The sequence below is a fragment of the Protomyctophum bolini genome, assembly GCF_963924005.1.
Source record: "Protomyctophum bolini genome assembly, chromosome: 1".
Lineage (NCBI taxonomy): Eukaryota > Metazoa > Chordata > Actinopteri > Myctophiformes > Myctophidae > Protomyctophum > Protomyctophum bolini.
This window is the reverse complement of record NC_137862.1, coordinates 52,732,885-52,804,973: the sequence shown is the minus strand read 5'-3', so window position 1 is coordinate 52,804,973 and position 72,089 is coordinate 52,732,885. Positions and strand designations below refer to the sequence as shown.

Below are 72,089 nucleotides of genomic sequence, written 5' to 3'. Positions count from 1 at the left end.
GGCAAGTGAGACTTACCAGAGTCGAGAGTACTTATCTGCTGCAGCCCTCTGCAGTGTTACGTTGGTTGTCTATAGGAATCAGTCACTGGTAGTCATGGCAACGTTGTCACTGCAGCTGACATCATCACAGAGCGACAGTGTTTACAGCAGCAGGGCCGAGCATGCTGCAAACACGCTCGTGACGTCGCGATCAACAGACATGTGTTTACAGTGGCTGGGGGGAGCACGCTGGCTCGGTATAGCTCCTCTTGAGCATCGTGGGAGATAATTTCATCGCCGCCACCACCACTCAGCCAATACGTGATGCGAGGATTCCGGTAGAGATTTCCATAGCTTGTCGATGACGAGGCGAGTTTTCATTATTCCTTTTCCTTGCATCCGCCATGATCGGATAGAGCGGCCTCCGCCAGACCCATGATCTTTCCGCTGAAAATTGGTCGCTGATGGAGTAGCCGGTATCCTTCAATTCTTTGCCCATGGACATGACGGAGGTTTTCATTTTCGAATCGGTGACGGCCGGGGCCTTTCCTGATCAGCTCTGGCTTTACCCATGGGCGATGAAATGATAAATAAGTAAAAAGATCTACAGTGCTCCATAAAAAATAAGGACCAGTTCCACCCAGCACACCATCTCTTCCAACGTCTGCCCTCTGGTAGAAGATACCGATCCATCCGGTCCAGAACCAACAGACTGTCCAACAGCCTTTACCCACAGGCTGTCAGGCTGCTGAATGAACAACCTGCCCCCCAGCCCCCCCATCGCCGAGCCCCCCCCTCTGTAGTATTAAAAGGGTACTGAAAATGGACTTGGACTTGCGCTGAACTTTGCACTATTACATTGCACCAGCACTATTGCACTTGAGTTACTGTACAGTATATGGATATTTATTTGATGCCAGTGGTGAAGGTGAAGCTCTAAACTGAATTTCGTTGTTTCATGCAAGCAATGACAAATAAACATGTATCTATCTATCTATCTATCACACACACACACACACACACACACACACACACACACACACACACACACACACACACGCACCAGAATTAATGAGCTTGAATGAGATTATTCTGTGCTTCAGAAGGTACATTTGGCTGATTGTCAATTCATCTTGCATCTCCTCTCACCTCTAAAGAAGAGTCTCTGTGAGGATTGATGAGTAGCAATGAAATGACAGCTGTCATAAAAAGTGACATATGGTGGCCCCCAGAACATCCCCAGGGTGACGATGATATCCACTAGAGAGCTCATATTTCACACTACATTATCATCACTGTCAGCAGGCACAAACCATGTATCTCCATCAGGAATTAATGGCCTAGCTACTTCGTTGTAAAAGCCTGGCAACATTTGTGAAAATATAGTGATCCATAAGCTTACATCATTTGGAGCTTGGCGATCAGACATTGGCCCAGCAAATAATTACCCAGCAAGGTTCTTGGCCAGTGACCACCAGGGGGAAGGGCCGCTCATGCCCGGCCGACCTGACTGGTCAAGGTGCCGGTGATCCTACCGCTGAGCAGCACGCAAGATCGCCTTGTGTCCTATTCTCTACCATTGAACGATTTTCGCCGCACAGAAACAGCACTTGTAAAAGTAATTAATGATCTTAGGGTGTCTGCTGACAAGAAAAGAATATCTGTTCTCTTACTTCCTGATCTAACTGCTGCATTTGACACGATTGATCATTCAATTTTAATACAACGTCTGGAGCACTGGATAGGTTTGTCTGGTACGGCGCTGTCCTGGTTTTCCTCCTTCCTAACAAACAGAAGTTATTTTGATGATACCCAACTACATCTTTCTGTAGCACCTGACTGTAGAAAGTAACAGTACAGTAAAGAACTTGGGGGTCATTATTGATTCTGAATTGAATTTTAATTCACACATTAATCATGTTACCAAGATTGAATTTTTTTCACCTTAGAAATATTGCACGAATCAAAGCCTATTTGTCATTGGACGATGCAAAAATGCTAATCCACGCCTTTGTTTTTTCTCGGCTTGATTGCACTTTTTTATGGACTGCCTAAGAAAATGACAGATTACAACTTGTCCAAAATGCGGCAGCCAGAGTTTTAACTAAAACTAAGATGAGAGAACATATTACTCAAGTTTTAGCTTCACTGCACGGGCTTCCGGTTGTTTTTAGGATTGATTTTAAAATGATTTGACTTGTTTATAAAGCTCTCAATGGTCTTGCACCTTCCTACCTACATGGCTGCCTGCCTAAATAATGTCCCTAACGGCCCCCCTAAGGTCTTCCACGGCTGGCCTGCTCGCTTTGCCTAAAAAAATGGCAACAAAAAAATACGGTGAAGCAGCGTTTTGCTTCGACAGGCCGACGGCGTGGAACAAACTCCCACTACCTTCGACAGGCAGCCTCTGTAGACATTTTTAAATCACAGCTCAAGACCCACTTCTACACTCATGTCAGGCCCGGCGCCACGGGGGTGCCAGAGGGTGCCCAGCACCCTCCGTTCCAAATTCTGCACCTTCACTTTTATGTACATACAGCATAGTGTGGTGTCTCGCTGAGGGACCGCGTGCCACCTGAGCACCTCCCTGGAGAGAGAGAGAGCAGGGGAGGCGGAGTGAAGCACAACAGGCTGGGCTGCATCATAGGGGGCAGGTACTACCACCATTACCTGCTGGAGGGCTTTAGATGAGCCACACCTGTGCTCCCAGCCAAACATTATAAGAAGCCTTCATCTCTCCCCCACTCGCTCTTGACTCTCTCCGGGGCAGGATGGCACGCGGTCTGACGGTAAGCGAGCACCCACTCCCTCACGAATATTGTACAGTACAAATATGTCAGACTGACTATATATTTCTCACCTCCTAGGACCATTATTGAGAGCCGGATCACCGTTGGGCTCGGGTGGAAGGAGGCTGGCAACTATATTGGCTTGGAGGATATAGAGGAAAAAGGAAGGAAACCTAGGACTGTGATACAAAGCCCAGAGCGGCTGTCCTAGGCTCACACGCACCAGAAGTGCTACCGTTAGCGAATGCTGAACTTTTGAGTTGAACCTAAGTTATTATTATTATTTTCCCTGTGAATATCATTTGGTTTTCAATAAACGAGTGCCACACTCTGGGCTCAAACCGGTTCCCTGCCTGGCGTTCTCTTGATGTTGGTTGCAATCCTCACATATGGTGGAGAATGTGGGTACAGTGATTGATCCAACACCAAGAAACAAGCCTCGGTACCAATATGGAGCATGCACACGCTTTAAGTGTCCTACTCAAAAGCCAGGCAGATCTACAAAACAGTCAAGCAGACTTACAACGGGCCGTGCTTGAACTGGTGAGGAAGATTAACCTAGATGCAGACGAAGGCAGCGCCCCAGCCAAAGTATTGACCAAATTAACACGGGAAGATGATGGCCCACGCAGACGCGCTATCCCGGATGTACGAGGCCGAGGTGTCTGATGTCTCCGGGACCGCCGGAAGACATAGGGGGGCGATATGTGGTGTCTCGCTGAGGGACCGCGTGCCACCTGAGCACCTCCCTGGAGAGAGAGAGAGCAGGGGAGGCGGAGTGAAGCACAACAGGCTGGGCTGCATCATAGGGGGCAGGTACTACCACCATTACCTGCTGGAGGGCTTTAGATGAGCCACACCTGTGCTCCCAGCCAAACATTATAAGAAGCCTTCATCTCTCCCCCACTCGCTCTTGACTCTCTCCGGGGCAGGATGGCACGCGGTCTGACGATAAGCGAGCACCCACTCCCTCACGAATATTGTACAGTACAAATATGTCAGACTGACTATATATTTCTCACCTCCTAGGACCATTATTGAGAGCCGGATCACCGTTGGGCTCGGGTGGAAGGAGGCTGGCAACTATATTGGCTTGGAGGATATAGAGGAAAAAGGAAGGAAACCTAGGACTGTGATACAAAGCCCAGAGCGGCTGTCCTAGGCTCACACGCACCAGAAGTGCTACCGTTAGCGAATGCTGAACTTTTGAGTTGAACCTAAGTTATTATTATTACTTTCCCTGTGAATATCATTTGGTTTTCAATAAACGAGTGCCACACTCTGGGCTCAAACCGGTTCCCTGCCTGGCGTTCTCTTGATGTTGGTTGCAATCCTCACAATAGTTTTACTATATAAAAATCGCCACTTTCAAATACCCCCTCAGTCATTTCATCCTGGAGCCGAGCCTGACTCATGTCCTCACTGTATTGCATTACTGCTATTATCTTTTAACGTTTTATGCCTTGCTTTTCTTTTCTTTCTTTCTCCATTGCTCTGTAAAGCACTTTGAGCTGCATTTCATGTCATGAAAGGTGCTATACAAATAAAGTTCTATTTATTATTATTTAATTTAGCCTAAGCTTACCCTTGATATAGCTGATACTAACACCAATCACTGACTACATATAATTGGTCATTATAGAGACTTCATTGTCTGTAATAGCACAATCTTCTGCCTTGTGTATACGTGAAAACCCACAAAATACTAAAAAGATGTACAACCGTCATCGTGGTCGATGCCAAACTTTGCACACACAATCCCTGGATGCCAACGATGATCCCCTGCCCAAATGTTTCCAGAACAGCCTGTTATATGGCCATGTCACATCACATCATGCAGAATGAGTTACAGTGAGCCACACATGTCACATCATGTAGAATGAGTTACACTGAGACAGACATGTCACAAAGTGTTATTCGCAAAGCATACTGAGCATACAAAGCATACTGAGGGAGCCTGAAATAAACAACAGCACTTTGTACGGCTTTCATATTTTCATTACGCTTCTGTTGCAGATAAAATGTGTTCCTCCAGTGTCCTTCATGACTGACTGCTTCAAGAACAGCACCATTATGACTATGTGCACGCATGCACGCACGCACGCACACATGCACGCACACACGCATGCACACAGACACGCGCACACACACACACACACACACACACACACACACACACACACACACACACACACACAGCTTTCATTTAGTATAGTTGCCTCATGCATTATGATTTCACGCCCCAAAATAGTCATAAGATAATTATGGCTATTGATTGCACGGTTGACAAGTTTTCGATAATACAGTAGGCTATTAACAATAAAAGACAGACCGACTGACTGACCTGATTCCTCTAATGTCCCATAGTCTTAAACTTCTGTCATTATTATGGTATTCATTTTTAAGTCATTATAAAGCCTGATGCATTGTCCCGGACAAAGCCTAATGTACTATACAATGATGTCGTACACTCATAGAGCTTGTAGATCAGCTATTTCCAGTGAGCAACACAGTAAAGCATAATTGTCACACACATTGTCTACTAACAAGATAATATCTTGAGTCCGGACAAGATAACATATTGTACAAGATATTACTGTATGTCGTTCGGACAAGATAATATCTCGTCCGGACCAGATTTTTCTTACCATGGCCACTCAGGGGCTCTGTACTACAGTGACTCCGGGTGCAGTATCATCATTTGCAGTGTAAGCATTGTAGCTTCCATTTGTGTTACAATTCAAACACGTCACGTACTATGAGCTATATAATAAGCTATATTATAGCTTAATGTTAATGCCACTACATGACGAACTAGTAGTTGTAGTTGAGCTATAATAATCCTTCAGTGCAAAACCCCCATACTGCGTGGAAAGAGCTTAAATAGTGTTTGAACTCTGAGGAAGGAATGAAATCCCTCAGAGTTTGTAAAGACACTGGATCTCATTATGGCATGATGTTTGGGTGCACGTCGTTCATCCCTGATTACGGTTCCTGATCCTGAAGCTCCATCTTTAGAAAATAGAAAAAACAACAACAACTGGATTTCCCCTGATGAACACGCCTCGCCAGTCCTTGTTTTAGATGCAACATCACCGTTTAGGTGTGTTCCTTTCTTAGTATCTTGAATCACTTCACTTTGGTTGGCGTTGGTAAACATTAGACAAAATGTCGCCTCACTTTACTTAGGGCTCTTTAGAGGTAATGGTCCACAGAGGTATTAACCCATTTTGCACGGGAACCCATTTTGGTGTTAGCATCATGTCGCGCTTTAGCAATTGAAACATCGAAGAGCGACTGACATAGAAGACATTTTTTTAGAACCTGATCTCAGGTCAGAATGAAAACTGTAAAGGATGTAGAAGACTTTTTTTTTAAATCTGATCTCAGGTCAGAAGTTCTGCTGCCAGTGGGCACAATAAATCTGGTGCCGTTTGCAAGGTTATAGCACTGGACACGCTCAGCACACAGACCGACCCTGCAGACAGTCGCTGTCTCCTGCAGAGAGGCACACCGTAAAAAAAAAAAAAACTCTAAGAATTATGCAAATGTTATTCTACTTCTGGGACTGGAAGTAAGAGTAAAATGTATTCGCAAATCATGCCTTTGGCAGATTCTGCTCCCTCTCAACTACTAAATTATTTAAGAGAGCGCAAGAGTTGTTCCGAGTCACTCGGCTGAGAGATCACAGCAGGTGTTTGTTATACACAGTTAGTTACACACACACACACACACACACACACACACACACACACACACACACACACACACACACACACACACACACACACACGCAACAAGATGCACTTCCTAAGATAAACTAAACCTTAACCATTTTAAACCTTTTCAGACATTTTACAGACATTTTTAATTAAATTTAGAAATGGTAAAAGAAAGGGAAAAGGAAAAATAAAAAGCTCACAAACTGTCTCAATGTGAGGTATTGGGAGCTTGAAGATCAGCTATTTCTGAACATTTTTGATTGGCTTGAGTGGTTAACCACGTGACCTCTAGTCCTATATGACCATGTACAGTATATGGTTAATGCAAAGACACACAGTTATATATTGAAACTTCAATTTAAATACAAATGCTAGTCTAGCATCATGCTTGCTATTTTGGTCTTACTTTACAATCAAGGCACACATAGATCCTTAATTGACAACATAATACTGTAGCTGCTGGTGAGAACATTCTGGGACATGTTCCAATATGATGCCTATACTTCCATGGACATTTCAAGACACTTTTTTTTACCCATGTCATATAAAATCAGGGAATTATAGCTTAAATTGACATATTGGTTGTTCAGTTTGACCCAGCGGTTTTGGAGATATGGCTTATAGAGTAATGTCTCGCAGAAAACAGCGAGTTGAGACTTCTGACATTACACCTACTGTAGGTGCATGTTTAAGCATTCATTTCATATACTGTACATGGCGATTTCAGCTCTGACACTTATTTCAGACATGCTCACATAGTATGTGAAGAGTCTGCCTGTGCTATTAACTCATTTTGGATATTTAAAAAGAAAAAGAAAAAAAAGATTTTCTCCTCTGGTGAAAAGCTGGAGGCTTTGGCTGGAGGCTTTTTGCCTGATCGATGCCTAGAATAGCCAGTTGTCCGTACAGTATACTGACTGTATAAATCTGTAGAACACTTTGCGATGAACCACGCAAGGTTGCTCTGTTTGCTGGCTGTACCAAAGAAATAAAAGTGCCTGAAGGATGTTTTTGGGGATGGAGTGCTGGTAAGCCCTCTTGACAGTAAAATAACTAGACTGTGCAACCGGTAAGAAACTATTAAAATAAAAACTCTCAAACTTTCTGCACCCAAGGCATGAATATGCAAGTCGTCTGTCTGTCTGTCTGTCTGTCTGTCTGTCTGTCTGTCTGTCTGAATGAAGCATAAAATCCCTCAAATAAATCTTTAAAAAATCACACCCGTGTGAAGTGAGGGGTGCTCTTATCATCGTACGTCATCCAATAAAATAATAATAATAATAATATAGATCTGAACAAATTTGTGTCAACCCAAAAACAACGTGTTCAAAAAGCCGACTTGCCTCGGACACATTATGACGTATAAATCCTCCTGTCATTGCCAATGGCAAATGTGACAGGTGTTGTGACGAAAGGCTGTATTATTAGGAGGGCCATAAACCTATATAGCCGTTCAATGACAGGACACAGAGGAGGACATGAGTCAGGACAAATGTGGGTCAGAACAAAGTGTATGTATAACACATTAAGGCAATGAGGTTCGGAATACCGTATGGACAAAATAGAAACAATGACATACAGTTACTACAACCAAAATGCTGCATGCTTGTTTGTTTGTTTGTTTGTTTGGGTGCGTGCGTGCGTGCATGTGCATGTGCGTCCATTTGCATGCGTGTGTGTGAAGGACGAGTTTGTAATTCAGAAGCCACACAGCCTCGGGGGAACCAGCCACCTGACAGTCTGGATGTTGACGTCACAGATGTCCTGACGTCGGGGCAACAGTCTGAAGGTCAGGTGGAGGTCATGGGATGGTATACACTGGTGGTTAAATGTTTAGTTTGATTATTATTATTATTATTATTATTATTATTATTAGAGAGAGGCCTGTTGTTTTAAAACCTGATTTGGACTGAGGTCGATGAAAACAAAAAGGCTTCTAAACATTTTTCTGAAAAACCCATGTTTCTACGTCAGCGGTGCTCAACCTTTTTCATGTCAAGGACCCCCAGAATTATCTCTTTCGGGCCACGGACCCCCATCTCAAAATATGTAGTTCCAGGGACCGCCCCCCATGAAGCCAATATTTTTGTTAAAAATGTTCACTCTGAAATATACTGTATATTCAAACATTCACATTTTCACGACTTTTCAAACATAGCAGACCTACGAGCTTGTAGCGCGCCACTATGAGCTTGTTGATCTGCTATTTTTCAATAGGTAAAGTAGAACAGAAGTAGAACACCAAAAGGGGTTCCCGCCCAAAATGGGTTAAACCTGATTTATATGATGCTTTGATTTGATTTGATTGTTTTGTTCTTAGGTCTGAGAGACTCTGCCATAGAGGGCAGGAAAATGAGACGTCAATGATGGAGAAGAAATGGATTAATGGGTTGTCTCTCTCTAGGTCGACCTCCTAACGTTTATTATATTTTTTCTTCTTCTTTAGAAATATTTCATTTCACAATGTTAAACTCAGCAATAACCTTACCTCCCAGATTCCCTCCAGTTACAGTTATCAGTTTAAACCATGCAAGGCACCAACCCGCACAGCAGGAGCAATTAGGGGTTCTGTGCCTTGCTCAAGGACACTTCGACACTAACTCTGGGGGAGCCCGAGTTCGAACTGGCAACCTTGCGGTTACCCCAGTTACCATCCTGCTGTTGCAACCTCGTGAACCTTGCCTGCGTGTTGAGCTCCCACAGCACAAGTTGGCTGGCTGAGCTCCTGGTTTCCATGGCAGTGACAATACAGGCATTGAGTCAGGCCCGGCCCTTCCTACTTCCTACTTCCTACTGGCTCCCGGTCGCTGCCCGCACAGAATACAAAACTCTGATGCTGGCATTCAAAGCAACCAAAGGTATGGCTCCCCCATATCTTGCAAGTATGATCGAACCCTACAAACCCTCCCGCTCACTCAGATCAGCCAACGCAGGGAAGCTGGAAGTACCCTCACTAAAAACGCCGGAACAACACTCCACACGTCCCAAACTCTTCTCCCTTCTGGCTCCAAAACTGTGGAATGCACTTCCCATTGCAGTCAGAACTGCAGCATCACTCCCAATCTTCCGCCGTAGTCTGAAAACCCACCTTTTCAGACTCCATCATGGCCCATAGCACTTACCCCACCCCCTTAGATAGCAATTATGTAGACTTAGATAGCATTTGATACAGACTTATAGCATGTTATGTAGACAGCATAAGTGCATTGTATGTGCTATTGTCATAGCACGTCATAGTACATATGTATAGCATAGTAGTATAGATGTATAGCTTATATGTATAGTTTCATTATAGATATTCCACTGTTACTTTCTTAGCTTACGCATGTTTCATGATAAATGTTTTTATGTGATGTATTCCCATGCTTTTTTGTTCTTGCTTAATGTAAATCGCTCTGGATTAAGAGCGTCTGCTAAATGCCTAAATTGTAAATTGTACAGGCCGACGCTCTTCCTCTGTCCCAACTCTGTTTTCCTAGTGACTCCCCAGTGTCCCCACAGTGCCTCCCCAGTGTCCCCCCAGTGCCTCCCCAGTGTCTCCCCAGTGTCCCCCCAGAGCCTCCACAGTGCTTCCCCAGTGTCTCCTTAGTGTCCCCCCAGTGCCTCCCCAGTGTCCCCAAAGTCTGCCCAGGGCCATAGTGACTCCCCAGTGTCCCCCCAGTGCCTCCACAGTGCCTCCCCAGTGTCCCCCCAGTGCCTCCCCAGTGTCCCCACAGTGCCTACCCAGTGTCTCCCCAGTGCCTCCACAGTGCCTTCCCAGTGCCTCCCCAGTGTCTCCCCAGTGTCCCCCCAGTGCCTCCCCAGTGTCCCCCCACAGTGCCTCCACAGTCAACAGTGCCTCCCCAGTGTCCCCCCAGTGCCTACACAGTACCTCCCCAGTGTTTTTTTTCTGCATTGCATTGAGTGAATGCATCGAACAAGTCCTCGACTGGATGTGCCAGAACCTTCTTCCATTAAACAAAGACAGAACTGAAGTAACTGTTTTTGATGCCAAGGAAGAATGATTACAAGTCAGTGCTCAGCTTCAATCGGTAATGTTAAAAACCTCAAGCCAAGCAGGAAACCTTGGTGTAGGCATGGAGTCAGACCTGGATTACAACAGCCACATTAAGACAATTGCAAAGCCAGCCTAGTATAAAAACTATATCAAGGATTATAAAGGTTAATGCATGATTTAGGGGGAAAAAAAGACTAATGGTGTTGTTACAAGGCTCCCTGAAAACGATCACATTGCAGTCCATTCAGAATGCTGCTGCTCTAGTCCTTACTAAAACCAAGGAAGTGGAAGATATAGGCCAATATTTTGGCCTACATTATCACAGTATGTAAATATGTTACTGTCTGTCTGTCTGTCTGTCTGTCTGACTGACTGACTGACTGCAACCGACTCCAAAAAGAGCCATGGCTATCCGTCCAAAATTGGCCACAACTTAGTTCACACGTTACCCACACAAGCTCCAGCCATACTGAGTGTTGAGCCAGTCTTATTGAAATGCAGATGAGACATCCAACAAACAGAATTCTGGCCAAGTTTGGTGTCATGTCATCCCCTCCCAGGACCTCATGTGGACTGAAACGCAGACCAAATGATCTGATGTGACGTTGATGAATGTGAAATTAAATTATCCTCTCAATGGATTCATTACCAGCACTGCAAGGCCAATGGGGTGGAAGTGGACCAGTGCTTTTTTTGTCTGGCTTTGCTGGGGGACATGATGCAATGAATGATGCAATGTTTCATGCACAGGGGAAATAATCCACTGTCCGGTGAATTTTGGAACAAAACCCTTGAGCAGAGGTGAAAAGTAATACTTTTACTGTAGGAGCAGCTTTATAACTCTATGGGAGCAGCCTTATAACTCTATGGGAGCAGCCTTATAACTCTATGGGAGCAGCCTTATAACTCTATGGGAGCAGCGGCGATAGTGCGGACGGAATCGCAGAAATGACCAATAAAAAAGGAATTGGAATAAAACGCGGAATATTGCGGAATTGGCCCTAATCTGGGCTGAAGTTCCGTTTTCGGGAGAAAATGGAACATTCGGTGGTCAGGTTTGTTCAGAAATCAAGTGAAGACGGAGGAGCGAGCTTTTTAGCCACACGCGCGAACGTGCACATACGCAGTAAGCATGTCGTTGTTGTTTCGATGTTGCGTAAGAGTGAGACGTCATCGAAAAACTCCCTTCCCTGTTTAGCCGACGACAACGAAAATATTAAAACATTGATAACTAACGCGATCTAAATCATCCCATCTAATTATGAAAAAACGTCCTGTGTTAGACGGCCCTCTGCTCTCCAGTCGCTAGTGGCGATATATTTATTCTTACCTCCCTTTGTTGTCGAATCGCCTTTAAAGTGGCGTGGCTATTGTTAGCTTCTACACACACACACATTCACAACAACATCCGGTCCGTCGGTAAAAGTGGTCAGTGTTTATAAATCGAATGGGTGCTATAATGTAATGGATTAAATAACCCCGGCCCCCTAGGACCACTACCAGTTGACCTGTAGTAAGTCTCATGGTCGGGGGGGTAGGACCAAGTCTCATGGGATTTGGGATTTGTTTATAAACATTTTGGTATTTGTTTATAAACATCTGTGATTTGTTTATAAACATTTGTGATTTGTTTATAAACATTTGTGATTTGTTTATAAACATTTTGGGATTTGTTTATAAACATTTGGGATTTGTTTACAAACATTTGGGATTTGTTTATAAACATTTGGGATTTGTAAGTCTCATGGGGGGGTAGGACCACTACCAGTTGACCTGTAGTAAGTCTCATGGGGGGGGTAGGACCACTACCAGTTGACCTGTAGTAAGTCTCATGGTCGGGGGGGTAGGACCAAGTCTCATGGGATTTGGGATTTGTTTATAAACATTTTGGTATTTGTTTATAAACATTTGGGATTTGTTTATAAACATTTGTGATTTGTTTATAAACATTTGTGATTTGTTTATAAACATTTGTGATTTGTTTACAAACATTTGGGATTTGTTTATAAACATTTGGGATTTGTAAGTCTCATGGGGGGGGGGGTAGGACCACTACCAGTTGACCTGTAGTAAGTCTCATGGTCGGGGGGGTAGGACCAAGTCTCATGGGATTTGTGATTTGTTTATAAACATTTTGGTATTTGTTTATAAACATTTGTGATTTGTTTATAAACATTTGTGATTTGTTTATAAACATTTTAGGATTTGTTTATAAACATTTGGGATTTGTTTACAAACATTTGGGATTTGTTTATAAACATTTGGGATTTGTAAGTCTCATGGGGGGGGGGTAGGACCACTACCAGCAGGGCCGGTTCTAGGCATAGGCGAACTAGGCGGTCGCCTAGGGCCTCAACCACTGAGGGGGCCTCGTCACAGGGAGAAGATTTTTTTTTTCATGTATCCCTTACATGGGCTACTGGCCACATGTGGCCCCCACCTATCATGGTTAAAATGGAGTTTGAAGTTACAATGGGTTTGTATAGAAAGGGACAGCTAAAAATAATAATAAAATATCTAAATATTGAATCGAGCAACTTAAATCCTGTCTGGGGTGCTCACATAAGCCTGAAATTACCAAAACATTAGCATAAAAATCAAAATACAGAATTCAGAAATATTAAAATGGAAAAAACTGAATTTGGAAAAAAAAAAAAACGGAATTGGGAAAAACATAAAACGGATTTCATATGGCTCTACGCCAGGGCCCTCGGAGGGGTTGATTCGGCACTGGACCGGCCAAGTATAGATAGGCCACTGAGGGACCTCGGTTAATGAAGTCAATGATGCATTTTCACAGTCGTTGGTGTCAAACGGGTGGGACAGATTTGACAATGCGGCACCCATTTGACGATTTGAACGCAACTCGAATGGCGCTGAATGGTCTGAAGAGGATTTCACACCGCTTGGCACAGCCACTCACTCGCATATTTAGCAGCTTGCTCTAGGTTGCATTACGGGGCTGACGTCTGCTTCTGACTGCGTGCCAGCCTTTTTTTTTTTAAGTTTAAAGGACGAGCCGAACTATCGCGAGTTTGGAGTGAGAACTGCACAACTTCCCCATTCAAATGTGGGTGGGACTAGTACTGGACGGCTTCCTGGGCAGAATTTCCTCTTTTGTCAACAAAAGTGCTCTCCAGACTCTTGCGGGTGCTCTAATTCAGCCCTCCTTTGACCTCTTGGTTCTCCAGCATCCCAATGGCACTCAAGACTAAGCTCCCGACGGACCGGCCGGCCTACCGACGGACTGGCAGGCCTCCCGACCGGCCGGCTGGCCTGCCGGCACGATTGGATTCTGCCCTCCCTCTACATCCCTGTACTGTACATGTAATGCCTGAAAATATATATTTGTCAGACAAAGCACCTACTGTAGCAAAGTACTGAAAACCACTTCTGTGGTACACAGTAGTTTATGCTATTGTGATACTCTCACAAAGTGTGAAATAGCTTTTATTTCCATTGGTTCTTTGGTCTTTCTTTATTTTCATTTTGGTTAAAAGTATGGTCTAGTACGGTTATTATTTTTATTTATTCAAATGGTCACAAGCCAAAAGATATCAGTGCTACTGTATATCACTAGTTCACTAGAATGAGGAACGCGGAACCTTTCTGTCATGGTAGATGTTTCCTGACGCTTCTTCTTAAGGAGAAGGTACGCCCCCTTTCCCCTCAGAGGAAAACTAGGAACGAAAGAGAAAAGTTCTGTGTCTTCATTTCGGTGACCATTTGTTCTGTTTTTCAGGTTAGTACAACGTGAAAACAATATTAACTTATCCCTTGAGGATCGAGTGCTTATGTGGAGATACTGTGAGACGTTTGAGGAAAAATGAGTGCTTTAGAGTGTGTTTAAATACGGTGAAAATGCCGCGGTTTTTCAGAGTTGTTGTAGCATGCTGTTGCGTAGTGGCGTCGCCCGGTTACATAACCACTGTTGCATAATGGCGTCCGCCTCACGTACTGAACATGGAACGAAGTTTGATATTTACCCCTGACATTATTAATGCTCATTGCTGGTTACCTGATTACTTGACAGATATATTATTGTGTGAAAGGATTTATGAACAGCTACATTTCGGTTTTACATTAAAGTGCAGAGAAGCTATTTACATTTATACTACTTTTATATTTCTACTTTATCTACATTTTCGGAGTATTTGGATGCTAAGAGGGTTTATTATTGATTACTGGTTTATTGCAAAAGTGCATTTATAGAGGTGTTTTGAGTGTATTTAATATGCTCATCTTTCTTATTCATTCCCCTATGTGATGATGTCGGTATGTCTTGAAGAGACAACAGTTTATTACTAAGAGTATAGCTGAAAGCTAAAGTAACTGAATGTATGTGTATAGTCATACTGCACTATGGTTGTGTTTTGTAGCAGCATTATGGCACAACTATGGAACTATTTGCACTGTAATTGACAGTATTATTGCACTAAAGAATGGTAGCTAAATCAAACCAGTATCAGTACTGAAGGAATGCACTTGGATGTATTTATGTGACAATTTTGAGGTTCATTGAGAATGATGAAGCCAAAGAATTATTTTGAATGTGAAGAGTTTTATTGTAAATGCTGAAATGGAAATATACTATGTACTTTTATGGGACAACACAAATACATTACATACTCACCTGTTTAACACATTTAATGGACATTATACATTCATTCACCTACACATAGACATACCATACCTACCTCTCTCTCACACACACACCCACACACACACACACACACACACACACACACGCACTGTTGCCTGGAACACACGCACACAACCTGAAAAGAACATATTTCTATACTCACCTTGGACCTGACAGAGGACTTTGACAAACAGACATTATTGCAGTATTGGGAAATGATTGATTTATTGTTTTGTATTGTGAATTATATTTGATTCATTGATTAGTGAATAAATGTGAGAGGAAAACTAGGAACGAAAGAGAAAAGTTCTGTGTCTTCATTTCGGTGACCATTTGTTCTGTTTTTCAGACTATTTTCCACTCAACCAATATTGTGGAATGTGGTACCCAACCAGCTTGGGACCCGTTACACTATATTATCATTATTATTGTCTCCAGGACCACACTTTTCCATGATAACACGCACGCATGGATGCGCACGCACGGACGGACACTCACAAAGTGAATGTTGTCACGGCTGGTAACAGCAAACCAATTCCCGCACCGAAGACCTGAGCAGAGAGAGAGTTGAGCTCATGGCAGAGCTGAGCTGTCTATTTCAATGCACTGCGAGAAGCTGATGACTCCCAGCAGGGTATAGTAGTCTATGTGTAAATCATTCCGACTCAAATATACACATAATAAGCCAATCATTGATAATGACTTTACTGTGGTTATAAAAATGTCCCCTCACCGACACCAATGCACAACCTCAGGTGCAACATGAAAACAGATTGTAAAAGAACGACGGTGAGAGACTGCAGGGTGTAAACAAAGAGTACAAATGACTTCTGAAATATTGCACGGTTGTCATCACTGTATACGTTCATCGTTTTACAGTTGAAACGATTTTGTTTCACAGTGGAAATATTTACATGACCAAACCGATACTCTTCCAAGACACCGGTATGTCACATTCATACATAAATGAACTGCACACAGTTAAAATATGGATAATAATTTAATAACATTTGTTGTCATTCGACAATAAGTACAGTATAAGGTCTAATGGTTAAAGGACAACTTTAGTTTTTTTCAACGAAGGTTCATGTTTTAGGTTGTTATTAGAGAAACTAAAAGGTGAGTGTTCATTTTCTTTCATTTGCTGCTTTCTTTTGTTTTTGGGATTTTAGCAGTTTTTGACAGGGGGGCGGGGGCATTCGGGCATGGGGCTAATTATGTATTTTTTTTTACAATTTTTTTACATATTGTATATACATACAGTATAAGCCTTCCCCAAGTAGGCTACTGTACCTTCACATTCAGTAGATCCTGTGATCTTCTGTGGCCAGATGTAATTTCCTGGGGTTTATTAGGACTATAGTACATAATAGAAAAATAAATCACCATAACATTTTGTAAAAAAAATACATATTTAGCCCCCCTGAGTAGTCTAATAGGATGGTCGTTTGATACCTTTTTTGGCCACTGGTGGCGCTAGTGAGCAATTTAATGCATAATTTGCATAATTAATTATGCAAATTAGTAATTAAACATTCCAGGAATTCCATAGATATAATTAGCATAATCATAAATCATAAATATCCATAAATATAAATATCCATAAATATAATTAGCATATAATAGTTTATAATTAAATAATAATAAAAACTAATGATAGTTATTTATAAAATGCATGATGTGTGTGTGATTAGCTGATCTCATCTCTCTCTCTCCCTGCTTCTCCTTGTGACATGCCTCCCCAAAAGCCAGCAGAGATGCTGACTCGAAGGTGTGAAAAACAAACAAATGTAAATTTGTTTGTTTGTCACTGGGGCTGAGGTGGGGGGATGGGCTCCCACTCTTTGTGGATTGCCATGGGCCAGACATGCAAATTAAATGAAGCGCGGGGGTGGGGTGGGGGGGATGGGCTCCCAGTCTTTGTGGAATGCCCTGGGCCAGACATGCAAATTAAATGAAGCGCGGGGGTGGGGTGGGGGGATGGGTTCTAACCAGGTGCCAGACATGCAAATTAGATAAACAAGGGGGGGGATGGGTTCTAACCAGGTGCCAGGTGCGACATGCAAATTAAATGAAGAGCGGGGGTGGGTTGGGGGGATGGGCTCCCCCCTTTGGGGAATGCCAGGTGCCAGACATGCAAATTAGATAAACACAGAGGTGGGGGCTCCACTCTTTGAAGTGAATTGTATGCATAAATTAATCAAGTTAGTATTTAAATTCCTTACATACATTGACAGGGGGTGTGTGATTCCACCTAGTGGTCAATCTCTATATATATATAATTACACTGCAATACCTACTATGGCCTGCTGTGATCTCAGTCATCTAGGGCAATGTTTTTCAATCAATGGTGTGGGGACCACCAATGGTCCTTGAATGTAATTCTTGTGAAAAATCAATGATACCCCCCTAGTGTTCAAGCTCTATATAAATATTTACACTGCAATACCATTTATGCACTGATGTGATCTCAGTCATCTAGGGAAATGTTTTTCAATCATTGGTCTGGGGACCACCAGTGGTCCTTGAATGTAATTCTTGTGTAAGTCAAGGATATCCCCCTAGTGGTCAATTTCTATATATATATTTACAACTGCAATACCATTTATGCCATGAGGTGATTTCAGTCACATAGTGCAAATGTTTTCAAGCAATGGTCCGGGGGACTACCGATGGTCTTTGAGAGGGTTCAGGGGACCCTCCCCAGCTAAATCATGGAGAGTTGGTAACCAAATAGTCTCCTTATAGATCTTTAACTCTATACTTTTCAATATTTTGTATGTTTCATGGTGTCCTAATGGGGTTGGGTATTGTATATCTTGTATTATTTTTGGTGTTTTGTGTTGTGTCTTTGAATTTTGCATGCTTCATGTGGTACTAGGTGTTTGGGTTATTGTCTGTCTTGTATTATTTTTGGTGTTTTGTGTTGGGATCTTTGAATTTTTTATGTTTCATGTTGTCCAAATGGGGTTGGGTATTGTATATATTGTATTATTTTTTGTGTTTTGTGTTGTGTCTCTGAATTTTGCATGCTTCATGTGGTACTAGGTGTTTGGGTTATTGTCTGTCTTGTATTATTTTTGGTGTTTTGTGTTGGGATCTTTGAATTTTTTATGTTTCATGTTGTCCAAATGGGGTTGGGTATTGTATATCTTGTATTATTTTTTGTGTTTTGTGTTGTGTCTTTGAATTTTGCATGCTTCATGTGGTACTAGGTGTTTGGGTTATTGTCTGTCTTGTATTATTTTTGGTGTTTTGTGTTGGGGTCTTTGAATTTTTTATGTTTCATGTTGTCCAAATGGGGTTGGGGTATTGTATATCTTGTATTATTTTTTGTGTTTTGTGTTGTGTCTTTGAATTTTGCATGCTTCATGTGGTACTAGGTGTTTGGGTTATTGTCTGTCTTGTATTATTTTTGGTGTTTTGTGTTGGGATCTTTGAATTTTTTATGTTTCATGTTGTCCAAATGGGGTTGGGTATTGTATATCTTGTATTATTTTTTGTGTTTTGTGTTGTGTCTTTGAATTTTGCATGCTTCATGTGGTACTAGGTGTTTGGGTTATTGTCTGTCTTGTATTATTTTTGGTGTTTTGTGTTGGGATCTTTGAATTTTTTATGTTTCATGTTGTCCAAATGGGGTTAGATATTGTATATCTTGTATCATTTTTGTGTTTTGTGTTGTCTTTGAATTTTGCATGCTTCATGTGGTACTAGGTGTTTGGGTTATTGTCTGTCTTGTATTATTTTTGGTGTTTTGTGTTGGGATCTTTGAATTTTTTATGTTTCATGTTGTCCAAATGGGGTTGGGTATTGGATATCTTGTATTATTTTTTGTGTTTTGTGTTGTGTCTTTGAATTTTGCATGCTTCATGTGGTACTAGGTGTTTGGGTTATTGTCTGTCTTGTATTATTTTTGGTGTTTTGTGTTGGGATCTTTGAATTTTTTATGTTTCATGTTGTCCAAATGGGGTTGGGTATTGTATATCTTGTATTATTTTTTGGTGTTTTGTGTTGTGTCTTTGAATTTTGCATGCTTCATGTGGTACTAGGTGTTTGGGTTATTGTCTGTCTTGTATTATTTTTGGTGTTTTGTGTTGGGGTCTTTGAATTTTTTATGTTTCATGTTGTCCAAATGGGGTTGGGTATTGTATATCTTGTATTATTTTTGGTGTTTTGTGTTGTGTCTTTGAATTTTGTATGCTTCATGTGGTACTAGGTGTTTGGGTTATTGTCTGTCTTGTATTATTTTTGGTGTTTTGTGTTGTGTCTTTGAATTTTGTATGCTTCATGTGGTACTAGGTGTTTGGGTTATTGTCTGTCTTGTATTATTTTTGGTGTTTTGTGTTGGGATCTTTGAATTTTTTATGTTTCATGTTGTCCAAATGGGGTTGGGTATTGTATATCTTGTATTATTTTTTGTGTTTTGTGTTGTGTCTTTGAATTTTGCATGCTTCATGTGGTACTAGGTGTTTGGGTTATTGTCTGTCTTGTATTATTATTGGTGTTTTGTGTTGGGATCTTTGAATTTTTTATGTTTCATGTTGTCCAAATGGGGTTGGGTATTGTATATATTGTATTATTTTTGGTGTTTTGTGTTGGGATCTTTGAATTTTGCATGCTTCATGTGGTACTAGGTGTTTGGGTTATTGTCTGTCTTGTATTATTTTTGGTGTTTTGTGTTGGGATCTTTGAATTTTTTATGTTTCATGTTGTCCAAATGGGGTTGGGTATTGTATATCTTGTATTATTTTTTGTGTTTTGTGTTGTGTCTTTGAATTTTGCATGCTTCATGTGGTACTAGGTGTTTGGGTTATTGTCTGTCTTGTATTATTTTTGGTGTTTTGTGTTGGGATCTTTGAATTTTTTATGTTTCATGTTGTCCAAATGGGGTTGGGTATTGTATATCTTGTATTATTTTTTGTGTTTTGTGTTGTGTCTTTGAATTTTGCATGCTTCATGTGGTACTAGGTGTTTGGGTTATTGTCTGTCTTGTATTATTTTTGGTGTTTTGTGTTGGGATCTTTGAATTTTTTATGTTTCATGTTGTCCAAATGGGGTTGGGTATTGTATATCTTGTATTATTTTTTGTGTTTTGTGTTGTGTCTTTGAATTTTGCATGCTTCATGTGGTACTAGGTGTTTGGGTTATTGTCTGGCTTGTATTATTTTTGGTGTTTTGTGTTGGGATCTTTGAATTTTTTATGTTTCATGTTGTCCAAATGGGGTTGGGTATTGTATATCTTGTATTATTTTTTGTGTTTTGTGTTGTGTCTTTGAATTTTGCATGCTTCATGTGGTACTAGGTGTTTGGGTTATTGTCTGGCTTGTATTATTTTTGGTGTTTTGGGTTGGGATCTTTGAATTTTTTATGTTTCATGTTGTCCAAATGGGGTTGGGTATTGTATATCTTGTATTATTTTTTGTGTTTTGTGTTGTGTCTTTGAATTTTGCATGCTTCATGTGGTACTAGGTGTTTGGGTTATTGTCTGTCTTGTATTATTTTTGGTGTTTTGTGTTGTGGTCTTTGAATTTTTTATGTTTCATGTTGTCCAAATGGGGTGGGGTATTGTATATCTTGTATTATTTTTTGTGTTTTGTGTTGTGTCTTTGAATTTTGCATGCTTCATGTGGTACTAGGTGTTTGGGTTATTGTCTGTCTTGTATTATTTTTGGTGTTTTGTGCTGGGATCTTTTAATTTTTTATGTTTCATGTTGTCCAAATGGGGTGGGGTATTGTATATCTTGTATTATTTTTTGTGTTTTGTGTTGTGTCTTTGAATTTTGCATGCTTCATGTGGTACTATGTGTTTGGGTTATTGTCTGTCTTGTATTATTTTTGGTGTTTTGTGTTGGGATCTTTGAATTTTTTATGTTTCATGTTGTCCAAATGGGGTTGGGGTATTGTATATCTTGTATTATTTTTTGTGTTTTGTGTTGTGTCTTTGAATTTTGCATGCTTCATGTGGTACTAGGTGTTTGGGTTATTGTCTGTCTTGTATTATTTTTGGTGTTTTGTGTCGGGATCTTTGAATTTTTTATGTTTCATGTTGTCCAAATGGGGTTGGGTATTGTATATCTTGTATTATTTTTGGTGTTTTGTGTTGTGTCTTTGAATTTTGTATGCTTCATGTGGTACTATGTGTTTGGGTTATTGTCGGTCTTGTATTATTTTTGGTGTTTTGTGTTGGGATCTTTGAATTTTTTATGTTTCATGTTGTCCAAATGGGGTTGGGTATTGTATATCTTGTATTATTTTTTGTGTTTTGTGTTGTGTCTTTGAATTTTGCATGCTTCATGTGGTACTAATGTGTTTGGGTTATTGTCTGTCTTGTATTATTTTTGGTGTTTTGTGTTGGGATCTTTGAATTTTTTATGTTTCATGTTGTCCAAATGGGGTTGGATATTGTATATCTTGTATTATCTTTTGTGTTTTGTGTTGTGTCTTTGAATTTTGCATGCTTCATGTGGTACTAGGTGTTTGGGTTATTGTCTGTCTTGTATTATTTTTGGTGTTTTGTGTTGGGATCTTTGAATTTTTTATGTTTCATGTTGTCAAAATGGGGTTGGGTATTGTATATCTTGTATTATTTTTGGTGTTTTGTGCTGTGTCTTTGAATTTTGTATGTTTCATGTGGTACTTCAAAATATTATTAAATACAAACAGGCGGCCTGTTGTATTAATATAATATTTTGAAGTACCACATGAAACATACAAAATTCAAAGACACAGCACAAAACACCATAAATAATACAAGACATACAATAATCCAAACACATTAATACCACATGAAGCATACAAAATTCAAAGACACAACACAAAACACCATAAATAATACAAGACACACAATAATCCGAACACATTAGTACCCCATGAACCATACCCAATTCAAAGACCCAGCACAAAACACCAAAAATAATACAAGATATACAATAACCCATACCCATTAGGACAACATGAAACATACAAAATTCAAAGACACAACACAAAACACCAAAAATAATACAAGACGGCCAATAACCCAAACACATTAGTACCACATGAAACATAAAAATTCAAAGATACAGCACAAACCCCAAAAATAATACAAGACAGACAATAACCCAAACACATTAGTACCACATGAAGCATACAAAATTCAAAGACACAACACAAAACACCAAAAATAATACAAGATATACAATACCCAACCCCATTTTGACAACATGAAACATAAAAAATTCAAAGATCCCAACACAAAACACCAAAAATAATACAAGACAGACAATAACCCAAACACCTAGTACCACATGAAGCATGCAAAATTCAAAGACACAACACAAAACACAAAAAATAATACAAGATATACAATATCCAACCCCATTTGGACAACATGAAACATAAAAAATTCAAAGATCCCAACACAAAACACCAAAAATAATACAAGACAGACAATAACCCAAACACATTAGTACCACATGAAGCATGCAAAATTCAAAGACACAACACAAAACACAAAACATAATACAAGATATACAATACCCAACCCCATTTGGACAACATGAAACATAAAAAATTCAAAGATCCCAACACAAAACACCAAAAATAATACAAGACAGACAATAACCCAAACACCTAGTACCACATGAAGCATGCAAAATTCAAAGACACAACACAAAACACCAAAAATAATGCAAGATATACAATACCCAACCCATTTGGACAACATGAAACATAAAAAATTCAAAGATCCCAACACAAAACACTAAAGATAATACAAGACAGACAATAACCCAAACACCTAGTACCACATGAAGCATGCAAAATTCAAAGACACAACACAAAACACAAAAAATAATACAAGATATACAATACCCAACCCCATTTGGACAACATGAAACATAAAAAATTCAAAGATCCCAACACAAAACACCAAAAATAATACAAGACCGACAATAACCCAAACACATAGTACCACATGAAGCATACAAAATTCAAAGACACAACACAAAACACCAAAAATAATACAAGATATACAATACCCAACCCCATTTGGACAACATGAAACATAAAAAATTCAAAGATCCCGACACAAAACACCAAAAATAATACAAGACAGACAATAACCCAAACACCTAGTACCACATGAAGCATGCAAAATTCAAAGACACAACACAAAACACAAAAAATAATACAAGATATACAATACCCCAACCCCATTTGGACAACATGAAACATAAAAAATTCAAAGATCCCAACACAAAACACCAAAAATAATACAAGACAGACAATAACCCAAACACATAGTACCACATGAAGCATGCAAAATTCAAAGACACAACACAAAACACAAAAAATAATACAAGATATACAATACCCCACCCCATTTGGACAACATGAAACATAAAAAATTAAAAGATCCCAACACAAAACACCAAAAATAATACAAGACAGACAATAACCCAAACACCTAGTACCACATGAAGCATGCAAAATTCAAAGACACAACACAAAACACAAAAAATAATACAAGATATACAATACCCCACCCCATTTGGACAACATGAAACATAAAAAATTCAAAGACCACAACACAAAACACCAAAAATAATACAAGACAGACAATAACCCAAACACCTAGTACCACATGAAGCATGCAAAATTCAAAGACACAACACAAAACACAAAAAATAATACAAGATATACAATACCCAACCCCATTTGGACAACATGAAACATAAAAAATTCAAAGATCCCAACCCAAAACACCAAAAATAATACAAGCCAGACAATAACCCAAACACCTAGTACCACATGAAGCATGCAAAATTCAAAGACACAACACAAAACACAAAAAATAATACAAGATATACAATACCCAACCCCATTTGGACAACATGAAACATAAAAAATTCAAAGATCCCAACACAAAACACCAAAAATAATACAAGACAGACAATAACCCAAACACCTAGTACCACATGAAGCATGCAAAATTCAAAGACACAACACAAAACACAAAAAATAATACAAGATATACAATACCCAACCCCATTTGGACAACATGAAACATAAAAAATTCAAAGATCCCAACACAAAACACCAAAAATAATACAAGACAGACAATAACCCAAACACCTAGTACCACATGAAGCATGCAAAATTCAAAGATCCCAACACAAAACACCAAAAATAATACAATATATACAATACCCAACCCCATTTGGACAACATGAAACATAAAAAATTCAAAGATCCCAACACAAAACACCAATAATAATACAAGACAGACAATAACCCAAACACCTAGTACCACATGAAGCATGCAAAATTCAAAGACACAACACAAAACACAAAAAATAATACAAGATATACAATACCCAACCCCATTTGGACAACATGAAACATAAAAAATTCAAAGATCCCAACACAAAACACCAAAAATAATACAAGACAGACAATAACCCAAACACCTAGTACCACATGAAGCATACAAAATTCAAAGACACAACACAAAACACCAAAAATAATACAAGATATACAATACCCAACCCCATTTGGACAACATGAAACATAAAAAATTCAAAGACCCCAACACAAAACACCAAAAATAATACAAGACAGACAATAACCCAAACACCTAGTACCACATGAAGCATGCAAAATTCAAAGACACAACACAAAACACCAAAAAATAATACAAGATATACAATACCCAACCCCATTTGGACAACATGAAACATAAAAAATTCAAAGATCCCAACACAAAACACCAAAAATAATACAAGACAGACAATAACCCAAACACCTAGTACCACATGAAGCATGCAAAATTCAAAGACACAACACAAAACACAAAAAATAATACAAGATATCCAATACCCAACCCCATTTGGACAACATGAAACATAAAAAATTCAAAGATCCCAACACAAAACACCAAAAATAATACAAGACAGACAATAACCCAAACACCTAGTACCACATGAAGCATGCAAAATTCAAAGACACAACACAAAACACAAAAAATAATACAAGATATACAATACCCAACCCCATTTGGACAACATGAAACATAAAAAATTCAAAGATCCCAACACAAAACACCAAAAATAATACAAGACAGACAATAACCCAAACACCTAGTACCACATGAAGCATGCAAAATTCAAAGATCCCAACACAAAACACCAAAAATAATACAATATATACAATACCCCAACCCCATTTGGACAACATGAAACATAAAAAATTCAAAGACCCCAACACAAAACACCAAAAATAATACAAGACAGACAATAACCCAAACACCTAGTACCACATGAAGCATGCAAAATTCAAAGACACAACACAAAACACAAAAAATAATACAAGATATACAATACCCAACCCCATTTGGACAACATGAAACATAAAAAATTCAAAGATCCCAACACAAAACACCAAAAATAATACAAGACAGACAATAACCCAAACACCTAGTACCACATGAAGCATGCAAAATTCAGAGACACAACACAAAACACAAAAAATAATACAATATATACAATACCCAACCCCATTTGGACAACATGAAACATAAAAAATTCAAAGATCCCAACACAAAACACCAAAAATAATACAAGACAGACAATAACCCAAACACCTAGTACCACATGAAGCATGCAAAATTCAAAGACACAACACAAAACACCAAAAATAATACAAGATATACAATACCCAACCCCATTAGGACACCATGAAACATACAAAATATTGAAAAGTATAGAGTTAAAGATCTATAAGGAGACTATTTGGTTACCAACTCTCCATGATTTAGCTGGGGAGGGTCCCCTGAACCCTCTCAAAGACCATCGGTAGTCCCCCGGACCATTGCTTGAAAACATTTGCACTATGTGACTGAAATCACCTCATGGCATAAATGGTATTGCAGTTGTAAATATATATATAGAAATTGACCACTAGGGGGATATCCTTGACTTACACAAGAATTACATTCAAGGACCACTGGTGGTCCCCAGACCAATGATTGAAAAACATTTCCCTAGATGACTGAGATCACATCAGTGCATAAATGGTATTGCAGTGTAAATATTTATATAGAGCTTGAACACTAGGGGGGTATCATTGATTTTTCACAAGAATTACATTCAAGGACCATTGGTGGTCCCCACACCATTGATTGAAAAACATTGCCCTAGATGACTGAGATCACAGCAGGCCATAGTAGGTATTGCAGTGTAATTATATATATATAGAGATTGACCACTAGGTGGAATCACACACCCCCTGTCAATGTATGTAAGGAATTTAAATACTAACTTGATTAATTTATGCATACAATTCACTTCAAAGAGTGGAGCCCCCACCTCTGTGTTTATCTAATTTGCATGTCTGGCACCTGGCATTCCCCAAAGGGGGGAGCCCATCCCCCCAACCCACCCCCGCTCTTCATTTAATTTGCATGTCGCACCTGGCACCTGGTTAGAACCCATCCCCCCCCTTGTTTATCTAATTTGCATGTCTGGCACCTGGTTAGAACCCATCCCCCCACCCCACCCCCGCGCTTCATTTAATTTGCATGTCTGGCCCAGGGCATTCCACAAAGACTGGGAGCCCATCCCCCCCACCCCACCCCCGCGCTTCATTTAATTTGCATGTCTGGCCCATGGCAATCCACAAAGAGTGGGAGCCCATCCCCCCACCTCAGCCCCAGTGACAAACAAACAAATTTACATTTGTTTGTTTTTCACACCTTCGAGTCAGCATCTCTGCTGGCTTTTGGGGAGGCATGTCACAAGGAGAAGCAGGGAGAGAGAGAGATGAGATCAGCTAATCACACACACATCATGCATTTTATAAATAACTATCATTAGTTTTTATTATTATTTAATTATAAACTATTATATGCTAATTATATTTATGGATATTTATATTTATGGATATTTATGATTTATGATTATGCTAATTATATCTATGGAATTCCTGGAATGTTTAATTACTAATTTGCATAATTAATTATGCAAATTATGCATTAAATTGCTCACTAGCGCCACCAGTGGCCAAAAAAGGTATCAAACGACCATCCTATTAGACTACTCCCCTGTCAAAAAGAGCAAAAATCCCTAAAACGAAAGAAAGCAGGAAATGAAAAAGAAATTACACTCATCTTCTACTTTCTCTAATAACAACCTAAAACATGAACCTTGGTTGAAAAAAACTAAAGTTGTCCTTTAAAGTGTGTGTCCGTGTTAATCTCCAGATTATATTGTCAGAACAGCCTAACCTCGGGTGTTTCCGAGAATGCAGTGAAACTACTACAGCATTAATACCAAAAACACGCTTGACCTTTTGCTTTTGTTGCAACAGTGAGTCTCCTCTGACATGTTACATTCATTGTAGATGCAGAGGAATGTTTCCCATGATTCCCTGGATGCGGAGCCGCCACTTAAATGTCAGCATGGTTGCAACAGATGTCACGGAAGATATCCCAGACCACCCCTTGTGTGCTGTATGTCACTACAAAAGACCCTCGAATCTGAAAAGACTGATTGGAGCCAAGACTCAAAAATGTCAATGCTATACAGTATGGCAGTCACATATGTGACACGATAGGGGAGAAATGCACCTATAACACTAACCCTGACAGCAGAGAAACAGGACTCAAAAATGTCAATGCTATGGCTGTGGTTCTCACTCAAACATGTCCATGTCAAGGACCCCAAATTGATATGACCGTGGACCTCCATAACAGTGGATTTGTGACGTTAAATAGCGGAAATATAATGTGGTTAAACGGATGTGTGTGTGTGTGTGTGTGTGTGTGTGTGTGTGTGTGTGTGTGTGTGTGTGTGTGTGCGTGCGCGCGCGTGCGCGTGCATGCATGAGCACATAATTTCTATTTTTTAAGATGAATTAAACACCTTGTAATGTATAAGTTATGCTCAATATGAATTGAGCTAAAACATCTGTTCCAACCAGCCACAGTCTCCACCAAAATGTTTTATCATTGTCAAGGATTTTCTTACCATTATAAAGGTTTCTATATTCTATAAAGCTTTCCATTTGAGAGTAACGACAAGCTATTTGCAGTATATCTAAGAGTGATTTCTGACTGCTGGAAGCAGAGATGAACCCTGGATGGTTTGTTTTATATTTCCTTTCTGACTGTCCTTGAGAGAGGTCATCCAGATAATGTAAAAGACAAAGACTAAAAGATTCATTGTGTTGGTGACCTCATCCCTGCTAGGAGAGACAGTAAACTAGACCTCAGCAGTTAACCCACATGCCAGAGACACACATGGGAACATCTTACATGTGCGCGGGCGCACGCACGCACGCACGTCCCAATCCTGGACCAGAGTAAAAAAGAAAATCCCATCCTGTCCCACTCCTGTAGAATGACTCCTGATCCCATCCCGCTCCCCCTCGAAATTACTCCCACTCCCACTCAAAATGAGAAAACCAGACAATGAGTAATGGTGACTCAGTCACCATTACTCATGCAGAATTGGAGATGCACAATATCTATCTATCTATCTATCTATCTATCTATCTATCTATCTCTCTATCTATCTAAATATCTATCTATCTATCTATCTATCTATCTATCTATCTATCTATCTATCTATCTATCTATCTAAATATCTATCTATCTATCTATCTATCTATCTATCTATCTATCTATCTAAATATCTATCTATCTATCTATCTATCTATCTATCTATCTATCTATCTATCTATCTAAATATCTATCTATCTATCTATCTATCTATCTATCTATCTAAATATCTATCTATCTATCTATCTATCTATCTATCTATCTATCTATCTATCTATCTCTCTATCTATCTATCTATCTATCTATCTATCTATCTATCTATCTATCTATCTAAATATCTATCTATCTATCTATCTATCTATCTATCTATCTATCTAAATATCTATCTATCTATCTATCTATCTATCTATCTATCTATCTATCTATCTATCTATCTATCTAAATATCTATCTATCTATCTATCTATCTATCTATCTATCTATCTATCTATCTATCTATCTAAATATCTATCTATCTATCTATCTATCTATCTATCTCTCTATCTCTCTATCTCTCTATCTATCTATCTATCTATCTATCTATCTCTCTATCTCTCTATCTATCTATCTATCTATCTCTCTATCTCTCTATCTCTCTATCTATCTATCTATCTATCTATCTATCTCTTCCTGCTTCTCGAGACAGCCTACCAATAAAATTAACTTTGACTACCAAATACAGTATATTCATGAACAGAACTATAAGCTTAACAGTTAACAAGTGCTTTGTCAATATTGTTAAGATATATAATAGCTAAAAGTTAATATAATAGCCAATAAAAACATAATATAGGCTAAACTAAAGGGGGGGGGGGGGGGGTTGGGGCTAAATGACGCCCCTGTTCACGTATTACTGACATTGGCAGCGACCAACGCAAGTGGAGAGCCATTCTTCAAAGCTGTCCATGGTGAAAAATAATTTTGTGCCTTTGTTAGATCTCTAGGCTAGCCTGCATCACAATTGAAAGTGACATCCTCCGTGAACTTCATTTTGAGGACACAATCAAAGGACTTTTTTTTGCCATGGGAGAAGAATGAGTGAAGAATTACTGTCATTTTACAGATTTTATCGCTGCTGTCGGGTGGAAACCTTGTGTGTCCAAAACTGAGCCTGAGTTACAATGCTGTTAATGTTATTATTTGCTCACAAGCTCTTGTTAATACTTTTCATTGGTTCAATATTAATTTAAAACTGTCAAAGCATGACAGAAAAGGCCAATCTATTATAGCTTGCAACACGTCGCCAGCTTGTAGATCGGCTGTATTCACTTTATTGTGATGAAGTACAGTAGGGCTTTCATTTACCATGGGGAAAAAAAAGTTAAAAAGTATGGAGTTACAAGCTTTCTGCTTAACAGCAACCATTCCGTTCTATGGGGCCACCCAGATGGAATCTCTGTTGTTTTTGTTTTGTTCGTGTGAAAAATCGGATTAAAGTTGAAAACATAAAGCAACGCCAAGAGTTTAAATCAGATTGACTGCAGATAGAAGAGTATGCCGTGTCCCTCGGTAAGGGACTCAACACTTTCTCCCGCATCATAAATGTCAAATCAACAGTGGAACACTGTACAACATGGGATGTGTCTTTTGTTCATGTTATCGTGAGAATAGGCAAGGACGCCACTTGCAATATGATGGTATCACAGTTTTTTTCTGACAGTGTAACAGAGATACGAATGTTCATCTTAATGTCACAGTGAGTGTGTGTGTGTGCGTGCGTGTTACCGTGGCCTCCTGCTATACTCAACTCTCTGTGTGGCCTCACCCAGCTGCTTCTGCCTGGAGAGATTTCATCTCCTCCCTACATGTGTCCAGTGAGAAACACTCTTCACTGATGCCATCATCAGTATGATGTGATAGACTGATAATGGGTTCTGTATACTAAGTAGTCTGACAACGGGCACAACGAGTACAACGGATAATCATTGGATGACCGACCAGAAAGGGATATATATATATATATTCTCAACAGGCATTGTGGCCTAGTGTGCATACTTCCATCTTTACGTGTTCGTCTGTCCAGCAGCTTGGATTTGATCTGTCTCCGTAAACTGCATGCACTCCAACGAAACCAACAAATAATGAGTAACAGGGAGCTGCTGTTTGCTCGCGTCTTGCTACTAACAAACCATTCCAAACAAGTATAAAGACTCCACGGGGGGGTTTGGGAGCAAACAGGAAGGCTTTTGAAGTGCAGCAATGTTTGAACGTTTGCTCTGATTACATGGCACAGTTCCGACCTCGAGCCCACTCACTCATCAGGAAACAACAGAACAATGTTTGTCTGCATATCTCATAGTGTGAGGAGACTGAGGTGGTGTACGGACAAGGACGTATTCTGTGTTACTCGGGCAAGTCATTAGCCGATCTGCCCTTTTTGTCACACGGAGTCTAGACGGCGTTTTTGGGGGACGCGACTTTCTCATCTCCGTGTGTATAAAGCAAATGCCGGCTAATTTGCTGAAACGGTGATGTCATAGTCCCCTCGCCCCCTCCAAACTAACCAGTGTTAATGGTTTATTTCACCATAACAAGTTCATCCATCCATCCATCACAGCTATTTTATATTTGCACATAATGTCTATGAATCTCTTCTTCAAAAAATAGCCGATCTGCAGCCTGCATGCATGAGCTTGAGGTATTTTTGGAGAACAGATATAAACTAGAACTGCACTCTGTCGAGTGCCTACTTGCTTGTTGTGCGCAAGCAGAGCGCGCGAGTACTGTCGACCGCTACAAACTGTCAAATCTCAGCTTCTCTGTGAAGCAATGTTTGAAATGTTGAATTATTAGGTTTAGCTATTTGCTACCTACATACTTTATGCATGTAAAAAAGTAGTATTATGAAGTATGGTACTTCAATCTTCTTTTCTATCTATAAAAGACATACAGTTTTATCGATTTAGAATTATTCTGGATCCCTTTTTAGTTTCTCAAAGAGAAATAAATCATCGATATCCGATGAAAAAAAAGCTATATAAACTGAAACAAAATATGTTATGCACGTATACGGTATAATTATTTAATTATTTATTTTAAATTGTCAATTGCTTTAAATTTACTTAATCTGATGATGAAGAGCAATGCAGTGGTGACAGAATGCAACCCTGTCTTACACCGGTCACGATGTCAAAGTCATCTCGGTTGTGCCGTTGTTGGTTTTGACTCTGCAAGTGGAGTCGCCAGCTCGCTCCGGGTCCCACCACCAGGTGAAACCCAGGTCATCTTGTGGATCTGCTTGTGCCCAAAAAAGGTGTTTTTCCGATGCTGAAACCGTTGGTGCTGGTTAGTGGTTAGCATCAACAGTCTCTCCCCGCTGTCGTTTGTGGAGATGGCAGACCTGTGTGGTCCCACTGTGGTGTTGAGGCCCCTTCTCTCGTCTCGTGGTCATCCCTATACTCTCGTCTATTGAGTAGAACTGCCTGGACAATATCAGACTTTGTAGAACCAATTGGTCTCTCATCTGCGAGACCCGCATTGCAGATTTAAAAGGTATAGTGCATTGCTTTTATTATTATAATTTATTTTATTGGGTTTTTTTTTTGTTTTTTTACAGCTACTAAACATAATTATTATAATTCCATTTGGTCTCAGACAGTACAAAATCCCACCCCATTTTCTAAGAACCAACCATGTGGAAAATGTATGAAATATATATCATTCTGTATCCCATATGTACAGTATTCCCATCCGAACTGTATAGTATTGATAGGGTTGCAACCAGGATTCAGTTACTGTATGGAGCCCCCCCCCCCCCCCCAATTAAGGGTGCTGCTGAAATGTCACATTTCCCCCTCCTTTCTAATGTATGCCTTTGATAAATATCTCCCGTGTTGTGGTAACTACACTCAGATGCAAAATGATTTCCAGAAAGCAATCAAAAGAAAGTTAGGAGCTGTCGAAAGCAAATCACTCGCGATAAATCAGCTGAATGATGGAGTCGCTCGGTAATTGCACTCGGCGCTTGTTTAAGTGGAACCTTTAAAAGCTGTGTCGTCAAAAAAATAAACTGGATCTCTCAACTGCTTTGTTAAGCAGTGTGCCGTGCTGCGATAAACATTGCAATGGATGTCGCTGTTTTTTATGGGTGTCGTTGGAGGAGGCTTCGTTTATACGCTGTTGCATGACAGCGTGGCACGCCGACAATATAAGCGATCTATAAACTCGCAACGAGTCACGGTCTGCGTCACATTGTGAGCAACGGTGCAGTGTTGTTTTTGGCAGCAAATTTAGATTTTAGTTTTACTCGCATTTTAGTCACCTGGAATGTCTTAGTGTTTTAGTCTTTTAGTTGACTAAATGCCATAAGATTTTAGTCGACTAAATCTACAGTTGATTTAGTCGACTGAAATGTATTTTGATGCCGTCGTAATGACTGCATGGTTTTACACTTGCTGAAAATAGCCGGTTTACAAGCTCATACCGCGTCGCAGCGCGACACGTGAGCAATGGTGGAAAGTGACTATGACTACGTTTCCTCAGGTACTATACCGTTTTTAGGTACTTTTACTTTACTTGAGTTTGTAAAAAAAAATTACTTGTGTACTTCTACTCCACGTCAGAGGCAAATATTGTACTTTTTACACCACTAGCTTATAAGTCTGCTATTTTCAGTGCATCACAGAATGACACAACAAAGTATAAATTGGGCTAAAGCCAGCGCTGCCATGGCTCCCCTGAACGATCTATGTTATTGATCGGTTATCAGGATATTACCCACAAGAGACCGGAGGCCTGGACCTCAATCAGAAGCTGACATTTCATGTGAGTGAAAAGGCTGCCAAACGTCCCCTCATCATTAAAAGACTCATTACACACAACATTAATCAGACAATAATAACTGCTGGAGAGGTCTTTGCAAGACGTTTAAGCAGCTGGCTTGTATTAACACCAACTATTATAGAACCATTGTGCTCATGCTGCATGTGGCCGCGGGGCATTTTTTTAGTATAAACAAATAAGTGAAAGGTTGTCTTTGGGAGTACAGATGGGTGTCATTATTGTCTCACTGCATGTGATCACACAATTATCAAGTGTGTGCATGTGTGTGCACACTGCATGCGTGCGTGTGCGCATGCATGCATGTGTGCGTGATATACAGCAGGCTATGACTGCTTAGTGGTCTTTCTTGTGATCTCACGTGGGAGTTCATTTGCATGAAGTATCACATTGATAACTTTGCATGCCAACGGCATGTCAGCAACGCTTCCGTGTCCTGGAGAACACCTGCTGTACACTACATTATATCTCAAATACAACATTTTGTGTGAACTAAAAAGCTGCCACATAGCTGTACTGAGAGTATATCTTTTACCGTATATCCGAGGATATTCTAACTACATTATTGTGGGATACTGCATTGTGCTTTACACTTTTCAGTTCGACACCCACAGATGCAAGAACGAGGTTTCAGGGACACTTCCAGAGGTACCCCTCGCCATGTGTCTTGCGGGAAGGTCACGTATATATATATGGAGAGCTGTACAGTACATACAGCTGTACATACTGTAGGGTACAACTGTATGTACCCATTTAAGACCCGGTTCTTGTTTCTGCCACCAAATGTTCCGTTTAATATGGGTGTTTAATTCAAATAACGTTCCGAGGTGGAGAAGATATGGAGGCAATTATTAAAGACCTGAATTTGAGGCTAAATGTGAACGCTACTGGATGGCAATTGCCATCCCCCCGGGACCCCAAATGATGCTCCTGGATATAAGTATGTTGGGATTGACGCCAGCCTCAGCAGAATGGACATCAAATTCTGGCCTGAGGGACAGTGGCCTGGTGGAGCACAGCACCAGACAGAGCTAGGTTCTCAGACCCGTCAGATGACACTGACTGATGTGGGCTGTCTATGATCTTGTCTGTTCCTGTTTCTGTTGCATTGGGTATATAAACTGTGTTTCCCATTGTGATTTGTGACAATACGTTTGGCTCCAGAATTCAAATACTTTTAAATCTCTCATACTTTATATAGGATCTGAGTTGTTGTTTTTGTATCATTATTGTGTCCTGACTCCTTGTATTTTCTATTTTTTGTTAGTACCCCAATACAGATAGCTTTGACATTTGGAGGATCCACAGGAGAACATTGTTGCATGGCGTTGGATACTGCGCGATTCAGATTTTCTGGCTGTCTTCGCTTTTTAGCCGGCCATCACAGTGAGTTTTAAGTAATCTGTTTGGGTGTGCTATTATCTCTCTCTCTCTCGCACCAACGAGAGAGAGAGAGAGAGAGAGAGAGAGAGAGAGAGAGAGAGAGAGAGAGAGAGAGAGAGAGAGAGAGAGAGAGAGAGATAATATAATTACTTTGACTCTTGAGGCTGCATTAAAAACTAATGCAATAACTAAAGCGATCAAAGCTCTATAAAGTGATTATTGCCATTAAAACTTCAGGAAGCAGGCTAGGATCAGGGCCATGGCAAAGTAAACATTCTGAAATGTCAAGGAAACCATTCTGGAAGTCTGGATCTGTCAGTCCTTGTCCCTCTTATGCCCATATTATGGGGATCCCTGATGACATCACTATATGTCCATATACTTTTTGTGCCCATGAATGTTAAATGGTGCATTTATATGCCAGTCTAACCACAGATCCGACACAGGGGTACTGAACATCGCAACGTTCCACACTCTGTGGTGTCTCTCTAGTGAACATCACTCTGTGGTGTCTCTAGTGAACATCACTCTGTGGTCTCTCTAGTGAACATCACTCTGTGGTGTCTCTAGTGAACATCACTCTGTGGTCTCTCTAGTGAACATCACTCTGTGGTTTCTCTAGTGAACATCACTCTGTGGTTTCTCTAGTGAACATCACTCTGTGGTTTCTCTAGTGAACATCACTCTGTGGTCTCTCTAGTGAACATCACTCTGTGGTTTCTCTAGTGAACATCACTCTGTGGTTTCTCTAGTGAACATCACTCTGTGGTCTCTCTAGTGAACATCACTCTGTGGTCTCTCTAGTGAACATCACTCTGTGGTTTCTCTAGTGAACATCACTCTGTGGTGTCTCTAGTGAACATCACTCTGTGGTGTCTCTAGTGAACATCACTCTGTGGTGTCTCTCTAGTGAACATCACTCTGTGGTGTCTCTAGTGAACATCACTCTGTGGTGTCTCTCTAGTGAACATCACTCTGTGGTGTCTCTAGTGAACATCACTCTGTGGTGTCTCTCTAGTGAACATCACTCTGTGGTGTCTCTAGTGAACATCACTCTGTGGTGTCTCTAGTGAACATCACTCTGTGGTGTCTCTAGTGAACATCACTCTGTGGTGTCTCTCTAGTGAACATCACTCTGTGGTGTCTCTATAGTGAACATCACTCTGTGGTGTCTCTCTAGTGAACATCACTCTGTGGTCTCTCTAGTGAACATCACTCTGTGGTGTCTCTCTAGTGAACATCACTCTGTGGTGTCTCTAGTGAACATCACTCTGTGGTGTCTCTAGTGAACATCACTCTGTGGTGTCTCTAGTGAACATCACTCTGTGGTCTCTCTAGTGAACATCACTCTGTGGTCTCTCTAGTGAACATCACTCTGTGGTGTCTCTCTAGTGAACATCACTCTGTGGTGTCTCTAGTGAACATCACTCTGTGGTGTCTCTCTAGTGAACATCACTCTGTGGTGTCTCTAGTGAACATCACTCTGTGGTGTCTCTCTAGTGAACATCACTCTGTGGTGTCTCTCTAGTGAACATCACTCTGTGGTCTCTCTAGTGAACATCACTCTGTGGTGTCTCTAGTGAACATCACTCTGTGGTGTCTCTAGTGAACATCACTCTGTGGTTTCTCTCTAGTGAACATCACTCTGTGGTTTCTCTCTAGTGAACATCACTCTGTGGTTTCTCTCTAGTGAACATCACTCTGTGGTGTCTCTCTAGTGAACATCACTCTGTGGTGTCTCTAGTGAACATCACTCTGTGGTTTCTCTCTAGTGAACATCACTCTGTGGTGTCTCTCTAGTGAACATCACTCTGTGGTGTCTCTAGTGAACATCACTCTGTGGTGTCTCTATAGTGAACATCACTCTGTGGTGTCTCTCTAGTGAACATCACTCTGTGGTGTCTCTATAGTGAACATCACTCTGTGGTGTCTCTAGTGAACATCACTCTGTGGTGTCTCCCGTGGCTGGAGTTCACTAGAGACGGCAGCCCTCCGTCGTGGTCTAAAACTTTTGTTCCAAGTTGTTCCAAGGGGTGTGGATCGCTAGGCTAATGATTAGACCATTATGCTAGCGAGCTGGCTGGCAGAATGGTTCTCCTGTATAGGCTGTATTAGAAGGTGTAATTGCCCCTCTCTGCGGAACCCTAATACTACTACTACTAGTGTTTGCTTTTTTGGTAGGGTTTTAAATCAGGTGTCTCTGAGCAAGACTCTGTGGGCGGCACTCAGGTGAAATAGTTTTTTTTTTAAATGTCGTAGTCGACAGATAACGTTTTGGCTCCTGTCTGTCCCTCCGTCTGTCTGTGAACAGCTCGGCCACTGTTGGACCGCCGTTGGACCGCTCAGCGAAACTGTCTTTTGATTGGCTTGCTGTTTTATTTTCCTCCTTTTTATTGGTCCCACATGTCAGTGTTGTTAGGGGGCCACGCCTGAAGGGAAAGGCCACTATTGTTTTTTTACTGATTTATTTTCATCTTCTACCACTTTTTTTTTGCAGTCCTGGCAGTTCTGTGCTGTCTCTTTCCCGATATGGTAGAGGCTCATGGGAAACGGTCAAGCACTGAAGCACACAGTCATTCGTCACATGACCTCTGACCTTTAGAACTCCCAATTATATGATTGTATGAATCATATGCACTCTATGCACTCTTTCTTAGTAGCCTGGTTAACCACTCGCTTGAGATCAGCAGCTGTTGCTATAGTCATGGCTGCCAGTTCCCACCTGATGTTGTGTGGGAGTTCAGACTGCTCCAGACCGTACTGAATAACTGCTAGCTTACATAATGTCTTGAGGCTAGGACTGAAGTCTAAGACATACAGGTCATCAGGTGTGTATCCTCCAAAGAGGATGACACGATCTCCGACCATGCAACAGCACATCCTATACATATGTGGGCGTTTCCCATTGGGCTCAACCTTCTTCCAGGAGAAGGTCTCTGGACTGAATTTCCACAGATCATTTAAGTACTTGTTACCGTAGCGACCACCACATATGTACAGCTCTCCATTGTAGGTAAAGGCTGAATGATGAATGCGTCCTTCTGGACGAAGCTGTGTAGAAGGTGTGTCCAGCCAGAGGTTGGTCTCTGTGTCAAACACTCTGACGCCACCCAAAAGCCACCCAAAGGTCTGACCCCACCCAAAGCCCCCAAATACAAACATCTTTGTCCCGATAATGGTAGCAGAGTGATGTTCTGTAGCAGGAGGTGGAGTTCCTCTGGTGTTAATTAAAGTCCAGACCATTGTGGTGGTGTCCAACTTGCAGATGTCATTAGTGAAGTCATTCCGGGTTGATCCTCCATGAATATACATGACCTTCCCCAAAACACAGGCTGAGTGGTACCACCTCCCCTCCGGAACGGTCCCAGAAACCTGTGGTTTGAACCATGTATGGGCGTCGACATCAAACGCATAAAGCACGTTGCAGTTAGGATAACCTCCCCAGAGGTAGACGGTGTCTTCAATCAGAACAGCTGTGTGGTCCTGGCGCCTAGAGGGAACCTCGTGGTGACGTTCTCTTCCACGTGTCTCTGGGGTCAACTTCCTCCAGATCAAAGACTTTGTGTTGAAGACGTTCACCTCAATCTTCGTCTCACTGTGCCGACAGTGTCCTTCAAAGGAGTACACATAGTGTCTCACTGTCACAGCTCTTTGATTGGCTCTGTATCTTGGCTCTGTCCTCTCTGGTCCTCTCAGACGCTCCGCCCAGCGTAACATTACTCACTAGAATAAGTCCTATTGACCGATGGTATCCTATTGGTCAAGTCCTGCTGTGTAAAAGCATGTAATGTTCTCTGTCTTCACTTATATTGGTTCAGATGCACAAACGTCACGCACAGTCTGGCCAATCCCTGAAGCCGATGGTTTGGTTTGACCAATCAAGGATGTCGATGCGTGCAGACCTCCCTAATATGGTAAATTGATCACGATAGCAACTAGGGCTACATATGGTTGCTATGGAATTGGGAAAATGTCATACATATTTAGATATGTATGACAATCCTTGTGCCTATCGCGTCTTAGCGCGGTCAGTCGTCACGCCTCCTGACACGCTCCATATATGGGCCTTCTCCATATATATGAAGACCACGACACTGACTCTAACCCTGGATAGCCATACATGGAGAAGACTGGATGGCAGGTAAATAAAAGGTTGGGACATGTGGAGTTTGCTTTGGAGTACACATTTGAGTGAGGAGTCTGCTATAAACACGAGATATATAGCTAGATAGCTATAAACACAACATGAGATCACGACACTGGTATTCGGTATCAGTATCGGCTAACACAGAAATTGAGGTATCGGGATCGGATCGGAAGCGAAAAAAGTGTATCGGGACATCCCTAGTAGAATGGCTGGAATGGCTTAGGGTTGATGACAGACTACAGCATCTGGCAATGGGTCTGGTCCACAAGATTCGCTACACCACCAAGATACCTGTCTAAATACTTCCTTTATGTCAACGAAGTCCACACCCACAACACCAGAGGGAGTTCAACAAACCATGTGCAACCCAGATTCGGCACAAACAAGGGACTAAATTAATTTCGTTCCTATGCCACCAAAATGTGGAACGCTCTACCAACAGTCATTAGGACATGAAAATCCCTTGACTCCTTCAAAACTGCTCTCAAAGGGCACCTACGGACGGCTGCAATTCAAAACTGGCCCCCGCAAAATCTTACCTCCTATGTTGATTTCCTTTTGACTATATACGTAGTATTCGTACGTTTCTAAATGTTTTGATGAATTGGAAATGGTGGGCCTTATTGTAAACAAGTGTAATGCTTTATGGTGTCGTCCACTCACTGTTAACAGTTTTTGTATTGTTGTACTTGAAATGTACTGTAATTCTGCAAACTGTTGATAAATCAATCAATTAATCAATCAATAAATCAATTCCATTTATAGTGTAGCTGCATAGAGCACCGAAGTCTGACGTCAATCTCGGTGGAGGACACAAATCCACTGGTTCATGTACTTTTTGTTTGCATTGTAATCCCCATAGGGGGATCTTAGACCGCCTCGTATAATAACTGTGAAAAATAAACAAATCACCCAGGCCGCTTCACTCATATGGACATGAAGAATCAACTAACTGAGAGAAAACGCTATTGTTTCTGCTAATTAATTAGTTTTCAGTAACAGACTGTATTGTGTCGACTGTATTGTGTCCCAAAATGTACTGTGTCGCAAACGACACAGGGACACCTCCCTGACAATAACGCAGAGACAGCTTGTTTATTTTTGGACCACAACGCTTATATGATTATATATGATTATACGATTTTAAGATGAGCCCATGTTATTCTCCATATACAGAAATTACTTCCGTGAACCAGGCAGAACCAGGGGACGAGTGAGTGACGTCAGGACTTCGGTGCTCTATTGGGAACTCCTAATAGTCATAGTGAAATGGTGACGTGGTCCGCTTGCCGACCAATTATTATTAATTAGCCCATTATAATAAATACTAGGCTTGTAAAATGGACCACTTAGCGACTAAATCGATTGGTCTGATTTTGTATTATGCAAAATATGTAAGTATAGCTCACACTCTTACAGAGTTTCAATGACTGCTGCTGCTAAAGGTTTTAAAGAGTGGGACATTTTATCTAGATTGCATTACTCGTCCTGATGGGAAGTGATCTATATTTCTAACTCAAACTACTTATGCAGCCAGCTACAGATCTGATGTAGTGTCACCACCTCATAACAGGAGACGAGATCACCAAATTACAGAACATTTGCACTTCTGTGTTTTATAATCACATCATTAAGCAGCAGCCATGGCAGAAAGGAAAAGGGGTGGTAAATTGCCTCCAGGTTCAAATGGAGCCGCTTGGCCCCATTTAACATTCCTAATGTTTCAAACAGAAGCAGAAAGGTTCTCACCTGAAGGTTGCCTTTGATGCCGTCCAGCTCCTTTTGATGTCCTGGAGAGTTGGTGCAGAATGCCACTCCTTTCACAGAACACCTCCTTCAGCTTCTTTTCAGGGCCGGCCCCTCATAACTTTGTCTGTAGAGAGAGAGAGAGAGAGAGAGAGAGAGAGAGAGAGAGAGAGAGAGAGAGACCGTTGACCTTTAAAAGCACCTTTATTAAAACTGCAGTACATAAAATATGTCACTTCAAAATTGCAGTTAGCTCATATGAAAAGACTAAATATAAATAACACCTTTTTTCAGTACACAAAGGGTAAGTGGGTACACAGAGTACACTACAGGATCAAGTCATGCAATTCAAAGTTGGTGCTAAATTTACAAACAGTACGCCTACAAACTGTGTAGATTGAACACGGAAGCGAGTCACAGCCATTATTAGACTGTCATTCCGTATAGTCATTAGTCATTACAGCCACCTAGCGTGTAAGTTACGAGGAAGTATAGCAATTATAAAGGACAAGCACTGTATGCTAAGTAACGTAATTGCTCAATGCCTGCTTTGACCTGCTCTTGCATGGTGAAAGATGTTAGAGGGGCGGAGCTACGAGCCATTATCTGTTATACAAGAGAGAGCCTGGATGTGGGTGCAAGTGGTGTAGGTGCTTTTTGAGCAGGCAGTTTACAGGCCAGCCTTTAACAGTAGACCACAGAGCCACACAGAATGTGACAACGTTGCCATCAGTTTTTGAGCTACAACTACATCCATGCTCCACTGTTCACTTCACCGTGTTCTCTCAGCATCAGCACTTCTCTATTACTGCAGGGCCAGCTGCCTCATATAACCTCGCTATAGCTGCTGCTGGGCACAAAGCTCATACCTCCATGTTTCAGCGTTTTTTTTTTAATGTCACAATGTAATGCCCCACTTTGTTGTATGCCGTCCAAAAAAAACGAAGAAAAGAAAACCAGACCTCAGAACTATATGCAATAGGCCTATATGCAGGTTATTAACATAGTGTAACATATTGTGACAATTCGTGAGTGTGACTAAATAATAACTACATTGGATGCGATGGAAAACTGAGAAATGACACTTCAATATGTCCATGTGTCATATCCAATAAATGATGCCAACATTACACTTGTAGGGCGGCGCGCTGGTTATTATTGACAGGAAATGTAGTCACTGACCACTTACCAGCGTGTGTTTGTATAGGACAGAGAGCCCCATGCGCGCGAGGTAACAGCAGGCCCCCGCCACGCCTCTCCCTACCCCCACCCCCTGTCGACGGGCGTGCTTGTGGGAGAGATAAAGATCATCAAGTTCCAGTTCCACAAAGCCGCCCTGAGTGTGATGTCAAAAATAGCACATAAAATGTCACATTATACGATAGCACAGATACCTTTCTGGACATATAAGCCTGTTTGTCAGGCAGTGAAGCTGCTCATTAGCACACATTCTCTGACATCCAAAAGGGGATCTGTGTTAGGAGGGAGGGAGCCAGAATCCTATATAGCCTCTTAATAGGCCACAGTGTATAATTACGCAGCTCGTGTCATTTTTTTTGGCATTAGTGGCCAATTTGTATTTGACATTTGCTGTGTTCTCCTGTCATCTCCTGTGTCAGTGAACCTGAAGTCACAACAAGCCATCTCCATTCCACAGCCAGAGACAAACCTATTCCATGGGGTAATGAATACACTGGCAGACAGGGTGAACGCCCATCCCCCCTCTTTCCCTCTGCTGCATGAACCCACGATACATTTCCCACTGTTGCCATATGGTGGCAAGTCATGTGCAGGATGCAATATGCAGTGTTATTTATTATTTATTTATTCCAGGTGCTGCTTTTTTCTCTCTGTGGTTATTGTGTTGATCTGGTGATGGGGACTGTGTGTGTGTCACATGGATTACGCCAAGTTCCTGCACCATGGGACCAGGTTTCAACTAACCAATGAATGTTTGGATAACAAGGTAGCTATGCACGGTCAAACATAGTTTAACAATTTAGGCATTTAGCAGACCATCCTTCTTCAACCGCTTATCCGTAGTCGGGTCGCGGGGGCAACAGCTCCACCAGAGTGTTCCAGACTTCCCTCTCCAGAGCAACATTATAGTGACTTCCTCCTGGGGGATCCCGAGACGTTCCAAGGCCAGTAAGTCGATGCGTTTCCTCCAACTGCACCTTGGTCTGCCCCCCCCCCCCCCCCGGGGTCTCCTCCCAGTGGGACGTGCCTCGAAGAGCTCCCTAGGGAGACGCCCGAGAGGCATCCTAACCAGATGCTAACCACCTAAGCTGGCTCCTTTCCAGGCGAAGGAGCAGCGACTCTACTCTGAGTCTGACTGAGTGTGACTGAACTTCTCACCCTGTCTCTAAAGAAGATGCCAGCCACCCGTCGAAGAAAACTAATTTCGGCCGATTGTATTCGCGACCTTATTCTTTCGGTCATCACCCAACACCCACACTTCATGACCTTAGGTGAGATTAGGGATGCACGATATAATCGGAATAATAGGAATAGGCCATAGAAATGCCATATCGGTATCGGATTGGTGTAAAAATGCATCAATGAGTTCAATATAAATCAAAAGTGTCTAGTCTAGAACAAAAGCCAAATCAAATATGATGTAAAATCTTAAGTAAAAATAAACTTCACATTTTCTTTCATTTGTGTACTCATCTCATTCAGTAGTCATTCAGTTGTAAAAAGAGTATAGGCTATTTATTGATTGATTGCATACTTTATTAATAGGCATTTGGCCAAGCCCCTATAGGGCCTATAGGCTTGTTTCCATTGTGGTCCTCTGTATAATATCGGAAATGGTCAGAATCGGTATCGGCAGATATGACCTTGCAAATAATCAGATCTCGGATATCAGTCATATAATGTCATAGTTATTTTATTTTGTAGAATCTCTTTAATGATCATATTTCCATGCAAATGTGCTGACAAGTAATGTCTCCCCTTGGTACGGTGAAGAGTAAATGGGGAAGAAAAACACCTTCGCACTGACATACGAGTTCAGATTTATAAGGAGACAAGCACCTTTTGATAAATGGCTCCCTATACGTATGTTTTCCCACCAATAATTGGATAGACAACATGAATATTTATGGAAGAACAGTGCCAGTACTTTGGTGGGAGAAAAGCCATCTGTGTAGCATCAGGTTACTTCAAATGGGACGATTGGAGGGAATGGTATTTCTGTCTTGCATCTTTCATCCAGAGAACTGTGTTGAGTATATTTGTGTAGGCTATACGGTGCTGCGTTACTACTTGCCTATCTGGCCATGGCTCTTTAGTCGACAGGTGACGTACTGTGCCTTTGGAAATGGGGAACCCGGGTTCGTCTCCCTGCCGAGGCTACATTGGTGGCAGCTGTTTGTATGGGTAACCTGACCCAGTATGTTCCCGGGCGGCACAGACCTTAACCTAGGTAGTCGACAGCTCCGGACCGTCAGTCTCCCTGGGGCGGATATCCCCCCAGTCAGTCAGTCGAGCCTAGCTCCTCGCTGGCGCACGTGGACATGCTTCCAGGTGTGTGGGGGGGGGGGGACTGTAAGCTATACGGTGCTGTGTTACTACTTACCTATCGGGCCATGGCTCTTTAGTCGACTGGTAACGTACTGTGTCTTTGGAATGGGGAACACGGGTTCGCCTCCCGGCCGAAGCTACATTAGTCCTGCAGGGGTCCCTGGACCCTGGCACAACATATTTTCCAAAATGGTCCACAGATGAATACACATCAATTTTGGAGATTATCTCGACATGAACATATTTGAGAACTATACTGTTTTAGGGTGTATCTGTTAGACAGAAGGCATACTACTGCATATGAACAGAACACACATGATTACTACTGCATATGAACAGAACACACATGATTACTACTGCATATGAACAGAACACACATGATTACTACTGCATATGAACAGAACACACATGATTACTACTGCATATGAACAGAACACACATGATTACTACTGCATATGAACAGAACACACATGATTACTACTACATAATGAACAGAACACACATGATTAATGCCAGATGCACTATGTGCCCGTCCGTCCTTGCCCTTTACAGGATCACAACCAAAATACAAACAAATGCCGTGTGAAATGTCCGCGTCATCAGTGCCCATACCTGAGGCGGGGGTTGGCGATAGGGCCTTCCTGTGTGGAGTTTGCATGTTCTCCCCGTGTCCCCTAGGGTAGATACCCTCACAAAAAACATGCCGTAATCCTGGTCTCTAAAACTACCTCCCCCTGGCCAGCCGGGGGCGCCTGATGGAAGTGGAAAGGAACTGGTCGGAATAACGTGTCCCTTCCACGCGCTACGTCCGGCCGGGGAAATTCCCCTCTGTCAGGTGAAAAGAAGCAGCTTGGACTCCTCATGCATAGAAGGAGGCATGAGGTCAGTCCGCTGCCCCCCCCCCCCCCCCCCCCCCAGGTTGGCAGAGGAAGTGTAGCGCCCAGCATTACATTAGATAATTGGCACTGGGTGAAAAGAAAACTGGGTTACAAAATCGTGGGATAAAAAATTATCAAATTAAAAAAATGTCAAATTAATTCATTATTGATCCAAATACATTGCCTCTATATTGTATTTGGTTCTGTTTAATTGTATTATTTTAAAGAATAATTTGAGTATAATTACTCGTTTCATACCCAGACATACACATTGAATCATTGTTTGCTGTGTAGCCACAATCCTATTTAAGAACATCCGCAATGTACATCAATCAACATGGAAAGAAAGCAAGAGAGGAGTGATAAGGTCATCCATTAACTTCAATATTACCACCAGAGTATATAATTATGATCATGTGCATGTTAATGCTGCTTTTGATGTGTTGCAAGCAAAGCAGATACAGTGCATAGGCCCAGTAATGAATATACAGTATACAGTGAGCATGCCAGATTCAGTGAATTATGTTGTTGTATTAGAAATTCATGTGGAAAACTGTTACTTCAGGAATTTGAAAGAATAACCTGTTTTCCATTCCATCCACTATTTGTATGACATTGTCATATGACGCCCTGTGACAAAACTAGGTTAATTTATGAAAAAGGAAAAGGACAGTGACGATATTCTGTGATTTTGATAAGAACTTATGAAGTGCTTATTATATGATGCATACGTGTTTACTGTTACTATGTTACTGCTTAACAAAAGTAATAAAAGTCAAAAGAGTTTGACTGGCTAAATGCAAAAATCTCCAAAACTATGAGTGTCCAAAACTGACCATCCATTCCATGTTGTTTGTTTTTGTCCAAGACGAAAAAACTAAAAACAAAAATATAATGTTGCTGTCATTGAAAGTCATTCGAAAGAGTTACCGAACTGAATATAAAATTATGTTATTTGGCCGTCATGCAGACTGTTATGGGCAGACCGTGCTTTATGTGGTACTTCCAATTTCAGGCTGGATTAATTATGCCATTAAGAAGATGCAAATAAATACTTGTAATCAGGGGGACGGCCTCAGGCCGGTCATTAATCTATTCCTCTAACAGAGCAGCACCTTCCACCTGCAGCCTTCATCAAGCACTCATGTTTACTGACTCTTGTCTTGTATAAACAGCTCATGCAGACACCAGGGAATAATAATTGCACACATGTCTGGGATATTTGATGCTACTGTAAATCTCCTTTAATTGTTTAGAGGGTGTTTTGCTTTATTAACGCAAGACAAAGACACTTGACAGCCAACAACATAAAATGTAGTTGTCCTTTGTAAAACCCACTTACCCTTTGTAAACTTATATGGCAATTTGACAAATAGCATGAAGCTCACTTGCTACAAGCTCACTTGTACATCTTCTGTTTTCTTTTCTGCTTTTCATCGGTTTTGACATATTGCAATTGGTTTAATGATATTTATATCATTAATGTATGTTAACCATCCCACCAGCAAATCCAACCCTACACTACCTAATATACGGAATATTTAAAATTAACAAACGGTTTACAAACCTTATGATTGCCAATTCAGAGCATGCAAACATGAAAAAGCGAGAAAAAAATTTGCATCTCCAGGCAGTACTCATATTCAAGTAACAGTAATTTATTAATCAATAAAAACAATGTAGTAAACAATGTTGTGTAGTAATTGTTATTACTGGCAGGCTGAGCACTGCAGCCAATTAAAACAGAGATGGGTGGTGGGTCGCAGAACAGGGCAGCCAATTAAAATAGGGCTGAGATGTGTGGCATGACCAAGCTGTTTAGCAAACATCGAAAGAAAAGTTCAATGAAGCCATTATTGTGCCATTGTGTCTTAATAGTTATCCCACACAACACTTTACTTCCTTATTATTCTTGCCCAGACAAGCCTTCTCATTTGTCTGTCATTTAAAGGAACTATACAACATGCATTTTAAAACTGTTTTTTTATATTTAATATATTGTTTATGTCTCTCAAATGAATTTCTAATGGTTTGAACCTAAATCACCACTCTGTTATAACCAGTCCATGAAATTTCGGTCTTGCTTCTAAAGCAGTTTTAGCTGCAGTACCACAATGTCCTGATGTGGTGGGGGCGCTGTGTATGCAAATTATTTTCTCTGCCATACACTCATCCAAGCTACTCCCTTCCCACCCTCTTTGACTCATTATAATAAGGCCCACCCCCCTCCTGTCCCACATTCACCAAAGACAACATGCTAATTTGGAACTGAATGAATGAATGAATGACCTTTATTTATATAGCACCCTTCTCAGCACGAGTGCACAGGGTGCTTTACAATAATACAAAAATAAAACAACTGAAGAGGGGGAGACACAGTATAAAGATAGAGATACCTACGTATGACATCACGAGTAGCACCGAGGTGCATACTTAGTTTAGACTAGTCATTGGTTAGACATGGGTTAAGGTTAGGTTTAGGTGTGCTGCCCCGTGGGAGGTTAGGTTTAGGGTGAGGGTTTGAGATTATAGGTTATAGTTGTAGGACTAATGACTGGTCTAAACAATGAACTAGTCTAAACCAAAAACTGTCTAAACTAAGTACTGCACCCGTTGTGAGACCACTGTACATAAAAACCCAAATATGATGACGGCCTGGTTGTTCAAAATTGGGTATTTGTGGGGATAGAAGACACACAGGGGAGCTGGGAGCCCAATTAAAGAACACACATAAAATGGGACTAAGTTGAAATGCGTGGTGTAAGATCTTTAAATTATTTAAATTTCCACCACAGAGGGTTTAGCCATTGGAATAGAGATGCTTAGAAATATGAAATTAATATTTAAAAATGTGCAGGCATTTTAATACATAGGCTATAGGCCTACTGTAAGTAGATGCCAAATACTATACACCTCGGATTATGACAATTGTACAATAGCGTCGCAGTCCCGTCCCCGCCAGGCCCAGGAAATAATTCCCAATGCATTTTCCCCATAGACATTTCAAAAAGTATTTATTTAAATACTGTTCAAGTGTCGTACGAAGCCAACTGGAGTCGTGACAAATCATGACAACAAACACAATATTTTGGACCAAACAAATAATTGTTTTCTTCTTTCTAATGATACTATGATACTAATACTATAAGGAGTACCGTACAGTACAAAGGGGTACAGTACAGCACTCGCATCGCCCTCCCACTATTGCCTTCTTCCCATTTGCGACGCATCGCATGACGCTAGGATGAGCGGGCAGAAGGTCAGCGAAATTCTAGTGCTATACATAATTATGTACTATGACGTGCTATGACTACATACAATGCAATTTATTGTGCTGTCTACATGACATGCTATAAGTCTGTTTCAAATGCTATCTAAGTCTAAAACGACACTAACGACAGCAGTGACCATTGATACATTTGGAGAGGTTGCAACGGCCAGGACAGTCTAGCAACATTTGCATATGCAAATACAGCCTACCCTACAGCTCAACTTGACTCCACTCACTGTGTAACTGCTGGCCTGTTTGCCCTGCTGCTGTGCTCTCGTTGATGTTCATGTTCTGTATGGCTGCTGTTCTGCATGCCCTGCTGCTGTGCTCTTGATTGTTGTGTACATAGGCCTATATGCTATCTCATCACGATAGGTCCGCCACTCGTTTTATATACATTGCCTAGTCTGGTGTATGTGTCATTGTTATGTAATGTAGGCCTATATGTCTTGCTTGTTATGTCTAAAAAAAAAGCCTAATAAAAACACTGACGACAGTACTACATGTAGCTGAAGACAATTCCCCATCTTCCAGCTCACGTTAACGTACTGTACTGCCTGAACAGTATACAGTATTAAGATAACGACGCAAACTGTAGAATGAGAACTGTATTTCATCCAACCAGACAAGATCAACCTCACTCTTTAACCCTCTTTCTTTTTATTGACCCGTAAAGACGACATGAATGAAATATGAAAAGTGCATCTCGCCTGAGTTGATTTTCTAGACTTTTCAGCAAAGGAACAATTAGCATGTCAAAGAAAAAAGTCTGTCTCCTTTCATGCAGTCTTTCGTCGCACAATGAAAGTAACTAATTTGCGTCGAGCTACACAGAATTAGGCTTAGGTGTCTCAAGACACTGACATACTTTAGAAAAAATGATTTAGTTAGTGTCAAAGTGTCCTTGAGCAAGACTCTGAACCCCTAATTGCTCCCGATGTGCAGGTTGGTGCCGTATATGGTTTCCTCCGCCATCTGTTGTATGAATGTGTGTGTGTGCATGTGTCATGTAATGCAGCACAATGTATGTAAAGTGCTTTGGATGAAAGCGCTATGTAAATACACCATAAATACATAAACTAACATGCAGGAAAAAATTTCAACCAATTTCTGGCACTGATATGTTTACGAAATAAATGAGGAGTCAAGGATAGATGTTATACTTATATCCTCTTTGACATAGTTTACCGAGGTGCAAAAATGAAAGCTTTGGCAATGCTCAAGAGTAATATTTATCTTCATGGCTTATGGCCGTAGATACTTTTGGTAGATATGTTTGGAGCAGTTCCCTAACTGCTCCAAACATAAGCCAGGAAGAGCCATGCAGGGATCAATTAAACCGTAAACCTTCCAATTCCAAAGAGGCACCCAGGCGGTAAAAATACACTTATTATACTTTTTGAAAGTATACTAAATGTACTTGTTTGTACTTGAAACTATTTTAATTTAAATTGTGTTATTTTGAAACCACTGAAGTTGTATCCAGTATCCAGTATCCCAAGTATACTTTTTCCGATAATAATTTAGCAAAAATATAATTACAATGTGTAGTGAGTTGAGCTTTCCTAGACATGTGATGTGACTCCCCAATCAACCATATTCAGGACAGCTGTGACACCTGGCTGCTGACTGAATAAAGGGGAGCCACACCCGGCCATCAGAGTAGCTGGCTGGCTTGTTGTGGTTGCCTGGTGGTGTGTTGGGTCTAGGTGCAACAAGACACTCATTGATGGGCAGGCATTGACAGTGGGAATCCCAGATTCCCTGGGTGGGATAGGCTGCTTCTCCCCCCCCACATGTCGTAGCCTTAAGGCCTGTCTGCCATTAGCTGCTGATGGTTCAGTGGCATGGCGCTTCGAGTCATGGCCTCGTATGCCGACTGCATGCGGCGCCCTTCGGCTCCGGTTCGGTGTCATGCGGCGTTTATGGACCAGAGCATGACGTCATGTCCTATAGTGTGGCCCTCTTAATTTGAGACAAACCATGTTGAACCGCGAAGCAGCAGTTTCAAGGCCCCTGGCCCACTCCCAGCCCCTGTGGCCCCTGCAGGTCCTGGACCCCTGGCCCCAGGACCACTCCCAGCCCCCGTGGCCCCTGCAGGCCCTGGACCCCTGGCCCACTCCCAGCCCCTGTGGCCCCTGGACCCAGGCCCACTCCCAGCCCCTGTGGCCCCTGGACCCAGGCCCACTCCCAGCCCCCGTGGCCCCTGCAGGCCCTGGACCCCTGGCCCACTCCCAGCCCCTGTGGCCCCTGGACCCAGGCCCACTCCCAGCCCCTGTGGCCCCTGCATTTCCTGGACACCTGGCCCCAGGCCCACTCCCAGCCCCTGTGCCCCCTGCACGTCTCTGCTCCCCTTCTTATCTTTGCCCAGTGACGCTTGCAACCTGTAATGTACATATATTCTCTGGGTGAAATTCCATTAGTGGCGAAGTGGCTCGGTTTCTGGGCCTTAGTGCATGCCCAGGTTACAAATGCATTCTCAATGTAATTTCTGCATTCTCAATTACTATTGTAGACCTACTAAATATATATATATATTTTTTTTACTATTAATATGATTCGAGGCAAAAGGTGTACTTAAGTATGGAAAAAAAAATACTTTTCGCCTGGGCAGCTCTACCTCCTGAGCCACTGACACCCCATGACGACCATGGGGTGTCACTGTCAGACATAGGGCATGTCCAGAATAGGGACGCTAGGGCCCATGTCAACACGCACGGACACTTGCACCCTAATTCCATGTACTGTACAATGCACTGACTTGTGCAAAACTCACACTCATTCCCTGAAAATGGATGAAAACCACTGGATTAAACTAATAAGCCTCTTGATGTCATGGATTAAACCACACTATAATGGCAAATTGACCTTTCTTCCCAGAACTGAAATGAGCATGAGCCAAGATAAAGCGGTTTTATTTTAATTAAGAATAATTACTGGATGTCTGAGGTCTGCAGAATAAACTCTCTGGGTGCATTTAATTAAACCGTTTGCCTTGTCTTAAACCATTGAGAGTTGAAAGCTTGTGTTGGATGTGTAGAGAGCTACTTTCTACAACAATATCCATGAGATATTGTTGCTTATTTATGTCAATATTATACAGTATATGAGCATACACAACTTCAAGACATGATTGACTGGTCTGTACCATAATATTACACAACAATACAATTTCATATTTATTTATTTTGTTTAATTTAATGGTGTCACTGAGTGGTGAAGTCATTGCTCAGCTGGTTGGCCAAACAATACACTAGCCCTTGTGACATAATCATACTGTAAGCCACTGCCTTTATTCTAAGAAAAATAAGCTAATGAACTCACAATAATGCGTTACATTGTGTGTAGGGCTTAAGTAATAATGGCTATCCAAGAACACAGACTTGTCTTGCAGTGACACTGATTTAAAAAAAGTACACCCGTGTGAACTGAGTGGTGCAACTCCCCTCTAACCCCCCTCCCCTCTCTCTCTCTCTCTCTCTCTCTCTCTCTCTCATTAGCAGGCAACAGTGCAGCACTATCTCTCTCTGTTTCTGGCACAACAGCGCCCCTACTGGTGCTAAAGTGACATAGTCACATACATAGTAACATAGTCACATAGGTTAACACAGACATTGCTGTTCCTTGGAGTGGTCGCACCACTCAAAAACATCTGTGGTCTCATGGATAGTCCATATTTGCAATATTCTATGTCAATAATAATTATACATTTTGGTCACTGTGTTTATTCGACTACTAAGGAGATTTTGTGTGGAGACACATTAAAGTTCCCGCTCGTCTCGTTTACAGTCAGCCAAGGTGAAGCAGGTACAACGCGACTCAAACGCGTCGCATCTCGCATGTCGACCATTCATCTGCTGGGAGTGGCCGCGCCTAATTTGCATATTTTGGTCATAAATCACGCAGCAGTTACTGTACAGCGCCATATCGTTCCTGATGTCCACATCGCTGAAGATGAATTCCTTTGCGCCAGAGATGGTGATGATGGAGTGCAACACACGGAAGCAGCTCTCCTCTGGAGACGTTTACCAGTTCTTCAACAGGGATAAATTCTTCCAGTTAGACCTGCGGGAGTTTGAGTACTTCAAGTTTGCCGCGCTGAAGCTGGATTCCTTCGAGTTGTTGGACGCTGAGAACTTCCAGCAGCAGCCAGAGGAATCGGCGGAATCAGCCGTTGCCTACAGTGAAGAGATCAGGCGTGTGCTTCACAAGGAACGGTTTCTGCCGAGTCAGAGGGGGCAGCAACGGTCGTCTTTTGGTCGTCAGCCTGAGCACAACCACAAGGTCAACGAGGAGAAGTCAGCCGGGACGTTCATCATGGGTGAACTGTTACAAACGGAGAGAGCCTACATCAGAGACCTACGTGAGTGCCTGGAGACATACATGTTGGAGATGACCTGCGGTGGAGAGGACATACCTGCTGGCATTCTCAACAAGGAACACATTGTCTTCGGCAACATCAAGGTGATCTGTGACTTTCACAGCAACATTTTCATGGAAGAGTTGGTCAACTGTCAGCTACCAGAAGATGTGGGACAGTGCTTTGTGACATGGGCTGAAAGGTTCAGCATGTATGTGAGTTACTGCAAGAACAAACCTGCCTCCAGTGATCTTATTCTGGAACACACTGTAAGCTACTTTGACCACATCCAGCAGAAACATGGCCTGGGCGCATCCAGTTCTATTGACTCCTACCTCCTTAAGCCAGTACAGAGAATCTGCAAGTACCAGCTCCTGCTGAAGGACTTACTGTCTTGCTGTGCGAAGGGAGAGGGAGGAGACATTAAGGCTGCTTTGGAGGTGATGCTGAGTTTTCCCAAGAAGGCAAATGATGCCATGAACATTGCGATGTTGGTGGGTTGTGATGAGGACCTGGATGTCCAGGGGGACTTGATACTTCACGACCGTTTCCAGGTGTGGAAACCAAAGTCTATCATCCACAAAGCTCGCATGTCTCTCAACTGGAAGGCTCAGTACCACCACCTGTTCTTGTTTGAGAAGTTGCTGGTCTTCAGCAAGGACATCAAAGACTCTGCTGGCAGAACCACATACCAGTACACAAATAAAGAACTGACATCGGACCTATGGGTGACAGAGAACATTGATGGGGGCCCCGGTACGTTTCTTCTGTGGGCAGGAAAGCGCCCCTTTCACAAGACTGTAATTCAGGCATCCAGTGTGAAGGCCAAACAGAAGTGGATGAAGACCATCTGGGAGGCGTCACCACTTCACTTGCCAGGATGGCTATTGGCAGAAGAAACACCAGTACTGTCCCAACCCTCCAGGAACAGTACAGGACAGATAGACAATATACCCAGCCATCCAGGTCAGAAACTTTATGGAAACATACTGTGGAAATGGCTGACCAGCCGCAGTAGCCGCATTTACAATGAATTATCCTGAATATTGTCATATATTATTACCTTATTGTATTATGCCTATGCTCTTATTACCTGTGATTATTATTATATATATTATAGTTTATTAATGTTATTATCCTGTAATCAATTGTATTGTATATAGTTGTGGTACCAGAACATAAACCAAGTTCAGTGAACTTGCCAGACTACACCCTAAAAACACCCTAAAAAGAGACCATCTCTCTCTGCTCTCACACGGTCAAGCGCCTCACTCAGCTGCCGATTCTGATTCTGGAGCTCTTCCAGACAGGAGACGTTCTCGTCTCTGCACAGCTCCCCACTTTCCAGTTGCTTGATCTTTTCCTGAGCAGTCCTGAGGTCACCCGAAGTCTCGACCACCGTCTCCATGTTTGCCTCCAGGTCTGCTTTGAGCTGCTTTTTCTCCTGTCTCAATCCCTCCAGTATCTCCTCGAGTTGGTCTCTCTCTTCAGTGAGACAAGTTACTGTAGACATTGTACAGTTAGCGCTGGAAAGGAGACCATCTCTCTCTGCTTTCAGACTGGCGAGCTCCTCGCTCAGCTGCCGATTCTGGTTCTGGAGCTCTTCCAGATGAGAGAAGTTATCTGCACAGCTCCCGTTTTCTAGTTGCTTGATCTTTCCAAGAGCAGCCATGAGGTCCTGCTGATTATCGATCGCCATATCCACATTCTCCCGGAGGTCATCTTTCAGCTCGTTCCTCTCCTCTTTAACACCGTCAAGCTCCTGCTCAAGCCCTTGGATTTGACTGTGGCACTCGTCTAGCGTTTCCTCCAGACGTTTAATGTTCCCCTTCTGCCGACAGTTCTCCTCCAGAGTTGTCCTGAGCTCCTCCCGATTCATGTCCACACTCTCCTGCAGGTCCACTTTGAGTTGGTCGCCCTCTTCTGTCAGAGAAGAGACTTTAGACAGCAGGCTATCCACTTGCTCTGTAGAGCTCTGAGTGGCAGACGCCTTCTCAGACAAGAGACCGTCTCTCTCGGCTCGGGCATTCTGAAGCTCCTCAGTTAGCTGGCTTACTTGTTCTTGAAGTTCTTTGCAGATTTCCTCCTCCATATTTTTGGACTGTTCTGTCACTCCACAGACCATGTCTCCTCCCTGGCCACTCCCTCATTCCATTTCCATCACACTGCACACCTGTCTCCAACTCTCATCAGCCCTGCAGTGCTTCCCATTACACACCTGTGAACCCTTTACCATTTACCTGCTTCCTTAAATACTGGACTCATTACAAACACTCACTGTCATTCAGGTCAAAGTGCAGAGAAGATCTAATGTATCGAGTGCTTCACATGCACCATAACTTGATCCAAAAGGGAGTAGAGATACAGTTCATGTGGGTACCAGCGCATGTGGGGATTGAGGGAAATGAGACCGCAGATATGCTGGCCAAGGAAGCACTGCTAAGTGAGGAAATAGAGGTGGAGATTTATATAAGTAAAGCAGAGGCTAAATCAGTGAGAAGGTGATGGAAGAATGACAGCAAAGATGGGATGGAAAAGGAAAAGGAAGGCATTACTAAAGCAGCCAAAGTAAAGTGGGTGGAAGTAGAAAGAACAGTAATGGATGCAGGAGAAAGGAAGTAGTAATAACGCGGCTAAAGTTGGGACACAGTGCGTTAAACAAAACATTGAAGGTGATGGGCAAACATCCTACAGGCCTATGTGAACACTGCCAGGAGGAGGAGTCGGTGGAGCATGCCATTATGGACTGTAGACAGTATCAGAGAGAAAGAGAGAGTATGGTGGAAGAGCTGAGAGGGTTGGGAGTTGAAGACCTGGAGGCGTGATCAATGCCATTTGGCTATACTGAGTGGCCAAAGAGCATTGACCACGCCTCCAGGTCTAAGTTAAGTAATAAGACCTGGTATTTAAGACACGCAAAATACAGCCCAAAGGGTCTATAATGCTGTATTACAGACCAGTATAATAATACCACATGCCGCTACAAAGAAAGAAATGTGACTTATGTTTGACACGGTACATTTTTCTTCCTAAACTGAATAAATTAGTTAAGAACTCTCGACTGCTCACAATTCAGTATTTTAGCCGTGACGTGAGCGCCCCCTCCAGAGATACTTCCGGGTCCAACTTTTGTGTCGCTTTTGTGTCCCCATAGAGTTCTACTGTGACGCTCCGTCGGACTAAATCTGAGACGAAAACAACCACGAAAGTCTCATTTTACCGCTTCCTCACAACAACAAAACTGCTGCTCTCCCAAATCTGGCTGTGACAGGCCGTCTGCCCCACACGGAATACTATCGCCATTTTATTTCATTGTGTCAACTAAATCCTCATTAATTGCAAACTAGATTCAACATACTCAAGCCTGCACACATTCTAAATATGCCCCCGAAATATTGTACAGAGCAAATGGACTGTTATCACCTTCAATAATAATGATAATAATAGTTTTATTGTCTCCACATCATATATTTTCTTGTACAAAACATTAATAATTCTACTCGAGTTGGAAGCATTAAGACCCATTTTAACCCTCAATGGCTTCCTTTCTGAAAAATAACGTCATTGTAAAAAGATTCACGCGTTTAGATAATTATATTTACAATGAGATGCGGACGGGAGCTGTTGCCAAATTTCAATTTCAGCCAAGCCCAAAATAGACCACGTGGTCTAATATAGGTTGACATTATTTACTTTTAATGGTTTGCAGAGTCAAGGAAACTGATCAGAAACTGTGTATGTTCGCGGCGGAATCCCTGGTGGAGACTACAGTATATTGTTTCTTTTCAGGATTAAAATTAACAAATTGCAAAAGTAGCAGATCTACAAGCTCAAAACTCGTATCTTCTCGCAGTGTTGTTGATGTTGCAGATTTGCTACTTTTTATACTTTTGTGTGTAGTATGATCGAGTAGGGCATGATAACCCTTCCACAGTAGTAGCTTTATCATATCTTCGACTATTTTGCATATTTTCCTACATAATGCCTCATTTGCATATTTAAAAATGTAAAATTTGTAATACAATAAATCATTGTCTTCGTGTAAGTAGGCTACTCCATTTCATGGTGATAATAATCTAATATAGTTATGGTTTTGCCCACTCAATTAATAATTAACGTTTCAATTTTGGAGCTCTGGCTCATGGACTAAAAACCAAAAAGAACTCAACCGGTTCCCATTGGGAACCAACCGGGATACTGTCAGCCCTGTAACAGTCTCTCTGGGCTCTGACAATGGCAACACAGGGAGCATTGACTTTTTTTCCCCACCGGCAGCCTCCCTTCCTCTTTACTCCGCTGTCTCTTTATGTGAGTGTCAAAGTTGAGGAGGATGCGCTATCGTTGTTGCTCTGGGTTCCTCAGTTCTTCATCGAGGACCTTTGAGATAAAAGACCAGCTGTGAACCCTCTATACCTTCACTAGTGCACACTCCTTTTTTCTTCTGGGTTTTGATTAAATATTCAGAAGAACATTTTGAAGAAGCTTCAAAGTGCTGCTGAGAGGCGGCAAGCTAGGTGTGAAAGACAAAGACAATGCTGTGATCAAAGTATAAGAAAAAAATGAAAGAAATGACTCTTTTAGATCATTTCAACCAGGGTAAGTTATGTTGACGTTTCCATCTCTGTTTTGGCAATGCCCCACATGCACACCCGCACGCCCCCCCCCCTCCCACACACACACACACACACACACACACACACCTGAGAGATGCCCAGTACAAACACTGTTTATAAGTTCCAGTGGGTTCAGTGCCTTCGTCAAGTGCACTTGGATGTTTTTATTTTTTATTATTATTATTATTATTTCTTTTTTTTATTACCCATTTTTTCACCCAGTGTCAATTATCTAATGTAATCCTGGGCGCTACACTTCCTCTGCCAACCTGGGGGGGTGGGGGGCAGAGGACTGACCTCATGCTTCCTTCTATGCATGAGTAGTCCAAGCTGCTTCTTTGCACCTGACAGGGGAGTTTCCCTGGCCGGACGTAGCGCGTGGAAGGAACACATTATTCCGACCAGTTCCTTTCCCCTCTTATCTATCAGGCACCCCGGCTGGTCAGGGGGAAGTAGTTTAGAGACCAGGATTAATGCATGTTTTGTAGTGAGGGTACCTACCCTAGCGGACATGGGGAGAACATGCAAACTCCACACAGAAAGGCCCTTTTGCCAACTCGGCCTCGTGGGCTGATCACTCATGACGAGAAGGAGAGAACATGCCGCCTCAGCACCAGGCTTTACTTGACTACTTTGTTTTCAAAGGAAGATTAGATGTTTCTCTTGTGGGTGTTTTGATGTTTCTCAAGACGAGGAAAAACTCGACCTCCGATCTGGCATCTCACAGAGTATTTTAATTAGTTGCATAAAAAGATCAGATTGTAAGTAAAAGGCTGTTGATGAAAAAATTAAGAAAGGTATAATTTAGTCATAGTTGTTCTCTTGCTCTTCTTGATGTTTTCAATGGTTTTGCTTTGCTTTGTTTTAAAAGGAAAATATGCTATTTCAAGACGTGCCTTTGGGCTGTTAAAAAGAAAATGAGAATCTGTGCTAAAAGCAATGTTTCACATGATCAGTAAACTCATTGTTTTTGTCGTTTGAGGTTTTGGGGGTTTATCGTACTTTAATAAAACAATGTCTTGGCATATAAATATATTTTTACTAGTAATAAAACATTTGTCTTATTTTATGCTCTTCCTCTCTTAGGTAGGTTATCGAGCATGATGTCATGTTTAAACAATCAAGACAAGAGGCGATCAAGAAATAATCCATGCTGGCACAAACATGTCTTAAAGTGCATCGATACCTGCCAACCAGCGCTTTCCGGGTAAATACAATTTAGCTTTTAAAGTGACGGTACACATGTTAACCAGTTAACAGTTTAGTTAATATTACTTTATTGGTAAAAAGGTCAATTGCCGAGTCGTCTTGACCTTTAGGCCATGATCTGCCTCGACGTCCTGGGCTTTCGTCGCGACCTGCGCCTCTTTTCCGCACGGATGATGCCCGGTACGGTTTCTGCGTAGGCAATCAGAGAGAGAGAGGTACATGGTTATTATTACAATTATTATTATTATTACAATTATTATTATTATATATTATTCAACTAGAAATGCACTCTGTCTAGGTGCCAACTTGCACAACATGTCCAGACTCTGGTCTCCTGTTTTGAGAGTTCATATGCCGGTGCCTCCACCTTTCCTCCATCAACACGTGAAGAAGAGGAGCCACAACGGACTCTACTGCCAAACGCTGAGGAATGAACAGATGCCCTCGGCAGCCTGTCAGCAAATCAACAGCCCTGTAGCCATCCATAAACAAGGAGACACGGATGGACCAAAATATGACGGTCGTCGTCAACAGTTTACCAAGAATATATATCAGGCTGGAGACTTGAAGACACATCAGCTGAGTTACACAGGAATGAAGATATATACACCAGCAGACAGTGTGACAGGAGTTTCAAATGGGTTGGTAACCTGGAGTCACACCTGTGTATCCACACTGGAGAAAAACCTTTCGACTGTAAACAGTGTGACAAGAGTTTCAGTAGGTTTCGTAGTCTTAAGACTCACCTGCGTATCCACACTGGAGAAAAGCCATACCACTGTAAACAGTGTGAGAAGAATTTCAGTGATTTAGGTACTCTAATAAAACACCTGAGTATCCATAGTGGAGAAAAACGTTCCAAAAAAAAACAAATAAAAAATAAAACATTTCAAACATAGGAAACCAAACGAACACTTGATGGCTAAACTTTTTTTTATTTTGCCTTTATTGATAGTATCAAGTGAAGATAGACACGGGAAGGAGAGAGAAATGGGGAGAGACATGCAGCAAAAGTCGTCATGAACAGGACTCGAACTGTCAGGCCAAAGCCTATATGTGGCATGCGCCTGGACCACTTGCCAGCAGGGGCCCCTTGATGGCTAAACTTTAAGAAAACAAGAAACAGGAACTTAAGAATACTGCTACAGGCTATGGCTCCTTCAATGAGGCCCTGGCTCACAGCTCTGCCCTGATGTTCTTCCTGGCTAGCCTCAAGTCAAACTGAACATCATCCCACCTGCAGCCTGCCTGCTCTTAAACAGGTGGGACACACCAAGCACAATCACAGGAATTGGTATTAATTATCTCATGCAACGGCAAATCCAGGCCCATGAGTTGATCTGCAATTACTTACTTGCTTTAAAATGTTTTATTTTCAATAAACACCATTCGATACATATTTCAGGCGCCAAACACGTACAATGGAATGACTAAGTAACATGAACAGACACCCCTCCTCCTCTACAGTGCTTGGCACCTTTGGAGTGAGCTTCCAATCAACTAGAATACCAGCAATTCAGAGGAGAGCTAGGTGAAGTGACCAACACTGTAACACATAATTCCTACTTCTACACTCTTGTTTTTAATTGATCTTTTAAATTCCTTGTTATTCATGTCCTCACTGTATTGCATTACTGCTATTATTTTAATGTTTTATGCCTTCCTTTTCTTTTCTTTTTTCCCTCCATTGCTCTGTAAAGCACTTTGAGCTGCATTTCATGTAATGAAAGGTGCTATACAAATAAAACGTTTTATAATTATAATTACCAACCTTGAAACGTACCTTAGTTACGTCACCATTGTCAGCCAATAAGGGACCACCATTCTTACCCCGACATACATACATACATACCCAGACGATCACCAAATGTACATTAGTTAGGTCATCAACCTAGATTGGCCGACAGACACCACCGACATACACATCCGATTGCCGTACTTGCGCGCTCTGCTTGCGCAAGTAATCACTAGTAGGACTAACAAGTAATGTTATATAGAGAGGAGTGACGTCATACACTTCCAAATTAGGTTTGAGTCTGGGGTTGTTACGACCACAAATCAACCAGGCATTAGCAGGGTCCAGACTCCACACAGCCAACCATGCATTAGCCGGTCCAGATTCCACACAAACGAATCGAAAACTGCGATTTCAAGTGGGAATGGTTAACCAGTCTACGGAAATATTTGAGGTCACTTTTTTAACGTCGTCAAAAGTCGCTCAAGCAGCCTGCACTAGTTATGCTCAAGGCTTGCACTGCAACGGTTCATGTTGTGTGTGAGTCACGCGCACACACAGTTCTGACGTCACACAGTGTGACATCAGACCTCACCTCCTGGTCAGCTACATAAGGTGTGAAGTGCTGTTAGATTTTTACTTCATAGCAGAGCGACGTGTAGAGAGTTCTGTTAAGGGATTTACTTAATTAAGAGAGACAAAGGTATTGACAGAGACAGAGGAAGGGGACAGAGAAGACGGAGAGAGAAATATAAAACAAAGAGACATATTTCAGAAACCCAGAGAAACCCAAAACTCTCCTCCCACCTCAGTCCATTTATTGTGTAGCCTCATGTGATGATGGAAGGAAGAAGTGAGTCCAAACATGTCCAGACTCAGGTCTCCTGTTCTGAGAGTCCATATGCCGGTGCCTCCACCTTCCTCCATCAACATGTGAAGAAGAGAAGCCACAACGAACTCTACTGCCAAACGCTGAGGAATGAACAGATGCCCTCGGCAGCCTGTCAGCAAATCAACAGCCCTGTAACCAGCCAGAAACAAGGAGACACCGATGGACCAAAATATGACAGTCGTCAACAGTTTACCAAGAATATAGCTCGGGCGGGAGACTTGAAGACACATCAGCTGAGTTACACAGGAAAGAAGATATACACCTGCAAACAGTGTGACAAGAGTTTCAATAGGTCTGGTTCCCTGGAGTCACACCTGCGTATCCACACTGGAGAAAAACCTTACAACTGCAAAGAGTGTGGAAAGAGTTTCAGTCAACTAGCTCATCTACAGTCTCACCAGCGTATCCATACTGGAGAAAAGCCATACCACTGTTAACAATGTGAGAAGAGTTTCAGTGAGTTAGGTACTCTAAGGAATCACCTGCGTATCCACACTGGAGAAAAACCATACCACTGTAAACAGTGTGAGAAGAGTTTCAGTGTGTTAGGTAGTCTACAGTCTCACCAGCGTATCCATACTGGAGAAAAGCCATACCACTGTAAACAATGTGAGAAGAGTTTCAGTGTGTTAGTTAATCTAAGGAATCACCTGCGTATCCACACTGGAGAAAAACCTTACAACTGCAAAGAGTGTGAAAAGAGTTTCAGTCACTTAAGTAATCTAAAGAAACACCTGCATATCCATACTGGAGAAAAGGCATACCACTGTAAACAATGTGAGAAGAGTTTCAGTCACTTAAGTAATCTAAAGAAACACCTGCATATCCATACTGGAGAAAAACCATACCACTGTAAACAGTGTGACAAGAGTTTCAGTCAGTTACCTAGTCTTAAGACTCACCTGCGTATCCATACTGGAGAAAAACCTTTTGATTGTCAAGAGTGTGACAAGAGTTTCAGTTTTTTAGATGATCTTCGGAAACACCAGCGTCTCCACACTGGAGAAAAGCCATACCACTGTAAACAATGTGAGAAGAGTTTCAGTGTGTTAGGTAATCTAAAGACACACCAGCGTATTCATACTGGAGAAAAACCATACCACTGTAAACAATGTGAGAAGAGTTTCAGTGTGTTAGGTAATCTAAAGACACACCAGCGTATTCATACTGGAGAAAAACCATACCACTGTAAACATTGTGAGAAGAGTTTCAGTGTGTTAGTTCATCTAAGGAATCACCTGCGTATCCACTCTGGAGAAAAGCCATACCACTGTAAACAGTGTGAGAAGAGTTTCAATGAGTTAGGTCATCTAAAGAGACACCTGAGTATCCATACTGGAGAAAAACGTTCCAAAAAAACCAAATAAAAAAAAGGAAAACATTCCAAACATTGGAAACCAAACGAACACTTTTTATTTATTTTGCCTTCATTGATAGTATCAAGTGAAGATAGACAGGGGAGGGAGAGAGAGATGGGGAGAGACATGCAGCAAAAGTCGCCATGAACAGGACTCGAACAAGCGGCGCGCTGTCAGCCCAAAGCCTATATGTGGCATGCGCCTGGACCACTTGGCCAGCAGGGGCCGCTTGGCGGCTAAACTTTAAGAAAACAAGAAACAGGAACTTAAGAATACTGCTACAGGCTATGGCTCCTTCAATGAGGCCCTGGCTCACAGCTCTGCCCTGATGTTCTTCCTGGCTAGCCTCAAGTCAAACTGAACATCATCCCACCTGCAGCCTGCCTGCTCTTAAACAGGTGGGACACACCAAGCACAATCACAGGAATTGGTATTAATTATCTCATGTAACGGCAAATCCAGGCCCATGAGTTGATCTGCAATTACTTACTTGCTTTAAAATGTTTTATTTTCAATAAACACCATTCGATACATATTTCAGGCGCCAAACACATACAATGGAATGACTAAGTAACATGAACAGACACCCCTCCTCCTCTACAGTGCTTGGCACCTTTGGAGTGAGCTTCCAATCAACTAGAATACCAGCAATTCAGAGGAGAGCTAGGTGAAGTGACCAACACTGTAACACATCATTTCTACTTCTACACTCTTGCTTTTAATTGATCTTTTAAATTCCTCGTTATTCATGTCCTCACTGTATTGCATTACTGCTATTATTTTAATGTTTTATGCCTTGCTTTTCTTTTCTTATTTTTCCTCCATTGCTCTGTAAAGCACTTTGAGCTGCATTTCATGTAATGAAAGGTGCTATACAAATAAAAAGTTTTATAATTATAATTACCAACCTTGAAACGTACCTTAGTTACATCACCATCAACAGCCAATAAGGGACCACCATTCTTACCCCGACATACATACATACCCAGCCAATCACCAAACGTACCTTAGTTACATCATCAACACAGACCCAGACACCACCGACATACACAGCCGATTGCCATACTTGTGCGCTCAGCTTGCGCAAGTAATTACTATCAATACCAGTAAGACGCACAAACGCGGGAAGCGAACGTAGCTCGTACATATTTGGGTTGTGGACGTATAGCTGCTTTGGGGACTCCTTATATGGTTATGGCTGAGTCATGGTGATGTAATCACTCAGCTCCATATATGGGCAGAAAAGCGGGACAGACAGACAGACAGACACACAGACAGACATGATCTGCTAGGTCTCATAGTAAGTGCTCACTGCGTTCGCAATTAAGGACTAACAAGTAATTGCGAACGCAGTGAGCACTTACTATGAGACCTAGCAAATTATGTCTGTCTGTCTGTCTGTGTGTCCGTGTGTCACGCTTTTGTGCCCATATATGGAGCTGCTTTGGGGACTCCTTTTATGGTTATGGCTGAGTCATGGACATGAGTGTGATGGCGTGGTCCAACATGGGCCCATATATGGAGTTGCTTTGGGGACTCCTTATATGGTTATGGCTGAGTCATGGTGACATAACCAAATATGTACGAGCTGCGTTCGCTTCCCGCGTTTGCGCGTCTTACTGGTGTTATATAGAGAGGAGTGACGTCATACTCTTCCAAATTAGGTTGGAGTCTGGGTTTGTTACGACCACAAATCAACCATGCGTTAGCCGGTCCAGACTCCACACAGCCAACCATGCATTAGCAGGGTCCAGACTCCACACAAATGAATGGAAATGCGCGAATGGGAATGGTTAACCAGGCTACGAAAATATTTGACGTTGCTTTTTTAACGTCAAAAGACTTTTGACGTCATCATTTCCATAGGCTTGCACTGCAACGGTTTATGTTGTGTGTGACATCAGACCTCACCTCCTGGTCAGCTACATAAGGTGTGAAGTCTTGTTAGAATTTCACTTCATAGCAGAGCGACGTGTAGAAAGTTGTGCTAACGGTTTTACATAAGAGGTACAAAGATACGGCCGAGACAGAGAAAAGGGACGGAGAGAGAGATATAAAATAAAGCATATATTCCAGAGAGGAACCCACCCACAGTCCATCATATTTAATGATGGAAGGAAGAAGTGAGTCCAAACATGTCCAGACTCAGGTCTCCTGTTCTGAGAGTCCATATGCCGGTGCCTCCACCTTCCTCCATCAACACGTGAAGAAGAGGAGCCACAACGACCTCTACTGCCAAACGCTGAGGAATGAACAGATGACTTCGACAGCCTGTCAGCAAATCAACAGCCCTGTAGCCAGCCAGAAACAAGGAAACACGGATGGACCAAAGTATGACAGTCGTCAACAGTTTACCAAGAATATAGCTCAGGCGGGAGACTTGAAGACACATCAGTGGAGTTACACAGGAAAGAAGATATACACCTGCAAACAGTGTGACAAGAGTTTCAATAGGTTTGGTTCCCTGGAGTCACACCTGCGTATCCACACTGGAGAAAAACCTTACAACTGCAAAGAGTGTGGAAAGAGTTTCAGTCAACTAGCTCATCTACAGTCTCACCAGCGTATCCATACTGGAGAAAAGCCATACCACTGTAAACAATGTGAGAAGAGTTTCAGTGAGTTAGGTCCTCTAAGGATTCACCTGCGTATCCACACTGGAGAAAAACCATACCACTGTAAACAGTGTGAGAAGAGTTTCAGTGTGTTAGGTAGTCTACAGTCTCACCAGCGTATCCATACTGGAGAAAAGCCATACCACTGTAAACAATGTGAGAAGAGTTTCAGTGTGTTAGTTAATCTAAGGAATCACCTGCGTATCCACACTGGAGAAAAACCTTACAACTGCAAAGAGTGTGAAAAGAGTTTCAGTCACTTAAGTAATCTAAAGAAACACCTGCATATCCATACTGGAGAAAAGGCATACCACTGTAAACAATGTGAGAAGAGTTTCAGTCACTTAAGTAATCTAAAGATACACCTGCGTATTCACACTGGAGAAAAACCTTACAACTGCAAAGAGTGTGGAAAGAGTTTTAGTCAACTAGCTCATCTACAGTCTCACCAGCGTATCCATACTGGAGAAAAGCCATACCACTGTAAACAATGTGAGAAGAGTTTCAGTGACTTAGCTCATCTACAGTCTCACCTGCGTAGCCATACTGGAGAAAAACCTTTTGATTGTCAAGAGTGTGACAAGAGTTTCAGTTTTTTAGATGATCTTCGGAAACACCAGCGTCTCCACACTGGAGAAAAGCCATACCACTGTAAACAATGTGATAAGAGTTTCAGTGTGTTAGGTAATCTAAAGACACACCAGCGTATTCATACTGGAGAAAAACCATACCACTGTAAACAATGTGAGAAGAGTTTCAGTGTGTTAGGTAATCTAAAGACACACCAGCGTATTCATACTGGAGAAAAACCATACCACTGTAAACATTGTGAGAAGAGTTTCAGTGTGTTAGTTCATCTAAGGAATCACCTGCGTATCCACTCTGGAGAAAAACCATACCACTGTAAACAGTGTGAGAAGAGTTTCAATGATTTAGGTAATCTAAAGAGACACCTGAGTATCCATACTGGAGAAAAACGTTCCAAAAAAACCAAATAAAAAAAGAGAAAACATTCCAAACATTGGAAACCAAACGAACACTTTTTATTTATTTTGCCTTCATTGATAGTATCAAGTGAAGATAGACAGGGGAGGGTGAGAGAGATGGGGAGAGACATGCAGCAAAAGTCGCCATGAACAGGACTCGAACAAGCGGCGCGCTGTCAGCCCAAAGCCTATTATGTGAAATGCGCCTGGACCACTTGGCCAGCAGGGGCCGCTTGGTGGCTAAACTTTAAGAAAACAAGAAACAGGAACTTAAGAATACTGCTACAGGCTATGCCTCCTTCAATGAGGCCCTGGCTCACAGCTCTCCCCTGATGTTTTTCCTGGCTAGCCTCAAGTCAAACTGAACATCATCCCACCTGCAGCCAGCCAGCTCTTAAACAGGTGGGACACACCAAGCACAATCACAGGAATTGGTATCAATTATCTCATGCAAAGGCAAATCCAGGTCCATGAGTTGATCTGCAATTACTTACTTGCTTTAAAATGTTTTATTTTCAATAAACACCATTCGATACATATTTCAGGCACCAAACACATACAATGGAATGACTAAGTAACATGAACAGACACCCCTCCTCCTCTACAGTGCTTGGCACCTTTGGAGTGAGCTTCCAATCAACTAGAATGCCAGCAATTCAGAGGAGAGCTAGGTGAAGTGACCAACACTGTAACACACCAGTAAGACGCGCAAACGCGGGAAGCGAACGCAGCTGAGACCCTGCAGATCATGTCTGTCTGTCTGTCTGTCTGTGTGTCTGTCCCGCTGTTACTGTATATGTGCCCATATATGGAGCTGAGTGGACCTGGCCCCTTTTGTGCCCATATATGGAGATGAGTGATTGCTGATGCAACACACTCCATATTTGGATAGCGGGACAGACACACAGACAGACAGACATGATCTGCTAGGTCTCATAGTAAGTGCTCACTGGTTCGCAATAATTCCTACTTCTACACTCTTGGTTTTAATTGATCTTTTAAATTCCTTGCTATTCATGTCCTCACTGTATTGCATTACTGCTATTATTTTAATGTTTTATGCCTTGCTTTTCTTTTCTTTTTTTCCTCCATTGCTCTGTAAAGCACTTTGAGCTGCATTTCATGTAATGAAAGGTGCTATACAAATAAAACATTTTATAATTATAATTACCAACCTTGAAACGTACCTTAGTTACATCACCATCAACAGCCAATATCTTTATTGGTTTTTGAAGGGACAGACAGTAGGCTGACAGGAAACGGGAGAGAGATGGGGGATACCATGCAGTAAAGGCCATGTCGGGCTCGGGAGTCGAACCCGCGGCACCCTGCGACTGGATTATCAGTCGGGTGCCCAGACGGTTAAGCCACCGCCTGGGCCGGGACCACCATTCTTACCCCGACATACATACATACATACATACCCAGCCAATCACCAAACGTACCTTAGTTACATCATCAACACAGACACCACCGACATACACAGCCGATTGCCGTACTTGTGCGCTCAGCTTGCGCAAGTAATTACTTTCAATATTAAGGACTAACAAGTAATGTTATATAGAGAGGAGTGACGTCATACTCTTCCAAATTAGGTTGGGGTCTGTGTTTGATACGACCACAAATCAACCATTCATTAGCAGCTGGGTCTAGACTCCACACAGTCAACCATGCATTAGCCGGTCCAGACTCCACACAGCCAACCATGCATTAGCAGGGTCCAGACTCCACACAAATGAATGGAAATGCGCGAATGGGAATGGTTAACCAGGCTACGAAAGTATTTGACGTTGCTTTTTTAACGTTACTTTTTACGTCATCATTTCTATAGGCTTGCACTGCAACGGTTTATGTTGTGTGTGACATCAGACCTCACCTCCTGGCCAGCTACATAAGGTGTAAAGTGTTGTTAGACTTTCACTTCATAGCAGAGCGACGTGTAGAAAGTTGTTCTAACGGTTTTACATAAGAGATACAAAGATAGCGGCCGAGACAGAGAAGAGGGACGGAGAGAGACATATAAAATAAAGGATATATTCCAGAGAGGAACCCAGAGAGGAACCCGCCCACAGTCCATCATATTTGATGATGGAAGGAAGGAGTGAGTCCCAATTTGTCCAGACTCAGGTCTCCTGTTTTGAGTGTCCATATGCCGGTGCCTCCACCTTCCTCCATCAACACGTGAAGAAGAGGAGCCACAACGACCTCTACTGCCAAACGCTGAGGAATGAACAGATGACTTCGACAGCCTGTCAGCAAATCAACAGCCCTGTAGCCAGCCAGAAACAAGGAAACACGGATGGACCAAAGTATGACAGTCGTCAACAGTTTACCAAGAATATAGCTAAGGCGGGAGACTTGAAGACACATCAGTGGAGTTACACAGGAAAGAAGATATACACCTGCAAACAGTGTGACAAGAGTTTCAATAGGTTTGGTTCCCTGGAGTCACACCTGCGTATCCACACTGGAGAAAAACCTTACAACTGCAAAGAGTGTGATAAGAGTTTCAGTCACTTAAGTGGTCTAAAGAAACACCTGCGTATTCATACTGGAGAAAAGCCATACCACTGTAAACAGTGTGACAAGAGTTTCAGTCAGTTACCTAGTCTTAAGACTCACCTGCGTATCCATACTGGAGAAAAGGCATACCACTGTAAACAATGTGAGAAGAGTTTCAGGCAATTAAGTGATCTGAAGAAACACCAGCGTATTCACACTGGAGAAAAGCCATATCACTGTCAACGGTGTGACAAGAGTTTCAGGGACTCATCTAACCTTAAATCTCACCTGCGTATTCACACTGGAGAAAAACCATACCACTGTAAACAGTGTGAGAAGAGTTTCAGTGATTTAGGTACACTAATAAAACACCAGCGTATTCACACTGGAGAAAAACCATACCACTGTAAACAGTGTGAGAAGAGTTTCAGTGAGTTAGGTAATCTAAAGAAACACCAGCGTATTCACACTGGAGAAAAGCCATACCACTGCAAACATTGTGATAAGAGTTTCAGTGTGTTAGGTAATCTAAAGAAACACCTGCGTATTCACACTGGAGAAAAACCATACCACTGTAAACATTGTGAGAAGAGTTTCAGTGTGTTAGTTCATCTAAGGAATCACCTGCGTATCCATACTGGAGAAAAACTTTTAATAAAACGGGTCGGAGAGGCACATGCGGTGGCCCTGAAACCCGCGAGCTGGGACCCCTGAAAACCACTCCAGGGGGAAAACCAAAGGCACCCTTTCAATACCATCGGCGACCTATTACATTATCCGCGGCGCGATGCACGTGCGGGCGTCGCGGTGAACGGGCGTCATGGCCGGGCGTCATGGCGCACGGGTGGAACGTCGCGGAAAAGAGGCACAGGTCGTGACGAAAGCCCAGGACGTCAAGGCAGGACATGATCAAAGGCCAAAGGTCAAGACGACTCGAGGATGGAGCTGGAGTTCGCCCCTCCTGGCTCCATCACCGGCGGTGGTGGGAGAGTTAGAGAATGTCACAATATGAATCCATTCAACAACCTTTCAATACAACGGCTGAAACTAAATGCCACACATTTACTATTAGTTCAGCATGAGCTGTAAATTTAATTATTGAATGCATCAACCAGTGTGATATGTTAACATAATTAGATTATCTCTAATAATTATGAGACAAAGCTACAGAGTAATCTATCGCTATCAGTCCCCAATTCAACAAGCTCAAACAGGAATTGAGGCGAGAACAGCTAAAAGTCTGGAACAGCATACAGTAGCCAAAGTCTGAAACAGCATACATCAGCTAAAGTCTGAAACAGCATGCATCAGCTAAAGTCTGAAACAGCATAGCCTACAGTAGCTGCAACATGCACTGTCTCATAGTTCCCAGCTCAGTGCCGTCACTACCTATACGCGCGAGTAGGGCAACACGCCGAGGGGCGAGGGGGGACAACAAAATGTGCCAAAAAGTGCCAAAACCGACCCTCCAAATAACAATTTTCACCGCGGCTCCGCCACGTAATAACGAGCGGCCCTGTGTGCGTCCTCGCAAACAGCGAAAATAGCCGATCTGCATGATGAATAGCAACGCTCTCGTCGGGAGGAGGGGCAGCACAGATATCCTACGAGTAGGATATTGGTCAGCTACGTCCCTGTCCCAGCTACATTCATATTCTTCTAGCACAGTATTGTTTTGTCAATACTGTAACGACTGGTGCCTCTTAAGTATGATTCATACTTTGCTGTATGGCAGAGTACCTCATCTGAACCCAGTGCTACGTAGTTCTTAGCAGCTCTCTCCTGTACTCCTTCTATAATAATCTATAACATTTAAAAAGATGCCCATTTGCTTGACAACAAATACGAACACTGCTATTTAAACAGCATGTTATTTAGACAGATGCTATGTTTTATGTTTACCTGGCAGCACTAAATTGTTTTTTTGGCACTCTATCTATGTGAACCTTTATCATGTCATGTGTTGACTATGGATCGTGACATATACATTGATCTCACTCTTGTTCAATGGGTCTTTCAATATTCCATTGCAATCAGAACTGCAGACTCATTCCCAAGCCATTACAGAGGCTTCCAGTTCCAAGTATAAACACAAGCAGTTTACATTTGTAACAAAGCTGTATAATAGCACCCTTAAGACGCTGGTACTTTGGTGAGGAATGTCTCAACCAGACTGTGGTCGAATGTACAATTAACCTACTTCTCTACTGGCCTCTTCAACCACAACAACAACATCTGGTGAATTAGCTGTGACATCTGAAAAGGCATCTTCATTATTGCGCATGAACATGGCAGTTGAAACACAAGAGTGGTTATACATTTTAGTAGATGCTGAAACATATCCACTTATGTCCTTCACTAATAGGTCAGCAATTCTGTTGTGTACATTCCCTTATATACATAGCAGCCATTCAGAATATGTGACGTTTATATACAAATAGCAGCCATTCAGAATAGAGTTTCAGTAACTCCCTGTGGTGTTGTGTCATTGAAGTCGGTGGGTCTAACGGTTCTCGAGTTGCGTGCATTGCAACAGTACACACACACACTTTATTTGCATTCACATTTTACAAGGGATTTCTTGAACACAAATAGTGGATGCGCAAGCTTGAAAGAAAACTCTACAACAAGTGCTTCAGCATACAGATCACGGGTACAGAAAGCATCGCCTTCTCCATATATGGCGACTGCCAATTATTGCAGACACTGAACATAATTTTGCCGACTTGGGCATGCCTGCAATCTGCAGGCCCCTCACGACTGATTTATGGACATTACCGAGGCTTCCAAATATGAACACAAGTAGTTTACATTTGTAGCCAAGCTGTATAATAGCATCCTTAAGACGCTGGTACTTAAGCACCTTGGTAAGGAATGCCTCTTCCAGACTGTGGTCAAATGTACATGCCACTTCCAAAATGGTCACTTCTCTACTGTCCTCATCAACAACAACAATATCTGGTGTATTAGCTGTGACATCTGAAAAGGCATCATTTTCATTATTGTGCATGAACATGGCAGTTGAAACACGTGAGTGCTTATACATTTTGGCAGCTGATGAAACATATGAACTTATGTCCTTTAGCTAATAGGTCAACAATTCTGTTGTGCCTAGCAATGTACATTCCCTTATATACATAGCAGCCATTAAGAATATGTGACATCCCCCCCCCCACACACACACACACACACACACACACACACACACACACACAGATACGTGGTGCATTTATAGTTAGATAGCACACAGGGGGGCAGTCAGACAGATATTTTGTGAAGCCACAAGGAAATCGGGATTTTCTGAAAGTTCATATAATGGCCTGTTGTGGAGCTGTCATTGGGCCCAAAAAAACCCCATAGCCCCATAGAAGTCCATGTATTTG

The 72,089-nt window shown here is 41.9% G+C and overlaps 1 protein-coding gene across 1 annotated transcript; it reads right to left on the bottom strand.

The window, feature by feature from the left end:
• Positions 1–37,494: 37,494 nt before the first annotated feature.
• LOC308320832 (kelch domain-containing protein 3-like) lies at positions 37,495–38,583 on the bottom strand (the record flags this gene model as incomplete). The annotated part of the gene is made up of 1 exon (XM_080771519.1): positions 37,495–38,583. The coding sequence occupies one exon, from the start codon at positions 38,581–38,583 to the stop codon at positions 37,495–37,497; it is 1,089 nt and encodes a 362-aa protein (XP_080627645.1).
• Between the last annotated feature and the right edge of the window lie 33,506 nt (positions 38,584–72,089).